This window comes from Thamnophis sirtalis, unplaced genomic scaffold (genome assembly GCF_051295495.1).
Source record: "Thamnophis sirtalis isolate CommonGarterSnake01/CBP01778 unplaced genomic scaffold, rThaSir2_p1.2 scaffold_3, whole genome shotgun sequence".
Classification (NCBI taxonomy): domain Eukaryota; kingdom Metazoa; phylum Chordata; class Lepidosauria; order Squamata; family Natricidae; genus Thamnophis; species Thamnophis sirtalis.
This window is the reverse complement of record NW_028261383.1, coordinates 136,721,924-136,794,012: the sequence shown is the minus strand read 5'-3', so window position 1 is coordinate 136,794,012 and position 72,089 is coordinate 136,721,924. Positions and strand designations below refer to the sequence as shown.

Here is a 72,089-nt window from a genome sequence, read left to right as displayed (position 1 = left end):
TTCCAATCTAGCTTCCCTTAATCAACATAGGGATTGAAGAAACATATAGCTTTTTTTCACTCATTTGCTGACTTGGAGCTGTCAGTTTCAAGATGTTCCACTGAGAGTGTGGCTTCTTGTCCTTCTAGTATAGGTCTACTTTCAAGTAGAATTTTTTTAAGTCTTTTGGGTGTTGATATGACAATAGAGAATTTCTATATACTCCTTCCATCTTTGATTTTCTTCAAATTGATTACTATCTGATCATTAGCAACCTTTAACCTACTAATTTGACTTTGGAGATATTTTGGAAAACTTCCTCAATATTTTTTTTTTTTTTTTGCATATTGTTTCCATCTTTAACGTCTTTACAGATGTCATTGCAATAATAGCTCTTCTTACACCTCTGATATTCCTTCCAGAGATTTTGTCTTTTTTGGCTTTGGCTTCTCCCCTTTTCTTGGCAGGTTTCACCATCTGTTCTGACATAGTTACTTATGTTCCTTTGTCTCCTTTCACATTTGTCCTTAACAACTTCTGTACTTGTAGTTCCTCTGGTTCCCCATCAATGAGATTCAGGGTTTTTAAATGATATCTGATGTTCTCCTTGAAAATGGTGGGTATATGCTCCAAATTATAGTTTAGAAACTACTTTATTTCAGGGACGTGCAGTCAGGGGAGGCAAGGAAGGCAGGGCCTCACCACTGTCATCATGAAAAAGAAAAACAAATGTAAAAGGAAAAAGGCTGACAGAGTCACAGTGGATGACTCTGCTTAATGCTTAACTGCAGGAGGAGGCGAGAGAACCACGTGCCTCCTTTACTCTATCTTTATGATCACTTGAGCAGAGTTAAGCAAGGGTTAAAAGGCGAAAAATTCCTTATGCAAAGGAGGCACGTCGTTCTCTCGCCTCCTGTAGAGGGCATTTTTAAAGGCTTTTTAGAGTTCTCTGGGAGCAACTAGCTCAGTCTGACCTCAGAGCTCTTGCCTTTCTCCTTTTACATTTTTTTTCTTTCATGATGGGAGGCAAGAGCAGAGTTGAAATCCTCTCTGAAACAGCTGGAAAAGGTGCATGGGTGGGGTGGGGGGGAGGAATTCAAAAAGTTTGATTGCATGCAGAGCCACGTTGCCTTTTCAAACACACACACACACACACACACACACACACACACACACACACAGCTAGATAAAAGTATATAAGCCCAGTTTCACTCATTACAAGTTTGAAAACGCAACGTGGCTCCACCTGCAATCAAAGGCTCGGATCGGAAGGCAGAAGGGGAAGGGGGGGTATGGCAGAGGAGCTGCTTTCAAGCCATTGGAAAATATATCCAATCCAACTTCTGTGTTTGTGTTTGTTTGAGAGTGAGTGAGTGAGAGAGGGATCCAACTTCTCTGTGTGCGTGTGTCTGTTTGAGAGAGGGGGGAGGGAGGGAGAGAGGGAAGAAGGAGGGGGAGGGAGAAGAAAAAGAATGAAGGAAAACTTATTTTGCAAGGGGGAAAATGCTGTCGCTTTAAATCGGAACTGAGCATGCCTGGCTATGGAATTCTGGGAGTTGAAGTCCACAAGTCTAAAAAAAAATTGAAACCCCTGTGTGACTGTGTCAGTGCCTCACCAGCTATAAACCGCACTGCACGTCACTGCTTTATTTGTTCTTCTTCTTTAGCTCGACCTGGAACGTGACCATGGTTCATGGTTTGTGCCCCAATTATCCCCTGGTCATGTTTGTATTGTTATAACAGAGGTCTTTACTCCCTTGTATTAATGATATAGTCAGTTTAATTTTTGTGTGCTCTGTCTGGTGATGTTGATCCACACAGGTGTCATTTTGATTGTCTGAAAAAAATATTAGTAATGAAGCAATTATTTGATTGGCAGCAACCTATATTGGCATTTTATTTTTCAACCATAATCAACACAACTTGCTTGTATGCTCGGTTAATTTAAAACTAAAATTGGTTCTAGAACTCAACAACATTCTCTTCTGCATCAGTGGTTGGATATAAATTTGAATTAGCTATCTTATTAAAGGCATGTCTGATTCACAAAATAAACATGCCTATTCCTGTAAGTTTCAGGTAATCTTGAATGGTCAAAACAGTCCACTGAAATTCTACTTAAGTGAAATTGGACAATTAGATAATGTGGTCATTGCCTTCAATTGCCCCAGTTATATGGAAAGCAGAGACTCATGGGGAAAAAAACAGGCTTGGCACTCTTTCCACTAAACCATGCTGACATTTCTTAGATGTTTAAAGACAAAGGTGATATCTTATTGCAACAAATTGATGCTTTTGTTCTGCCCAATTTAAACACTTTACATGTCTTTAAAATGTGCATTTTGAAATGTGATTAATAATCACTAGTTCAATATAAGTTTTAAATTGCTGACATAATGTTTTCGGTTTACAGAATTTGGTTTTAGTTAAATGAAGAATCTGCATTCATCTTTTGCAGAATTAACAGAACCTTATGCAATGATAACTGGAGTGGAAAATCAGGCCAGAACTATTTTCATGCTAGATTCATTGTGATGGTTTATGGCAAAAAGAATGAAATGAATAGAAGGTTATCCGGAACCATCAAATGTATGTTTAATTTAATACAGGTGTATTTCAAAGAGATTGTCTCTCATGTGCCAGATTTTCCCCCTTCAATTTACTTTTTTTGCTCAGCTGGCAAGTTAAGCCAAGCATAATTACTAAACAGAAGTACAGCCATCTTATCAAATCTTCCTCGTCTTAAATCATTCTCTCTCTTGCATATAAACACAACACTCGTTTATCATCTCTGTGAGGGCCCTGTGGAATGCCACTCATTCTTCACAAGGACTTTAACCACTCAGTGCAAACAACAAAGCAGCATTCCTTGGTGACCATGTGTAGGGGAGGTAGAGAGAGGAGGCCAGGCCTAATCAATCTGCCAGACTTTCCCACACTTTCCTGGATCGGTTTTTATCAGTGTTGTAACACTGCATGTCAAGGACTTTCTAATGGTGCCAGAGGTGATTTTTCTGGTCCAATATACTTCAGGGCTGACAATTTCACAAGGTTCCTCCTCCCATTTACCAGGCAACACATGGAGAGAATGGTGTTTCTATCTCATACAGATCTCTGTTCAAAGGACTAAAAAGCCAGTGAAAGCACCATTAGGGTTTTTTAGGCCAAGTCAATGAGAGGTATAGTTGCACCTGCTCATCCCTAGATGGCAAAGCCAAAGCTTTGGGAGTCAGTTTGATGGGAAGCTGAACTGAGTCTGGAAAGACAGCTTTTCAGTAAGGAGAAGGGATGAGGGATCTGTCATTAGAACGAAAATTCCTTATGTCTAAGGGAGCTTCCTGATGAAGAACTTTATAGGTAAAATGATGTATACAAGCCTTCCTGGGTAGGGCTGAGGTGCTAAGATTACTTCTGAATAGGCATCTACAAATTGTCTATATGAGGCAAAGCCAAAACTGCTAGTGCAGTTTGTTGTTGTTGTTATTATCCCTTTTATTCATTAAACCTGAAACTCAATCAACTGAACATTTAAAAATGGATCACAAATACCATGACTGGTACTGATGGCTGATACGGGTTGCTGCCAGCGTCCTAGGTATCAACCAAATATCTTCTTAAAATATATGATGTTCCGAGTAGAGCAGTTTTTTGCAGTTCCACTGGTGCTATTGCAGAAAGCTGAAATTTGTTGATGTATTATTATTATTGTTGCTGTTGTTGTTATTGTTTTTACAATCACAATCCCTTCACAATCCCTTCTACAGAATTTGAGATGACCACCCCCCAGAACGTTATTGAATAATTGATCTGCCCTGAACCTTCATGAAACAACCATTGTTACAACCTTATCCTATGCAAAAGGGAAATGCATTGTTTTCCCTCACAACCTACTAAATCATGTTCTTAACTCAAGTTATCTGGATTTGTCTACTCATATGCAATAAATGTGAAAAGGAGACCTTCAAAAACATCAAGACATCTTTCTCTATGGGCGACCTTGAACCTTGTTTGTATGTTTGCTTATTTGTTTAAGTATGACAGGTTCCTAAAAGGACAATCCGATATAATTTGAAGTAGGAAAGCAGCCAGTATTGAAAAGTTTTAAGCTTTGTAATTTGTTTCTATGGAATAATCTTCCAAGCTGCTTTATTTACTTATAATATTAATTGCTGTATGTACTTCTATTTTACTTATCTTCAATCAGACATGGTTTTTTAAAATTAAAGTCTTTGTCCTACCATGTCATCTAATTCAGCATTTCTACAATTTTGAATTTGGAGTAATTTTGATATTCATAAATTCAAAATGGCAGTGATTTTATATACCATAAAATATAGACAATCCCTAGATGGTAGCAAATTTGTTAACTTTATTGCCATCTAGTAGTCAACCAGTTTTTGCAACCCAGATATTGCATGCCTAACATAGCATGGAATGTGGAGAAAGCCTGTGAAATTTCAAAATTATCTTTATTCTTGTAAAAGGATTACAGAATTTCCCACAATAGTAAAGAAGCTATGTAATATGTGGCTAACATTTGTTATATTCTGCAATATGTAGTACTGATTATCTCTTGCAGTATGTTATACTAAGAAATTAAGTTGCAACTCAAGAAATCTTTAGAAATATTATCTTTCATAGCCAAAGAGGCCTTAGGCAAGTTTCTCTTTGCTTGTAATTGTACAGTATGTCATACTTACTCAGGATTAATTTAAATATGGATTAATGAATTAAACAAATGTTATAGATTCACCCGACACAGTCAGACACAAACTGACTACATGATCTGAGTTTGAGTTTAACTAGGCTGAAATGATTGTAAATAAAATTATTTTTAATAAACAATGATTTTTCAACAAGGAAAATAATAAAGATTACTTAATTTGGTTGTTGCATAGGATTGCAATACATGGAATGCTAGTCCTTGAGAGTTCACTGTAATTTTCATGTTTGTTACCTCAGTTCAATGAAAAGGTTGACCAAGGCTAAAAATGTTCTTTACTCAGAAAACATGCCCTTTGCCATATCAAGCCCAAATGTAGCAGCTCTGAAAAGCAAACAACAATCCCCAGGCTTGACACATCAGAGAGGAATCTGATCTTGATAGGAGAAAATAACCTATTACATCCTCTTTGCTTCAAATGAAAGTCATGTTTTTCTTTCTGGCCTGAAACTATGCTTTAAACTTTATTCCCTGAAACCCACTTCATACTAAACTACATGGAAACAGAGAATTGGAGAAAATAAGCTTTCGGCTTCCTAAAATGGATCATCTTCAAAAGGCAGGAGAGGCAAGCGGGTCACTTCATATGAAAACCAGCCCTCATATGGAGCATTTCTCCAAGGACTAGGTGGGCTTCAAATCTGACCTGGCCTGTGCTCATTCTGATTGTATGGATCTACATATCTTGATCAGTGCAAAATCTACACATGACCAACATTTCCAATGACAGAGGCATGTAAGGGTGGGGACAGTGTGACTGATTCAAGACACTCAATTGGACACTCAGGCAGGATTTAAATGAAGAGCAAACAGCAGAGAGAGGGGGGAGAGGGAGAGGGAGAGAGAGAATTTGCAAATATGAAAGACAAAATCTGAGATAATAAATTGAGTAAGTGACATTGTGAATCTATTCTTAGCCTGAGATAGAGGTCTTCATGAAAGCATCCCTAACTCATCTTTCTCCAATCTGGTGCTCTTTTAGAGATGCTGGATTTACAACTCTCACGGTCCCTGGCTAGCATAGCCACTACTTAGGCTAATGAAGGATACTGAGACCTCAACTCCTCTGAAAGTTGAGGTGAAATGGCACTTGAAGCCAAGAGATCCACAACCAACAAATTATCTACTACTCAGAATGCCTAGTAGCTTCATGACTTTTGAGATAGCATCCTACTTTTCCTATACAACATTTAGATGGGAATTGAAAACTCAATTTCCTGTTAAGGGATATAAGAAAACAAAGCTAATAGCAGTTTAGAAGAGGCAGTGAACCACATACAAGTATCAAGATGTAAAGCCCTTAATCAGGGAAGAAACAATACACAGAATGTTCTGTATTTTTTGGCAATTCTTCCTTTCTTTTTTAACTGGAACCTGAGAATACTTATCTTTCTTGATAACTATAATATGAAAGAAAATGCACACGTACTCGATAATTTAAGGAACTCCTCAAGCAAAACAGCAAACATGACTACATGTTTTTCTGTCAGCACCATAAGCCCTTTGTTTTCCCCAAAAGAATATCAAAGGCAGGCTCCTGTCAAAAAAAAATTGCCAAAAGCTCCTATAGACTACAGGTGGTCCACTTATAACCACAATTGACCCCAAAGTTCCCGTTGCTAAGCAAGACAGCTGTTGAGTTTTGCCCCATATAATGATCTTTCTTGTCAAAGTTGTTAAGTCAGGGGTATCAAATTCATGTCATCGCATAATCGTCAAGTGATGTATTGCCACTTTTTCCCCCTTTGCTAAACAGGGGTGGGCATGGCCAGCACATCACGTATCCGGCCACGGGTTTGACACTCTTGTGTTATGTGAATCACTACAGTTGTTACTTTGGAGACAGGTAGTCCTCGAGAAACGGCAAGCCATTTAATGACCGTTCAAAATTATGACTGACACCCCAAAACTACAAACAAACCTATTTCAAAGTTACGAAAGATTAATAGCCCCCAGTCATTTGTGCTAACAACAGACTACAAGGATGATGCAGTGACCCCCTGTCTGTCTATCCCTCCACCACCACCCCATCAGACTGGAAGCCATCTTTTCCATTGGGCCTTCAGGCCTGCCACAATTTCTACTGTAGGAAAATGAGAGGGGGAATTATATGGAGTATGGGTGATATATAGTCAAAATAACAGTCTTTTCTCAGGGAGTCAAGAACACCTTGCCCTGCAGCTGCGACAGTATGACTGGGAGGTACCTCCAGTTTTGGATGGTGCTTGACTGAGCCATATGATGGACATGTGGGTGCTGAGCAGGAGCTTGGACTTTCATTTGGGTGGGGAAAACCTGGAAGCTGTCAGATTCGGGTTTTCCCAGGTGTGCCAATATGACATCTCTAATAAAATGAAGCTTTGAGGAAATTCAAGCCTCAGTAATCTTCTTTCATTGGGGGTGTTACTTGGAACCCTGACACTCCCATTCTGCCCAGACTGAACCCTTACAGTACTGCTCCCCAAGTCTCCTGGCAACAAGTGCCATTTTAGAGTCCCTAAAATGCTATTGCTCTCCCAGCTTTCTGTGCCAATAATTCCCCCCCATCAGTTGGCAAGTGGGAGGCTTCAAAGCTCTCCTATGGCTCTAGGCTTTGGGAAGCTGACCCTTGCATAAAGGCAGCTTCAAGACCTCTTTCCAAACCTTTCTCTTGCTTAAAACACCCTCCCTCTCTCCCCCAGAAAGGTACATTTCTTCAATTAAAAAAAACTGGGAGGGACAGCATGTTTATCTTCCCACCCACCCTCCCCCAATTAGGTGCTAAAAATAAACTTCCCCTCTCCTCTCCAATCTCTACCCCTTAAAAAAACTTACTTTGACTACAGACTGAAGAGTAGAGGAACCAAGTAAACAAGAGGATAAAATCTACCTTTCTTCCCCCCTAGACCTGGAGGTTAAAAAAATTTCATCTCCAACTAGAAACTTGTGCTAGAAAATGGAGAATGCTGGGTCTTTGCAAACTTAGGCTGTATATCTGACTACCTGTAGGGGGCAGTCTACCATTTAGCTTTGAAGTCCTAACTGAGCTCCATAGGCAGTCCCACAGAGAAGCTAAAGCTTGCAAAAACCATGCCTATTTGCCTTATCCATATTTCCCTAGACGTTTGAGACTTCAGATGATGATGATGATGATGATGATGATGATGATGATGATGATGATGATGATGATGATGATGATGATGATGATGATATAAAATGGTCTGTTAAAAAGAGAATCCATTAGTAATCTCAAGCGAAGCAGATTTGGGAGCTCATGCAAAATCACCAACTCTCTTTTTGTGTGTGTGTGTGTTTAAATACTTTATTGAGAAGACCATGTCAGGGTAATTACAAACAAAGCAAAGCCAAAGAAAATCAATAGCAAATCTTAACATACTTAACAAGCTAATAACTATAACAATAATATTAATAATATTTACAGTAATTATAATAATACAAATGAAAGGAGAGAGAAAAGAAAATGAGCTTTAACTAAATTTCTACTTACATTAGCCTATTCATAATTTTTCCATATTACCCTGTTTCCCTGAAAATAAGACCTCCCTGGATAATAAGCCCTTCCCCTAAAATAACCCCTGTTCAAAACTATTGCAACACAACAGCAGCCATGAGGCGACCACACTCGCCGTCTCCTGCATCTCAAAAATAGTAGGACCTCTCCAAAAATAAGGCCAAATGTTTATTTCAGGGGTCAAAAGAAAATAAGACCCTTTCTTATTTTCAGGGAAACACAGTATATCCATAATTCTGTAACATCTTTATTTTCCATACTAACAGTTATTAACATTCGTCCACTTCCCTATCATTTCTACCTCTTGTCTCTATCCATTCATAAAATTTATTCCATGTTCTATAATATTTCTAGCCTTTTTTATCTTTATTTTTTAAGGTTAATCTATCCATTTCAGCACAATCACCAACTCCCTAAGATTGCTTAGACCAGATGATAACTTAAGATGCTTATGGCTTTTGATCTCTTTGGTTCTACTTTAGTTTAAAATCCTCCAAAAACTGTAACAACTGCAACAATGGTGGATATCTGTAGCTTGGGTATAAGGTGAGGTTGAAGATTCATTCTCCAAGCTTGTGGGTTGGTTTCCAAACATTTCATTACCAGGCTAAATAACATCTTCAGCTGATTTTAGGGATAAAATTTGGAAAACAATCCACAAGCTCGGAGAACCAACATTCACCCTCACTGTAGAATCTGTTAACTCCTGCATGGAGTTAACTGATTCTCCATCCATAAAACAAGGGATCTACAGGGTGTTTGATTTCTTGTACCCTTGATACATTTTTATATTTTATGTTTTTAATCTTATCTATAACAAGCACTCTGATCATCACTTTAGATTTTGTGGAGGTTTTAAGAAAAATTCTGGAATGAATAGACAGTATTATAAAAGGTTTCCTACTTCAGGAATCACCTGAGCAAATGTGATCATTGCTCTGAGATTTATTTCAGCATGTATTTTTATGATTTAATATCAGAATTGTTTAGGACGATTTGGCTGGAGAATGTGTCCTTTGTTCATAAAACTGAGATCAGTAGACTCTCAGTTTATTCAAGCTGAATTATTTTCAGCGTAGATCGAGCCATTTGTTTATTTCTCAATTAGAGCCCTTCAAATTTATTAGGGTGCTGTTTATAAAATGGAGAGACGTGAAGGAGGGAAGTGAAGGAAGCAGAATTGGGTCTTGTCCAATCCCAATAAACTCATTTCTCCCCTTATAGGAGAAAGGTTCCTATGCCAATACTAATTTCCATACTGGTCTCCATATTAACAGCAGCCTCCTCTCTTATATTGGTCAGTAACACTGAGATATGCAAAGATGAAATAGACTGAATTTCTTTGGCCCAGTCTTTAAATACCCATTTTAAGTCGCTGGGAAAGGAATCTCGGCTTCTCCCTAGTGTGGGGCATTAAAACACACAGTTTTGTCAGTTTACCTCCAATGTTTGTCTCAAATTTTTACAGCACAGTTAGAAGCCAAGCTGAGAAGTCTCCCATGCCCTTGTCTGAGATGAGAGTCCTGTGACACAAATGTCTACTTTGGTATCTTCCTCTTTTAATGAGGCAAAGAACTTCCCCAAGCTAAGGTTTTTTTTCCAGAACTCCCTTTTCCTGCCTTCCTATTTCTTCTGGTCAATGGCATGGAATGTAATTAACTCCAAGGGGTGCATGTCTATGTGTGTGTGTGTCTGTGTCTGTGTGTGTGTGTGTGTGTGTCTGTGAGCTTGTGCGTTCAAATGTCATATATATGAATGATAAAGCTTCCTTTAAGTCAAGCTTGACATCTTGGCAATAGAGCAGAACAGAAGCGATTTGCCCCTGCCTTTTTCCAGAATGGTTTTGATTTACCAGTCTAGCTAGACTCCACGTATTCCCTGGAAATCTTTTGTACAAGCTCTACAGTAATTACCGTATTTTTCGGAGTATAAGACACATCAGAGTATAAGACGCAGCAAGGTTTTGACGAGGACATTTTTTAAAAAAGTTTTTGCACTCTGCCAACCTCCCAAAAATGGTTTGTTTTTTTGTGAAAACGGGCCTTTTTTTTTAAGGGCATGAATAGCCTTAGGAGGCTTGTAGAGTGCTCGGGGGGGGGGGGGGGAATGAGCGAAAAAATGGCCCAATTTTCACAAAAATGGGCCCATTTTCTGTCAAACAAAGGGGCATGGATAGCCTTTAGGAAGCTTATAGAGTGCTTCTGGGGCTGGGAGGGCAAAAAACAGGCCATTTTTCGCTCATTTCTGCCTTCCCCAGCCCCCAGGAGCTCCCTGAAAGCCTCCATAAGAGTATGCACGGCCAGTTTGGTGAAGGGGGCAGAGTTTTGGGAGGCAAAAAATGCTGTATTCAGTGTATGAGACACACCCAGATTTTCACCCTCTTTTTTGAAGGAAAAAGGTACGCCTTATACTCCGAAAAATACAGTAATGCCAACCCTACTTAACTTTCAATCCAGGTTTAGCAGGGATGGGATCCTATCAGTTTAACAACTGGTATACTAAGCGCACCCTAAGCTTTCATGCACAGTTTACAGAGAAATCACTTTCCACATTACTGCTGAGGAGAAAAACAGCTGAGGCACGGCAATTCACTCTGCTTCGCCTATCAGCTGGGCTTCAGAAAAGGGAATATAGGTGAGTATAGCCCAGGAGTGGGCAGGTGGGCCCAGCTGAAAGCCAGAGTGAACCAGTTCACTCCCAGTTGATAGTCAGAACTGTTGAGGATTCACAAAATCCTCCACTTACGACCGGGAGGCCAGCAACAGTCTAGGCTGCGCCCTGATTGTCTGAGGTGCAGCATAGCCTGTTGCTAGCCAGCTGAGCCAACCTGATTGGCCAGGGTACTGCGTCAGCAGTTGCTAGACGCTACCCGGCCTCCCATTAGTTCCCCTGTTAAACTAAGCTAGTATAAATACCTTGGCGCGGAATTGTTACTTTTGAATCGCTGTCAGCTGCTGCTTCTTCAATAAATCTGTTCTTGTTGAGAAGTCCTGGCTCTTGCGTCATTCCTGCCTCGATCCTTTAAAAGAACTACTGGTTCGCCCGAACCAGTCTGAACCGGTAGAATTCCACCCCTGAGGTTTAGCCAATATTTGCAAATGCATATGTGTACATAAAAACATGTCTCACCACCATGATCACAAAAAAGATGCATTTGTTTTTGTGTTTGATAGAGGCATGTTTTTCATTTTCATATTCCTGATTTATCTATCTTCTACAACAGGGGTGTCAAACTCACAGTCCGCGGGTCGAATGCGTCATGCACTGGCCACGCCCACCCCCGGTTTAGCGAAGGGGGAAAAGTCATGATACATCACATTATGGCATGATGATAAAGAGCTGCAGTGGCTAGAGTGCAGTACTGCAGGCTACTTCTGCTGATCACCTGCTGCCTGCAGTTTGGCAGATCGAATCTCACCAGGCTCAAGGTTGACTCAGCCTTCCACCCTGCTGAGGTGGGTAAAACAAGGACTCAGATTGTTGGGGGCAATAAGTTGACTCTGTAAACCGTTTAGAGAGGGCTGTACAGCACTATGAAGCAGTATCTAAATCTAAGTGCTATTGCTATGACGTAAGTTTGGCACCTCTATTCTACAACAACACTGGGGTGTTTGGGGCTGAGGGAGACAGGGCCTGACCGAATGTCAGCCAATGATCCTCCATGTCTGTCAAGGGACTCAATCCTAGGTCTCCACAGTGCCACCTCTACACTACACCTTAACCACTACACTATCTTTTATTTTTATTTCAGATTATTTAAATGTCCATGTAGAACAGGGGTGTCCAACCTTGGCAACTTTAAGATGTGTAGACTTCAAGTCTTGTGGCTGGGGAATTCTGGGAGTTGCCAAGGTTGGACTCCCCTGATCTAAAATATAGCCTGTTTCTTGGGGAAGAAATACCATGCATGTCACAGCTATCATCATCAAACCTGAGATTAAATTCTCCAGAAAAAAAGATTAGTGTGAAATTAAAAATCAGGACATTTCTCAGGTAGGATCCTTAAATGGCAACACCTGAGTGCATCTTTTCTGTCAAGCTGTCTGAGCAATGAAGGCGTGGAACATACTATTACAATTTTCTACGTGCTTAGCCTGACTACATGTCCAACCTTACAAGAGCCTTTTATTAAAATAACCTGCTCCAACTTCCAGAAGAGCTGGACTTCAGAAACTAGGAACTATGGAAATCCAATACATCTCAAGACCAATAGGCTAAAGAAAATTTAGAGAATTAATAAATTACTTCAGGTTGCTCACTATCTTTCTAATGCACAAAATAAAGTGTTTAATTCAAAGTAATGTATTGTATTACTTCAAGTACAATAAGCAGCTAACACAAGAAATCCCCATTATGAAAGCATTTTAAACCATCAGCATTACAGTAAATGGATTATGCCATAGACAAATCTATGGCAATCACATGGGTTGCAGATGATTCCATTTGGCATATGGCAGAAATATTAATCATCATTTAAATAGGAGTGTACAGCTGAAATAATGAAAGTATTGCAATACAACATAACATAGAGTGACCATATTTCATGAAGCTGTACAGTATATTTTTATTGCAATGGGCTTCAATGCAATAGTGTAATAATAATAAAAATTGTTCTGGTCATAAATCTTGCATGATGACGGCTCAGACCACTTGCCATCTTACAGCCCAGCCTACCTAAACTGATGACATCAAGACCCCTTCCAACTCTGTTACTGTTACTGTAAGATGTTTTTAAATGCAACTTAAGAGCCGAGGTGGCGCAGTGGTTAAATGCAGCACTGCAGGCTACTTCAGCTGACTGCAGTTCTGCAGTTTGGCTGTTCAAATCTCACCGGCTCAGGGTTGACTCAGCCTTCCATCCTTCCGAGGTGGGTAAAATGAGGACCCGGATTGTTGTTGGGGGCAATATGCTGACTCTGTAAACCGCTTAGAGAGGGCTGAAAGCCCTATGAAGCGGTATATAAGTCTAACTGCTATTGCTATTGCTATTGCAACTCCCAGGTGTGGGCAGGCTATTTTTTTACTTACAGAGTTGCTAGGATGAAGGGAGGGAGGGAGGGACTTCCTGTGAATTAATCAATTTCTTTAAGCAAGCTTGATATTATAGAAAAGTGCTTCATGATAACCACTAGCATGATAGCATAGTAATATATCATGAATGGGCACACCACCTCACCCACATCTCTCTGTGTGTCTGTCTTTGTACACAATAAATTATTATACAGTTGAATATATTTTTATGTCGTTGTGTAATGTAAATGTTAAAAAGGTTCCCCCTACCCCTACTATTAGAGAAGAGCCTCATATTCGCCAAGAATGCACAGTGCTGAAGACTCCAGTTAGACTTTGGCCAACAAATTAGCAGTCTGACAACCTAATTCACCTGGCAGAGAAATCCACCAGGCTACAAAAGAAACTTAATCATCTGTCCTCCACTCGGCTGATATGCTTAACACTAAAAAGTCCTTTAATCTTACCATTGTCAAAGGCGGGATGCATAAATGCATACTTTCTTTCAGTATGTGGGCAATTATCTCCCCAAGGGAGGAATGGTTCTGTTTGAAATTGTCCTTTCTTTGCCTGTAATGTTGATCCATCTAATAATAAATGTTATATTGCTGAATTATGTATCTGCAGTCTTTACTTTTTGTGTTATTGGACTGGTCAACCACAGGCTGTATGCACTGAAGATTCTGATTGGGTTCAGTCCAATCACATTCCAAATGCGCTCTCATTTCCTGCTCCCCAGGTCATTTTGTCCCTTTGAATCATTGTTGTAGACTGATGATGCAAAACACTGAGCAGAGCTTGCCGCCAATGCTCAGGGCCATCAGACTCAAGGAGTGGATAATTAATATTGAAAGGTGTGATTGCAGTCAAGTGGGATGGCTAATCAGCTACTGATTTCTCTCTAATGTCTTAGATTATTTAGAAATCTAATCTCTATGGGGAGGCAGGGAAGGGGTCTGGGATGGTGGAATTGTAGTAGAAACATGCTATCTCATTTCAAATATAAACATGGAGCAATTATGCCAGCAAGCTGGCCTCATTATTCATTAGGCTGTGTCCTCGAGCAAGGACAAACTTTTCCTTGGCTGTTTCTTTGCCATTGCCAAAAACAGAGACAAAAATCACATTTTGTGACATGCACCACAAGACAAACTATAAAAGAACTAGACATTTAGGCATATATTCTTCCTATACCTTTGTGGCCTGTTCTTCAGATAGACAGATGGGTTTTATTTTGAAATGGGGAAGAATCCACGTTATTGTTTTAACCACAGATGGGAGGGGAATGTTAATAAAGATTTGTAGCAATGGGAATTGATGTATGAACATGTAAAATGTATCAAAATAGTAGGAAGTGTTGTCAAACGCCTTTTCTTCAATATGCAGGAGCATGTACCAAACTGCAGGACAGATGTTCCTGTACACCTATATTTGAACTATTACACTACAACATTGTTGACTCACTGATATTAGAGGAAGTACCAGAGGTTTCAAGAAAATGAGGGCATTCACTTTAATAATCTTTGTTTTAAAACAGTTAAGATTCCACCAAAAATTGAAGTACCGTCTAAGGACTTGGTATGAAGAAGGCTCACTGGTCCTTTGTAGAAGATACGTTCTTAAATTGCAGCCTCCACCTCATTGCCAGCCCAATACTAAGGCAGTACAAAGGTCAGCTTTAGGTATTCAGATGGATTGCCCAGCAATCACATAAGAAGGTTTCCTATGCAGACTTTTTGAGTGCATGGAGGAAGAAGCTTCAGAAATTGTGAAGAGCAGGCTTGCTTTGTCCAAGCAGATCACCAATCTCTTCATTTGGGAGCGAGTTCAGTCTAGTGGTTATGGCATCAGGCTAGAAATCTATGAGTGAGACAGTAAGATCTAATCCCATTTTAGGCATGAAAGCCAGTTGGGTTAGTCCCTTTCTCTCTCTCTCAGACCAATTCCACCTCACAGGGTTATGGTTGTGGGGTGGAGGAATAAGAGGAGGGAGGAGCATTAGACATGTTTGCTAAAGGGGGATAAATAATTTTCCAGATTTTTTGACTACAATTCCCATCATCTCAACCATTGTGATAAATAGCAAGGGTTCTGGGAGTTGCAGTTCAGACAGACATCCCAACTCTACCCTAAATGGGATTACAAATTCATAAAAAGGGAGAATTTTTTTTGTATTTATCCCCCTAAAGTCATTCGAACTGCTACTCCAGGGTAGTATGCTTTAAGGCAGGGTTGTCAAACTCGCAGTCCATGGGCCAGATGTGTCATGCGCTGGCCATGCCCACCCCAGGTTTAGCAAAGGGGGGAAAGTCACGATATGTCACATGACGACAACGTGATACCGCAAGTTTGACACTCCTGCTATAAGGATATTACTGTGTCTGCAGATTCTAATGCTTAAGATGGAAAGTGTAGTCTGATGTTCTTAGCCTACATTCATCTAAACCAGTGGTAAAATTCAATTTTTTTTACTACGGGTTCTGTGGGCGTGGCTTGGTGGGCATGGCAGGGGAAGGATACTGCAAAATCTCCATTCCCTCCCCACTCTGGGGCCAGCCAGAGGTGGTATTTGCGGGTTCTCCGAACTACTCAAAATTTCTGCTACCGGTTTTCCAAAACCTGTCAGAACCTGCTGAATTTCACCCCTGATCTAAACCCCATAACTGTCTCTGATGTCTTCAAGAATATGAGTGGAAATCAGTGGCTCAAACTTCAGTTCAGTTGTGAACTCTCTGGCCATGCTATTTCAGCCAGCCTTCCTTTTTTTAAATGGAATAGGCTGTCACATGAAAAGGCTACCTTGGTCAATGTCAGTCATTATCCAATGCTCAAAAATGATTTACAGTCGTGAGCCAGGAAAGTATAACTCACAGGTTCAGATATATCAACTGTATCTGATCTACACACATCCTTTCTCTCCACAAAGTGGATCGTGACTCTTTTTTTCTTTTACTTAAGCAAACACCTGCATCCTTTTTGTCTGCACCACACTGAACTGACAGTCATTCTGTAAAAGCCCTGGGAATTTCTCCCTTCTGTTGATCCGTCTGGGCTGCCTCCCACCTGCTCTTTTGGGAAGGCCAACATTCCTTCAGAAACTCAGGAGGAGGGTGTTGGTGCTTGTTGCTCAACGAGGATTAAAACCAACGTCTTTTTCCCCCAAATAAAATGTTTTATTTGTCTCGGATCTCTGGAGGATTACCGTGTTACTCGCTTAATTAAGAAAAACGGTCCTTTGCCTCGTTCTTTTATTTTTCCATTTAGCCTTGTCTTCTGCTTTGCCCTTTGATCTTCTCTTCTCGTCTGCTCTCAATCATTACCTGCTTCCTAGAAAAATCAGCTAATACAGATCACTTCATGATAGCACCGTGCTTGGGAATTCACATATTCCCCCCTCCCAGCCCTGTACTTTTTTGCATGTGTATGTTTGCACACTTTCTTTGTGTGTGTGTGTGTCTTTAATTCAGTCTCTTGCAACATAGGGAGGGTGCATCCTCTGCAATGTCTGTTTGTTTTGGCTGTGAAGCCTAATGCCTCTGGGCTGGATGTTAGTCAAACTGACCTTTCCTGTTTTCCAAGTCAATGATCTTAGATCCCCAAGTCAGGCACAAGATATTGGGAATTAACCAGCATCTACGGATTGACAGGAAAGAATTTGGGCAGGGGCTAGGTAAGATCAGTTCTTAACTGAAAGAAGGTTCTGCGGTACTAAAACTTAAACATGGGACTTTTGATGACATCTGCATTCAATGGGCTCATCTAACCTACTGCAAAACTGGCGTCCTGGCCACAGTCATGGGCAACATAAAACATGCTTAAGCCAGTTAAATCAAAGCACTCACACAATACTGTGTCCTACCAAAATATGATGCAATATGCATACCAAAACATCTTTGCATGTTAGGCCTATTTCCTTTTTCTCTCGGGGATTAGCTGTATGATATAAACGGATCAGGCCCCACCATCAGCCAAAGTGAGCTACTTGCCTGGTGGTAGATAGTAAGTGTTGGGAAACAGCTGCAAGGTAAGGGAACCAGAGCTGGTATTCAGCCAGTTCGGACCAACCAGTTCAGGTGAACCAGTAGCTCCAATGATCAGTTGGCCCCGTCCACCCACACCTGCCCTATTCTGCCCTTTATGTCCTGCTTTCTACCTCATCTCAGTCATGCGGCACAGCTGATTCTCTGCCCCCCCCTCCCGCTGTTCTACTTACCGTTGCTGACTTGGAAGGTAAGCAGCTGAACTTATAAATGCTCCATTTTCAGCACTGCATGCAAAGCATGGGCTCACCAAACTAGTTTTTAAACCGGCAGCATTCCACCGTTGAAGGGGACAGTATATCATATAGTCTGAATTGTATACCCTTAGCAAGCCTGCTGTCCACCATGCATTGCTACCCTGCTGTCATTGTACATGCCATTCCCCCACATCTTCTGTCCAGTGGGGTGGAGACAATGGCCTTTCACTTTATGAAGAAGAAGATAATCAGCCATCCTGCTTTCCATAACTGCTCTGCTTTTTCTTTCCTTAATACCAGGTCCCTAATGATGGCAGATAAGTTCAGATAGAATTGCTTCTATTAGCCTTTGTTTAAGGGATACAGTCTGTAACCTAATATTTTGATCCCAATTGCAGGTTCATTCCTAACTCCTTTCTCCTTGGAGGAGTCATTTTGCACAGATGAGCTGCAGTGATTCTGGGTGTGTGTATATACACACAGAGAAAGTAGATAAGGAAACACACAAAACTACAATCTTGGACAATTATTTATTAAAAGCCTTGCTACAGACTTCCTTTTATCCAGATGTTTTTGGGAGATCTGAGGAGCCAACGGAAATGTAAAATCACCCTTCTATTTTATTTTATTTTATTAATGCCAATGGAGATTTCTTGGAGATTTCTTTGGAGGATTACAGGCCTCCTTGCCTAATAATCTTTGATGCAGGTGTGGGACCTAATAGAATCACAGAACCCAGTATAACTGGGGTACAATATAAGGAAACATCATATTGAATCTTTTGGGTTCCTCTGCTCCTGAAACAGCGGTTGAGAAAGTCAAAGGGTAAGACATATTTCACGCATTAAGGATAGGATGACATGGGACTTAGCAGCCCTGCAAATAAATATTACAAATAGTACAGATGCATTTGATTCCTTGTAACCCTCCTGTCCCAAACACCTCTACAAATTTGCTTTGGAACTACCTTTTGTACATATTCCTCTAGAGAACCAAATGCCAAAATGTCACAGCAGGTGGCAGCCTCTGGTTGACTGTGGCTAAACTTAAAAAAAACACCTAATCAAGGTCATAGCAAATCTGTCCCTGAATGGGATACCATCAGGAGATCCTAGTTTTTATTCTGTTGCCTTGAAAACTATGTGGACATGCCCACCTCCACTGTAAAATAAATTTCCATAATGAGGACCATCAATCGCACATGAAGGGAGAGATACTTAGCTGCTGTCACTGATCTTAAGTTGTTCTGACACTGGACTTACAGAACTCTGTTGCACTGATGCTTAGCCTTGAACTCCACCTCTAACATCAGCCCTGCTAAAGGTCATTCAATCTGCTTCCTGCCATTTTACATCCCACCCACTTCCAAACCACTCCACCCTTTGCTCCTGCCAACCCCCATTTTGTAATTATGGGCCACTTGCTCCTCAAAGCCACCAGTCACCGAAGGCAGCATCAAAGACCCTGTTTTCCTTCTGATCCAGCCAAAGCAAGTTTGACACTGCCAGGCAGTTTCTGAGGGCAAAATAATAAGCTGTTTCTCAAGGAATGTCATCATGAACCTGTCATAGCAAGAAAAGAGCCAAATTCTTCCTTTGTTTCCAATCTGTACTCGTTCAGCCCCCCCCCCTGTCCTTCTCTTCCCCCCCTCCCGCCTTTCTCTTCTAAAAAATAAAGGCAATACAATAGATCCTTTCAGGCTCTGCCAAACTGCTTCTCAACTCGTCTCAGATAAGCACTGGCAGGAAAGGTGACTGTCATCAATATTTTGGTGAATGTTAACTACCTGGGGACAGCTTTGTGAGGGAATAATCCCAAGTAGTTTCGAAGCATGTTTTAAAACACAGCATGCAGGAACTCCTCCTTCAGACCCTTCTTGTCAAACAAGCATTTAGGCAGCCCAGCTTCCTAATTACAAGACCAAAGTCCTCCTTATCAAGGTATGTTCCCCCATCCCGGGTGCTCTTTCTATCCCTTTTTCGTTCCTTCATTCAGAGAGATCTTTCATCTATAAAAGTCTTGAGGGTAGTAGGACATTTTCCCCCTTTAATATGTTCCTCTGAGACAGTACGTTAAAAATCTTGTTGGAAAAAATTGTGTAGATCTAGAACTGTTATGTGTTGGAGATCAATATGAAAGCTGCAATCCTTGATAATCCCAGTTCAGATCTCCGATCTACAAATTATTATATGGACAATTTTGGTCAATCGCCACTCTTCTGCAGGACAGAAATAACGATCTGTTGGTCCCTGTACCATTTTGGTATTCAGCTTGCTGAAATAATGTATATTTGAATTGTTTTTAATCCTTGATAAGGCTTTATGTTTTTTTTCTTTCTGAATCTATGCTCCCTCTTTAAAAAATTTATATTCTCTGGTGTTATGTAGCATCATATGCCACATTTTCATTTATAATTATCATATTTTAAGGGACTTGCAATTTTCATAACAGATATTTCTGATATAAGGTTATTCCACTTCAGAGGAATGTCTAGGAAAGGTATCTATGACACCTGACACAATAAAACCAGGCAGGAGCCATGATTGTGCCAAAGTATTATTTATCTGAACTTGACTGTGCAAACTTCTTAGGTAAACCCATGTTTGATTATCCTAGGGCTTGGGATAGCTCCCAAGCCGTAGGAATAAATGTGCATGTTTTTTGCAAAAGTTGGGTAGCAACGAGTCCTCCTTTGATCGAAGCTGCAATGATATATTTGCTGTTTTTGTTCCCTGTCATTATTTGGAGATACGGTATTTGCTCCTTTTGTTTGAATAATATTCTCCACCTATTAAAACATCAGATGGCATGAAGGACACAGCCGAACAAATATATGTTGGTGAATGTGTATGTGTGTGCGAGCTCATGTATATCAGAGGCATCTGCAGCTACAGCTCTAAATGCTATGAAATTGGGAGAAAACAGAAATTGTAGCTCAGATTTAGAGTATGATAAATTGTGAATTAGAAGACCATTATTAGATTCAGATCATTACTGTCTCAACAAATTTTTCTAAAATAGTGAGAGAGAGTGTGTGTCTTCAGATCAGAGAAGGAAAACTAGGGTGCTCCAGATGTTTTGAGCTTTCCAACCGTAGCACTCCAAGGGTAAGGGGCTGCTCAAACCCAAAATTTTAGACTACACTAGGCTATCTGTCCACAGCACTGCCAGGACCTACCTTCCTCTACTATACAATCATATTTTTATTTCCCACTTATGGGCATAGGTATGCCTGCAAGCCCAAGGGTATTGGGTTTATCGCATACGCTCACAAACATTTACTGCTCTCAGGCACATGATCTACCCCTGGAGAGGCAGAATTAGAACCCTTGTCATCTTACCACACTGGTGTGCAGTGCACAACTGAGATTCGGTCTTTCACAAAATGAGTTCCTATATTCTCTAACACAAATCATTCCAATCTGATTCTATATTCTGTGACAGAGAGATAAACTCAAGTCGGTATTAAAACTAGTCTCTCTTTTTTTTTGTGCCTACCCTACCTTACCATTTTGTTCCAACAATAAAATTGGGATGAGGGCAAATATCCCATATGCCATTTGCAGCTTTTAAAAGGAAGGTCCTAGATGAACTAATCTGTAAATCAAAAGGCTCAATTCCAGGCAGTTTATCAAGCTACAGGCTGGTTTATTAGTTTACTATGCTGAATACAATAGTAGCCTCTATTAGTATCTTCAGATATTTCTTTTAATCAGTGTTTTTGATTAGGCATGTCCTAATTTCATTATGCTACTACTTGTTATAGACTTTCCCTGGAGATTTTGATTAATTTCATCAATCATCCAGGGAAAGGCAAGGATTTTTATCATGGACTATATGGGTGTTATCATCTAGAATTAATGAATAACTAAGAAAAAAATGTTATTGCATACAAACCAGTGGTATCTAAATAGCAGTAGCGTATAAATTTGTGTCTCTCCTTACACTCATACATAGCCATATACTTGACAATCTGTACATATTATGGAGTAAAGAAATCTGAGTTTTTAAAACAAATTCTCCATGTGTAAACAAACTCCCCACCTTGAGCAAACCTCAAGCAATCTCTGAACAGATTTTTCTATTTCTAAAATAAATCATTATTCCAAATGAGTGTGGACCTGGCAGTTAGATTATCCAAAGGATTCGATATTTGGGGCATATTTTGAAGCAACTCAAATGAACTATTTTATAAGTTTGAGTAATGAATACTTTTTCTTTCTTTTTCTTTCTTTTTCTTTCTTTTTCTTTCTTTTTCTTTCTTTTTCTTTCTTTTTCTTTCTTTTTCTTTCTTTTTCTTTCTTTTTCTTTCTTTTTCTTTCTTTCTTTTTTCTTTTTTCTCTTTCTCTTTCTTTTTCTTTCTCTCTCTTTTCTTTCTTTCTTTCTAATTTGAAGGACTAGAAGGGGAGGGAAGGGGGGTGCTCTTTGGCCCATAGGAAATCAATGACCCAGAGACATCTGCAAACGATTAGGACACAGACTTCAGGTAGCTCATAGGAACACGTGCTATCCATATTACACTCTGCAAGTATATTTCCACAACTTTACTTCTGCAAATAAACAGTCTGGCTTGTCCTGCATTAGCAAGAAACTACACAAACAGGTAGAGAGAATGGCTGTTCTATTCTCTCTTCCAGTTCTGATGGATTTCTCGCAAGCCATCGCTTGGGCATGTAATTTGAACGATTCCCTGGCAGTAATTTAACACGAGCCTGGTTTCTAAACAGAATATGGCTAGCCTTAACTTACTGTCATTTATTTATCTCTGCTATGAAACATCATATATAATTTTCACAGGATGTTAGCTTTGACGTACATGTCATAATTTAACAGCTGCTTGCAAAATATAAGAAAAATCAACACTTGGAGCAATAATAATAATAGTATAATGTAAAATAGACTGGTTTACAACATTGCTAACATAATTTAATTTTGGAACCACTGGTAATTGCTTGAGATGAGAGATTGTAATAATTTCTTGAACAGAGAAGAATCCGTGTACTTAAGACTTAAATCACTTATCTGCAATTTAAGTACTCTGAACCAGTAGAGATATATAAAAGTTCTCCTTACGTATTCATGCATGAATATTGAAAATATTGCAGTCAAATGATAGACTACCATAGAATCCTGAAAATAAACACAGTAATGCTAAATAAAAATTATACCATGACTGAACTAGTAAAAAAAAAGGAGGAAATCGGGAAAAATAAATTATAGCTTCAGCTTTTCTAATATGCCCTTATTAGGTCAGACTGTTAATAGTTTATGTTATAATCAGCCATACGGAGAAAGTGATTAAATACTGGGAAAGTCAGGGATCTCCCCCTTCAAACCAATAAAACTTTTATGAACATCATGTTGAAATCAACAAAGTTGTTGTAACCTCCCCCAGCAAGATTTAAACCTGATAAAGGTCTTTGGGATGGAAAGGGACCAATGAGATTTAAACAGTCAAACTGAGTACCCTTCAACTCAGCAACTGCAATGAAATTATCCATTCATAAACCTGCAGAGGTATTCTTATTGATTGCTTATAAATTAATTCTCCCTTTTGAGTCAAACACACAAAACTCCTTAGAATTTTTTCTTATTGTGAAAACTAAGGGGGGGAGGGAAATGCACTGGAATCAATAGGACTTTGGAAAAAGGAAGTTCTCCTTTTGTGTTTGCTCTAAAGCTCAATGCTGATGACTCCCCCAGAACAAGCTATTCAGATAATTTTATGTCTAAAGGTCCTTGCTGGCTAAGGAAGTTTCTGCCCAGGTAGACGCTATGTGCACATGTGAACACACTCACTGAACTTGCAATAAGCAGAGCTTTATCATATCGTTCTCAACACACATGGCAATAGGGAATATAATCCAGTTTCAGATGAATGCTTTGATAATCCATTGATTTTATCTAAGTGAAAGGAAAATAAAAGTGTTCAATGTGAGCTTGATTATCCTCCCTAAATGTTACACAATCATCTTTGTTTTATAAAGGGAATCTGCTGTCTTCATTGCCAGGCCGTTTTGAATGTGATGAATTCACACATTCTTATCAGAATAATTTTAATATGCCTGAATGGAAGGTAAACTGAATTAGAAAAGCTAATATTTTCCAGATGCTTTGGTGTTCAGATAACGAAGGCTGTAGTTCAGAGCACCTGCCTGCTTCTGCTCACAAACCTATCTTTTACATTTTGTTTCCAAAAAGTCCATAGTGAAGGGAGGGAGGGAGGAAAGAAAGAAAGAAAGAAAGAAGAAAGGAAGGTTTATTTAGGCAAGTGATTCTATGCATGTATTTCTTAAGTTTAAAAAAAGTTCCAATGTGATGAATATTAAGAAAAAATATTGTATTTCCCCTTTCCCATAAAGTGCTTAGGATTCGCTGCTTATTCAGGCAGGAAGCATGGTCAAGAGTTTGCTTGGCATCATTGTTTACATCTTAGGACACTGCCCAAAATGTTCTGAATGGGAATTGTGGAAAGTAATGAGATCAACAAAGATGAGGAAATATTTAAGCAAACACTTTAATTTTTTCCCTCTTCAAAGCTTGCTTTAAGTGCATGTGTAGAGTGGGGGGATTGTCAGAATTTTGCACACCTATATATTCAAGTTTTTTTTTTTAATTCATTGAGGCACTACTGTTTGGCACTCTAAAGTTTCATTGAGGAATTTTAACTGCATCCTTATGTCAGCTTGAAGACAACTTTCTATTCTAAGGAAAATAATTTGCAGCAAAGTGGGTTAGAATGAATTATGGAATTTATTAGTTGGAAGGAGTACTTAAAGTAGAATCCAGTACTCTTGTTCAGCACAGAAATCCATTAAACTGTCTCTGAGAAGTAGCCACCCAGTCCCCATTAGAAAACCTTCAGCAGTGGGAAGTCAACAATTATTCCAGGAAGACGGCTTCACTATCTAAAAGCTTAGAAAAATCCTTTAGCCTTAAGCTCCTTTCTTTTAATTTGGCCGCTGGTCCATACCCTGCTTTCACTTTCAATAGAGAATACCCCTTCACAGTGTTTCACATGGACCTCTACAGGGGGAAATAATCAAATGTGCATCCTATCATAATGCAAAATCCTTTTATATATAAGCCATTATGATTCACACGGGCATGTAAGATGCAAAACTTACATGCCACACGACACACATTTCATTATGTTGACAGAATCTCAGTTTACTGGGACTGTTATATAGTTGTACATCACTATCACCCCATCCCACTCGGTCTTTATTTTTGTAAAAAGCCAAACTCCATTCACAATTCTTCATAGGTAATAAGTTCCAGAACTTCTATCATCCTTGTAACTCTCCTTTGAATTCACTCCAGCTTCTCCATATCCATTGACATAGCCTTGCAAATACGATCTAGCCAGTAGCAAGTATAATGGAATGATTGCCACTGGTGAACCAAATGCAATGATTTGGTTAATGCAGGCCAGGAGTGTTGTTGCATCAGAGGAATTGCTCATGTTCTGCTGGCAGGACACTGGTACTCATAGATTGTCATTTGCATTGCCAAAAATCAAACCTTCCCACTCCCTAATTATGCTTTTTATGTTTCCTACCAAAAGGCTTGTCACAAGTGAAAACCATCCTGTTGGACACTGGTTTGAGCCTGTTAAGATTACCATAAGACTGCCAATGTCATTTTTAATTATGATGTTGTTCTTTAAATCATTACTAATCCTAGATTAATGGCTTAAACAGATTTGATAAACATCCCTTCCATTTCATCCTCCAATCCATTTATAAAGAAGTTGAATAGCAGTGAGTCAAGGATGAAGATTTTGGAGATTTCACCAAATATTTCATTCCAAAATGATGCAGAACTATTAAAAGAAACATTTGGATCTGACCTAGTAATATTTACCTACATTTCTCCTCCTTGTCCCACACGGATTTCATGAGAGTGATACATTACAGTTGTCCTTGACTTACAACCATTCATTTAATGACTGTTTGAAATTACAACGGCGCTGAAAAAAAATGATTGATGACATGTTTTTTCAGACTTACAACCATCAGAGTATCCCCATGATCAAATTTCAAAAATTGGCAACTGGCATGTATTTATGTTGGCTGCACTGTCCCCAGGCCATGTGATCATCATTTGCAACTATCCCAAGCCAGCTTACAACAAGCAGAGTCAATGAGGGAAACCAGGTTTGCTTAACAATCACGTGATTCTCTTAACAGCTACAGTGATTCGCTTAACAGCCATGGCAAAACAGGTTTTAAAATGGAGCACCTCTCACTTAGCAACTGACTTGCTTAGCAAGAGAAATTGTGGGATCAATTGTGGTTGTAAATCGAGGACTAGCTGTACATCTAGATCAGTATCTTGGTTGACCACATTACTTACCTTGTCATTTAATTTTTAAAAAGGGGGGGGGAGGAAAGATTCATCTGTTATTACCATATTTGTTCTTCAGAAATTACATGTTAGGTCCTGGGAATTGTAGTTTCCCCCCCTCCCCACATATTGAGGGTTCCTTAGTGCTCTCTGAGCTTGCTTGTTTTCTTGCAGATGTTTCATTACCCAAACTAGGCAACATCATCAGCACTGATGATGTTACTTAGTTAAGGTAGTAAAATGTCTGCAAGGAGACAAACAAGCTCAGAGAGCACCATGGACTCCTCATTTCAACCCTGAGCTACAAATAAGTAAAGGTAAAGGTTCCCCTCGCACATATGTGCTAGTCATTCCCGACTCTAGGGGGCGGTGGTCATCTCCATTTCAAAGCCGAAGAGCCAGCACTGTCCGAAGACATCTGTGGGGTAATGTGGCTGGCATGACTAAACTCCGAAGGCACATGGAATGCTGTTACCTTCCCACCAAAGGTGGTTCCTATTTTTCTACTTGCATTTTTTTTATGTGCTTTCAAACTCCCAGGTTGGCAGAAGGTGGGACAAGTAACGGGAGCTCACTCCGTTACGCAGCACTAGGAATTCGAACCACTGAACTGCCGACCTTTCTGATCAACAAGCTTAACAACTTAGCCACTGAGCTACAAATACTCTCCCTTTATTTTCTCATACTGCTTGATTATCTATTCTTGACCAGGACAGGCACCAGATTAATTTCTTTGAGCTCTTCCAGAGCCCCACCACCACTAGAAGCCTTTTTTCTTTTTTGAATATTAAAAGTGTACATGCTCTTCCCCAATTTCTGCAGCTCACAAGTTTTCCACGGGTTTTCAGTGATTACAGGCATCAATTCTATGATCACTTTTACCAGATCTTTCATAAACCTGGAATATAATTCATATGTTCCTCGATACACAAATTTATATAAGATTGCAATGTGGATTCTTTGCATATTTTAACAATTCTGAACTGTTTTTTTTATCTTTTCCTTTCCTGGAACATGTGAGGAAGAGCTTTACTTTATTTGTTCATTTAAAATGTATATATAGCCGCCCATCTTTCAGCCATCCCTGGGTAGCTACCAATCAAGGAATAAAAACTGCAGCTAAAAACCATTAACCATAATGTTAAAAACTAAAAAACAAAATCAGTTAAAACATAAAACATTGAAAATCTGTAGGACTCTGAGAGAAGACAGATGCAAAGAATATGTTAAGTAGCTTTACATTTTCCATATGACCTGATACTACTTATTTAACTTTTATATGCAACAGATTAATAGCTTGCTTGGCACCATTTATTTTGCCATTGTATAATTTTATTTTATTCTTAAATAGACTGAAAATCAGGCAGACATAGAGAAATAACAGGGACTTGCCCAGGTGGTCTCCAGGGGTCAAAAGGTGACTCAAAAGTACAGCTATATAGTATATTTCATTTTCTAATGGATCATTAGAATCTTATTTTATTGTAAGAGATTTATTGAGACATTGAGTTTACAGCTAAAATATTTGTTTGACACAGCTGATTTCATTATATAAGACCATTAAAATATTAAATCAAGCATTAAATTAATGTTATGAATTTTATAGCAAATTAAGACATGCACTTTAAAATCTAGATTTTGGACAGGGTGCAATTCCATGTATAAAATTGCAGCCCAAGAATGGCTTCCAATTAAAATCAAACTCTATATTGCATTTATTTTTCAAATGCAAAGTTTTTCTAGACATCAAATCATATTCCCAAAATTTAATTAAACATTCTTCCAAAGAGAGAATAAAAGGATTTTTATTGGAAAAGTGTATATAATTCTTGTAGCTGCTGCAATGCCAATTCAGTATATTTTGAAAAGATATATGTCTTAGTGAAATTTAGTAAGAAAATCTGAGGTTGCAATGGTATTGCAACTTTCAGAATTTGTTCCCTTCTTTAATAAATCATTTTCCAATATTATTATGCTTTATAACTATATGAAGAAAAGGATTCAAATTCCTTACATTTCCAAAGTTTTTTTTTAAAAAATTCATTTTAACAATCCAATCTAGAGTAATAAACCAATTGTAAAATCTAATAATTTAAGAAAAAATGTTCCTTCAGGCTTATTTTATTAATACACTCTACCCAAACGTTTCTTCTTAAATTGCTTTCCTCTCCATATTAACCTCATTTAAAATTTTAGCCTTCCTAATTTCCATTTGTGTTCATCTGGTTTGTAAGCTCTTTATTCATCCACATAGGCATCTTGAAGCTTTTCTCATTTTTTTTCAGGATCCCCTCTCCTTTTAACATGTTTTAAGAAATTGTAACAATAGCATACCTACATTGCACCTGAAGTCAATAAATTTGGTCTCTCTGAAGGCTGAGATACTTGACTAACTAATCTCAGTTTGTGGCATTTTTGGCCTTCTGATTTTAGCAGTTTGTTTGCAGATGTTTTATTACCCAACTAGATAACCTCATCAGTTTCTTCCGACTGTTGTCTTGAAGTCCTCAATGAAGTTGTTGCTTTTCTCCCCAAGATGTCTAATACCTTTTGTCTATCGACCAGTACTTTTCTGTCAGTATTAAATCCAGAATTACTGACTTTTAATTTCTTCTTCCACTTCTGCAAAATGAAGTGGTTAGCAAGAGAGATCAGAAATTTTTTTAGCCTTCCATGCTTGGCTGAGTTAGTTTTCCCTCAGATTTTGATTTTATTTTATTAAGTTTGTATGTCGCCCTATTCCCGAGAGACTCAGGGCGGCTAACAATAAAAAGGGAGGGGATACAAAAAATAAAATAAAGAACAGCAATTTTAAATTCTACAACAGCCGTAACCTCGAATGGGGCTGGATAGTTCAACAGCCCCAGGCCTGCCGGAACAGCCAGGTCTTAACTGCTTTGCGGAAGGCCGGAAGGGTAGTAAGGGTCCGGATCTCCACAGGGAGATCGTTCCAGAGGGCCGGAGCAGCCACAGAGAAGGCCCTCCCCCGAGGAGTCGCCAGCCGACATTGGCCACCAGATGGAATTCGGAGGAGGCCTAGTCTGTGGGATTTCAAGTTGGTTGAAAACTCCCATTATTGCTATAGCCTGCCCTTTAAAACAGTTGGTTTTAAAAAACATTTATTGTCCTCATGTTCTGTCTGGATAAGTATCTATAGTAAGTTCTCACATTAATATCCTTTTTTTTTTCCTACTTATTTCAATCTTACCTAAATACATGCGTGCGTACACACACATACACAGAGGTTTCTCACCTCCTCCCTTTTTGCTGGATCTATTTCTTTTGAGTAGGTTGTATCCTTTAAGTTCTACTTTCTAATTGTGACTCTCATCCCATCATCTTATGTGATAATTATCACTTTTGTATGACGATAAATATCACATTTGTTTTTCCATATTAGGACTTTCAGTACCTCAGTCCCACCCCATTTGTTTTCTGGCCCTTTGTTTACAAGCACTGGAAACTATCAATGTTATTATGTTCACTATCATGTTTTGAAGATTTCTGATACCATTTCCTGTTTCATACCTCCTTATCACATGCCACCATATTCCTAAGGCCCAGCACTTCCCGCCCCCCTCAGTTTTAGTTTAAATCCCTCCAAGTCAGGTTTGCACGTCTCTTGCCAAAATATATTTTCCCCTCTCCTTATGAGCCTCCCAAGAATCCATTCTATTACTCTTTCAGGCTTCTTCCAAGTACCCTATTATTCTTGCTGACATCTTTTTAACCAGTTGATACCCGTCTCCTATTTTCTCGGTTTCTAGATAACTTTATGTGCCCTGTTCTTCTCAGAAGGCTCTTTTTTTTCTGGGCTTCTGTGGAATCTCTCTGTGCAATAACTGTGGTCTCTTCCATCTTTCTAAATGAGACCTGAAGAAGAAGGTCTCCGATCATTTCATCTTCTCCTCCAGTAAGGAATCAAGCCTGTGTTGCAACAGGTACATTTGGTTTAGCATATTCTTCTGGGAAGAAAGCAATCCTACCTAGCAACTAGCAAGTTCCTGCTGGTTTTGCCTTAATATCCACCCTTTTGATTTGTTCTTTTCTTCATTAAATTACATCACCATATTCACAGTTTGCTTTGCTGGTCAAGAGGTTCTCCAAGCCATTGGCTGAGACTACTGTAGCTAAAAACAATCCAGAGTAAACTCACATTTACTATGGTAAGTACAACACAAGCCTTTGATTCAAGAAACATAGTCCCAAATCCAGCAAAGGTGCTCATTAAAAAAAATAGATACTATATATATTGTACTAAAACTGAACTAAAAGGAAATCACTTTTAGTTCAGTTTTACTACAATATATATAGCATCTAGGGACGTGGTGTCTCAGTGGCCAAAGTGCTGAGCTTGTCAATCAGAAAGGTCGGAGTGAGTCCCTGTTACTTGTCCCAGCTTCTGTCAACCTAGGAGTTCAAAAGCATGTAAAAATGCAAATAGAAAAATAGGGACCACCTTTGGTGGGAAGGTAACAGCATTCTATGCACCTTCGGCATTTAGACATGCGGCCACATGACCACAGAGATGTCTTTGGACAGTGCTGGCTCTTCGGCTTTGAAATGGAGAGGAGCATTGTCCCCTAGAGTCAGGAAGACTAGCACTTATGTGCAAAAGGAACCTTTACTTTTACCTTTTACTATATAGCGTCTATTAAAGAAGCAATGTTGCCTATTTGTTTTAGTCAATTCATTGTTTTATGGTACAAATTCAGTTAGGTCATCATGTGGAATAAATTATCTGTATTAAACATATTTGCAAATTTCAAATATCTGACAAATGGTTAATTTATAAGCAGGAAAGAAGCAGAAAATAGAATAAACCTATAGACAAAGTTTACTAAACCTCCATAAATTAGTTATTCAGTTTCACAGTGTATATTGCCACCACATGTAAAAACAAGAAATCCTGGAGAAAGCACATTGGTTTATCTCAATGTCTGATAATTTTGCTGTACTAGATATCCTTTAAACCATTCAGATAATCTACAGCTCCTACAAACTCTGACAAAAAGGCACTAGAACTGTTCAAAAATCCTCAATAAGAAAGTTTTCTGATAGAATCAGTGTGATGTTATAACTCTTAAGTTTACACATCAGTCTTACTGGAGTTCTGATTTGCTTACAAGAAGTAGATGAAAAATCCCTCACTAGCTCTTCATTTACCATTCTACTGACTCTGTCTGTTTCATGCTGAGATCCCTACTCACAGAAAAAAACTTACCGGTAAGTGTAACTACTCACAAGTAAATTCCTACAGAGTTAAAGGGAGATTTCCAGGTAAGCGAGTGTAGGATTATTTCATAATTTTTTTCAAGAGAAACCATTTACATAGAATGCATTAGTCTTCTTGCTACTAAATGGTGAAGTTGTTTCTTTTGAATAATAACTATGTTGTTGTTTTTTCAATATTTGAAAATCATATTTTTGCAAAAGTGCAAATCAAATTGGTAGCCATACAGTGGCATTGTGAAATCAATATAATAAATATGTAACTATATCCTGTTATTAAATTTGATCCTTAATTTTAAAAGAGACGTTTTTTTTTAAAAAAAATGTTTATTTAACATAATGCAGAAAACATTGAATATAACAAAACAAGAAATAAAATAACTTGGGGGATTGATATTATGCATAGAAAGCAAACTTCCCAACATGGCTGGGAATTTTGGAGGTTAGCAAATTGGCAGATGGAAATACAAAGTAGTGTTTTTAATGAATGAAACAAGGATTGTGACTCTTTTCTCTAAATCTATAAAATCAAGACATAAAACTTATTGTTTTATTTGTATATCATTTTACGTCCACAGAAGTGCAACTGCAACCTTTTATATCTCTTAAAAATAAATACAGAAAAAGGTAATGAGAAGATCAGGCTTTTGAAAGCACAATTTTAATGGGCTTAGTAATTGTTGGAAATTGTAATTATACTCCAATGCAAATTAAGTATCTTTCAGTGCAGCAAAATGTTGCAGTGTAGTAAAATGTTTAGCATGTGATTCATCATCCTAGTGAAATTATTGTAATGCAAAAGTCTTTCTTAATCTTTTTTTTTTAACTAAGTGGCCAAAACGGCTAAGAAAATATATCAAAGAAATAATTTCCAGAAGTGGGTTTTTATAGATGTTAATTGGTGCATACTAGAATTCATTGTAGAATAATTTACTTCTATAAAACTTTTCTCTCCAGATTCCTAAATTACTCCACTTCACTAATTTTCTTACATTCAGAATCTGCCTCCTTGAGCAGCTTTTGAGTATACCTAAGCATAATATTTATTGCATAGGCAGGCACACATGCATATATGTATATGTATATGTATTACTTATAGGTATGTACATGTATATGCACATCAGTGGTGGGTTCTGACTCCCATTGCAACTAATATGCTGCAACGGGGCTGGGCATCCACCAAGTGCACATGCGCAGCGCACGCATGCATACCCACCACCCATGACACTCCAGCTGCTCGGTGGAGCGTTGTACAGGCGCCGTATGCCCCTTGTGCATGCGCAAATGCCCCGGTCAGCTCAAATAGAGGTAAGGAGAGCGGGCGGGTGATCAGGTGGGCCCTCCAGAACACCGTACCGGAACGGTACCTGGTGCTCCCAACAGGCACCGGTACACCCGTTGTATCCCACCACTGATGCACATGCACATGTATGAATCAGGTAACTATAAATCTCTATTTCTTTCTGCACCAAAATGCAAAATAAGCAAAAGAAAAATCTCTTTTGCTATATTGGCAAACTTGTGGTAATGGATATTGTGACTGAGCTAGACTTTCAGCGCCTTGCAGAACAAGCAGCCACAATGGATGACTTAGACTTAGACTACCTTTATTGTCACTTTGAATGTACACTAATCGGTGTACATCAAAATGAAATTTCATTGCATATAACTCTCAAAGGGTCACCACCTCTAATATACCTTACATAAACATGACAAAATAAATACATACAAAATTATGCATATACCTACATATATTATATGACACAGAGAAACAGTTTGGATGTTCAGATGTGGAGCAAACACACTGCATAGTGGAACTTGAAAGTTTAAATCAGAAGTGGACGACATTGCAGATTTGGGGATCTGTAGCATTTCTTATTAGCACCTCATCACTAACCCATTAATCAAAACCAGTTAGAAACTCCAAGTTAAGCCCCAAGTAAAATTAAATGGAACAACAACAGAGGGAAGATGAGTCAATGGCTCACCCTACACCATCAATAGGCTTATTAAACAGACAGTGGTCAAAGAAATTATTGCCCTTGATTCAGGATTTGAATACTAAACTCTCAAAATGGCTATTAAAACCAGGCCTGGTCAAAGACAACCATTTAAAAAAGAAACGGAAATAGCAGGAGTAGGAGATGACAGTATAAGGCATTGCAATGTTTTGTTTTAAATATCAATTTTAAAATAATTCCTACAATTAAATGACTTCCTATTAACTATTAAATGTGAAACTGTGGGTAGTCAAAAACTCTTGGCAGCAGCTTACTGCCCATCATCCAGAGATCAGCATTCGATTACAGATGTCTCTTTGATCACCCTTTGATTTCTCCCACAGTTAACCAATAACTTTGTGCAGCAAGTCACCAGAGGTAAAGCTTGACTTATCGGGTGTCTTTACCTTTTTGATTAGCTAGAGCTGAGCCTAAGGAAGGAACTTTACCTGAAGCTCAGCCAAACAAAGGATGAGCAGGATCTTATAAAAAGAAATTGTTCTATGATAGGCAATTTCTACACAAGTCTAACAACGCCAGTCAGCCAAATTTTCTTCACTATAGTAAAGCACAAAGAGCACTTGCTCATTCACTCGCTGTCTCTCGATTGGCTGGCAAGATGTAAGACTGAGTTGCTCTTCACTGCTTACTAAAACTGGAGTCAATTCTGTTTATAGTGGTGTCAACTGTGAAAGGCATAAAAGCTCAGTTTTAAGATATTAGCTCTTGTCCCTTTTTCAGAGTACTTGGAACAAATATCTGTCCTTCTTTTTATTAAGAAACAGGGGAATGAGGGATATCAGGATGTACAATATATTCCTCCCTCTAGCCTTCTGAAATTAGAACAATTTAAAGTATCTAATGGAAATACTATCCCCTTCTTGGATACATTTAAAAACTTTTCTCTGCGCACAAGAAAATCACAGCCTTTGGATTTCCATCCAGCCTCCAGTATTTCCGTGGATCTTCCCTGGAGTAGGTGGGTGGAATAAATAAAACATTATGAAAGGAACTGACATGGGTAAAATGCCTTTGATAAAAGCAATTTAACGGATTAAAGGTGAGCTTTTCCAATAACAAACAAAAAAAAATGATCCCTATCACACTTTATTTAAAAGTGGATTTGCATGGTTTGGAAACAAACGGAATTATTTTATCCCGATGTGAGGTGTTTTGGGATGGTGGGGTTGGCGGTGCTGAAATGCATTAGTTAGGCGAGATTTGCATAAAGCAAAATCCAGGATCCTCTCTTCCCTATTGTGTGCCTGCGTGTCTTTAGAAAGGGTTTCCAGTGCGTCTCTAACATAGATGCCTTTGATGTTTCGAGAGTAGTGGCCGTTACAGTCGTTAGAAAAATCGGAGTTTCCTTCCGCGGCGGCTCAGAGCTCCCAGCTCCCCACCGGCATCGCCCAACCAAAAACTTTCCTCGCGCCTCTCTCCACGGCTGTGTTCCCCCCACCCCTCACCCCAGCGCCGGCCGGCTGTCTGGCTCTTTTTTGCTTTAAACCTTCTCGCCGCTTCGTCACCGCAGGTTTGCGGGTGACATCATGCTTTGCAAACAAGAGCTCGGGGGCCCGAGGGCTCAGCGCGCCCAAGGGAACGAACGAGACGCATTACAAAAAAAGTTTTTGGGAAGCGCGGGGGAGGGAAGGAGGCGGCGGGGTGGTGGTGGAGGATGCTGGGTTTGCAAATCCTGCAAGTAACTCCAGAAACTCGTAATCTAGCCCGGGATGCCAATTTATAGCACTTCACAAGGACCCCCAAGAGGTGTCGGGTTTTTTCTAGCAACAGCGAACCCGCTTGGACCTATATTCGCCTGATCTGCACCCATAGAGGTCCTAACCATCCCTCCTGACCCCCCTCCTCCGGTAGCGCGGCAAAGAAGCGCTCCGAAAACTTTAGGGCAGCAATGCGGTCGTGGGTAAAGCCGCCGGCCCCCTCCTTCCCCCGCGCCGCTTTTTTGAAAATGCAACTTCTCAGAAAACTCGATACTTTTCCCCTTATTTCCAAATTGGCTGTAAAAACACAGGAATAAAAGGGGAGATAATAGCCGTTGCGATCCATCTCCGCAGCCATCGGGAAGTCCAAATATAAAGCATTGATAATGGCACGGTCTACATGACCTCTCTCTATTGGTATAGGGTATGATTCCAACACCCATTTTATTTTTATTTTTATTGTTGTTGTTATTATTATTATTGCTCAATCAGATTAAAATGAAGTTTATGGATGAGTAGAAAGATAGATCCATAGACAGGGATGGAGATGTGATCACGATAATATTGCTTCTGCTTTGGGGCAACTGGTATTTTAGAACGAAGACAGTTAGCCTTCGTTGCTTGCTTCTCATAACGTTATTCAACGAAACAATTTGTTTTTGTTTATTCCTGCCTATTCAGTATAAACCCGCAAAACTACCTAGTTTTCCCGATCTCTTAATTTTCGATAAAATCTGATATTTCCCCCTTTTCTTTTCCGGGAGATGGGGGGGGGGGATTTTTAGTTTGACAGAAGTGAATCTTTTTGCTCCGCCGAAGAAGCCCTGAACAATAATTCTTGCTTCCAGTCTCACAACCACCTTCTCCGTTAAAGGAAAGTGTTCGTGCCCTAAAGTCATAACGAAAGAAGAGAATTAGCCTTCCTGATGGCATTTAGGACTAAGATTTAAACGGAATGCAATAATTAACTGCTGGCAAATATGGTGCCAAACTAATCGTTTGTTTCCCTCTGAACTAGGGAGTGAAAAGTACTGTTAAATGTTGCAAAAAATATACAAAGCGATTGATTCACTTCATGGGCGTTTTTTTCCCCCTTGTGAAAGCTTCTCCCTTTCCTATTCCCTCATAGATCGGTTAACTCTCCTCCCCCACCCGTTAATTGTTAAATATATTGGGGCAGGGAGACGCTACTATATTGTCGTGATGATTAAATAAACAGATCTCATCATTTATATTCTGTACCTCACTCAAACCTTTTAAAACAATTTCCCCCCATCTAAATAGAATATTCAATCGGATATTAGAGCCATTCAGTCCGTTGGGATTTTTTTTTAAACCCGCGGAATCTCCTAAATACAAGTGGCCTTTGAGAATGGTCTAGCAGCGCAAAAGCTATAAGGGTAGAAGAGAGGGAAGAGGAGAAGCCGAGTTTCGATGCAGACAACTGGGAATTGGAGCTGCGCGCGGATTCATCAGAGAGGCCGCGGAGTCAATGCAGATCGCCTTTGCAAGGGAGCAGCTCCGTTCTACGGGGATTTTAAAAAAAACCTCAGAGCTTGTGTAAACTCTCGCCCCAGTATGGACGTTGAGCGAAGAGCAGAGAGCAGGTCAAAAAAAAAGCGGACAGGACGAAAACAAACCTCAAACAGGGGACTCTTTCATGTTTCCCTGTATTGATGTAAATGGCGATCATATTACAATGGGAATTGTGATACTTTAATCATAGGGTCGTGTGAAACGATTTTTTTTTAAATGCACCTAAGAAACCAACCTCTGCAGTCTGCGAAACGAATTAGCCAAACTAGAGCAATCTCAATTTAAGACTGTAGTGTCTCGAAACCGAACATCTCTCTTAAGAAATGTCCGGCTGAAACGTCCGTGAGTTGGTTCAGGCTCGGAGGAGCTAAGAGGTGCAGGCAAATTGCGGCAGGCAGTTGCTTCACCCGTTCTCACTCGGGACGGCAAGGCAGCTGCCTTCCTTCGCTCTCTTCTCTCGGGATTGCGGGAAACGGCTGCGCGTATCCCTTTCAACCTCGACCTCACTTGGCGCACTGGGATGGGGGGAATGAATAAGCATCTTTTGGCAACTGGGAGGGATTGGGTTTCAAAAATGGCTTTCCTTTAAATAATTCGGAGGGGAGAAACACATGTCTATGTGCTACTTCGTCATGTAATCTGGCAAATGAGATCCACTGAGGTCAACCAAACGTTTTCCACCTTAGTATTGCCCAAGTTGTTTTTCCACGAGATTTATTCCGAGATAAATAATTATGGCCGTCTTCATCGGGCACCCCGCGTGTCTATATTTCCTACTGATACGCAATTGTGTGTCAATGTTGCGCATATCTATGCAGCCTTAAATACAAGGCGGGAGCGTGGTAAATGGATGATAATGTAAAGAAGCCACTGTTGCACCCCTAAGAAAATACTGGGAGGTGGTCGCGAAGAGGTGATTTGAAGTAGCCAGAGCCAGGGGGAAGTTCCGTTCTCCGCATCAGCGCCACCGCCACCTTTATAAACATCTTTGAAAGCAAGAACTGCCCCATTATTCTAAAGGCTTTGATAAGTTTATCACTTGCATTGACTTTAATGCGATTTCATCAGCAGATTTCATTCATTTCATCCTTGAATCGCAAACGGGGCAAAAGAAAATATATGACATTGGAGGCTGACTGATGAAATCGCCCGAGACTTAATCCGTGTTTTAGTGTGCGCGGTGGAGAGGGGGAGTGTTCTGCCTGTATAGGAGTGTGCGTGTGCGCGCGTTTTAACAACCTTCAAGAAACATCTCTAACATAAGCACCAAGGCGGTTAGTTTCTGAGCCTATGGCGCCCCCTCTGGATAGAACTGGGAATTACACTTTATCTGCCGCAAAGGTGATTTGTTTATAGAGAAATAACTGTTAAATTCCAAGTTTAAAAAAAAAACGACACTGAAAGGAGAGTGGAAAAAGCGCAAGCCAAACCAAGCCAAGGGAAGGCGCCTGTCCTCCCAGGCAAGACAACACGACAGCTAATGATTTAAAGAATCGACAATGCGGGAAGCAATGCCATCGCCGACGGGGTCCCTAAGAGACCTTGCGTTTGCAGAAGATGCCCGCGTTGTCATTCCAGCCTCGGTGAAAGGGCGATTATATCAAGAGGCCAATCCATCACCAAGTGCGCCCGGTTTCTTTTTGGGCCACCTTGACTTTTCAGATTGCTTGGTTTTACTGTTCCGCCTCACTTGCCCTGGGATTTTGCACTGACAACTTAATCGTCTGGTCAGTGGCCTACTTTTCCTCCTCTACCTCAATTAATTTTAGAATAAGAAAAAATATTCCGGGGATCAGCCCTTAATTTTAAAAACTCAGTCTCGCACTCTGAAATCAGCGACGACTTTCGTGGCCCTTACAACTAATTTAGTAAAATTGTTCGCCTGTCTGAGGGAAGGAGGTCAGTGGAAGATATACACTCTGATCTGAAGTTTGTCAATACGTTCAATAAGCAAACTCAGATCTTTAATAGAAAGGACTTGGCTTAAAAGAAAAAAACCCTGCACCTCTGATTATGATATACGTATATTCCCTTTTGCAAGCGTAGTCTGTTCCCATTTCCTAAAAGTAGGCAGTCCGCGTTCTGTGCGGTTTAACTCAGTCCTACTGGATGCAAAGGAAGGTTAATTCCCAAGTTAAATCGGAAGTCTAACCTAGGTATATACCTGCTATATTTTTTACTTTACAAATGCTTAGTCAACACAATCTGAAAGGGAAGTCTGGTCATATATGCTTCTATAAAAGGAAGCATTTTGATAACTTCGTTTAGAGAAGGTTGAGCTGTCATTTAAACACACTTTTTTTTAAACAAAAAGACAAACAGGCCTCTAGCCTTACTTGCACAAAGCGTGATAGGAGGTTACTAACCGCTTGTTTAGGAAGATTATTCTAAATGACTAAAAAAAAAAGTCGCCTTATACAAGTATCTAGTTTTTTCTTCCTCTCCCTCTCACTATACCGCCACCCGTCCCGCGAACGGCAGCTTAGCGCGTTGTCTCCTTCTTCGTCTTGAAACTTTTCAGCACGAGCGAAGCATTAAGATGAGCAAAAACAAAACAAAACCCTCCCCCAGGAGAATGAGTCACAAAACACTGACTGGGGGGGGGGGGAGGAAGAGGAAGAGGAGGAGGAGGAGGGTGAGAGACAGAAAGAACCAAGTTCTTTCTCCGAAAAAAACGGGACCTCGGAGAAAGAAGATACTTCTGCTAGCGAGGCGTCAAGCCCTTCCTTCCCCTCTGCAAACAACCCCCAAAGATCTGCTTCGATCGATGGGGGGGAGGGTTGAAAAAAAAAGCAAGGAGAAATTTACTCGGAGGTATCACAATTCCCGCAACAGTTGGGAAACTACAAAGAGCCAACTGCAGCGTGCGACCAACTTTCTCTCTCTTACACACACACACACACACACACACACACACAGACACACAGACACACAAATACAGAGACCTCCCTTCGCCTCGGCGCCCCCTCCCTCTTCAGAGGGAGGAAAAAAACTTTTCCAGCCAATCAACGCCGTGCCAGCCCTTCCCAGCCAGGGCTGCCATTGGCGTTTCTACGGCGAAATGGGAGCAGAGGCGAGGTATTTATTAAAGAGAGCCGCAAGTGAGCGTTAGGAGAGCCGAGGTTGAGCCTCGCAACAGGCGATTCGGGGGGAGCTTTTCCGACTTTTCGCGTGCCCCACCTCTCTCCACACACACACACGCACCCTCAAACCGAGGAATTCGCCTCCCTTCTTTCAATAGGGAAATATTTTTTCTCTCTCTCCACCTCGTTCAACTTTCGCCTCTCACCGACTCCGCTTCGGACGGAGCGGGAAAAGCCAGTCCACATGCGCGTTTCTTGAGAGCGGGGTTTTCCTCCAGCGGCGACTTCGCCAAGCGCGCCTGCCGGCCGAGTTTTCTGCAAACACCGCGGCTTTTTTTCTTTTTCTTTTGGCGCTAGGAGCGCGAGACGCTTTAGCCTGTGGGGCGCGCGCGCGGGGGCTTTTTCCTCTCCACTCCTGTCTTAAAAGAGACGTCTCTCTTGCCCCCCCTCCCTTCCCCGTTCTCCTCCCCCGCCCCCTTTCTCCCCTCCGCCTCCATTTTTTCTTGTTTTATTCCCCCCCGCGCCCGCCCGCTTATATTTTTTGCCTTCGCCCTTTTTCTCGCATGAATCTCCTCGACCCCTTCGCGAAGATGACCGAAGAGCAGGAGAAGTGTCTGTCCGGCGCTCCCAGCCCGACCATGTCGGAGGATTCCGCGGGGTCCCCCTGCCCTTCGGGCTCCGGCTCGGACGCCGAGAACACCAGGCCCCAGGAGAACACCTACCCCAAGAGCGACCAGGACCTGAAGAAGGAGAGCGAGGAGGACAAGTTCCCGGTGTGCATCCGGGAAGCCGTCAGCCAGGTCCTCAAGGGCTACGACTGGACCCTGGTGCCCATGCCCGTCCGGGTGAACGGATCCAGTAAGAACAAGCCCCACGTGAAGCGCCCCATGAACGCCTTCATGGTGTGGGCTCAAGCGGCGCGGAGGAAGCTGGCCGACCAGTACCCGCACCTGCACAACGCCGAGCTGAGCAAGACGCTGGGGAAGCTCTGGAGGTAAAGTTGGGGCGAGGGCAGCCGGCTCGGAAGCGGCTCGGGGCTGCTCCCGGGAAAGGGCGCGAAGGCTCGCACGGCAGAGGTCTTTCAAACTTGGCAACTTTAAGCCTTGTGGACTTGTGGATTCTGGGAGTTGAAGTCCATAGGGCTTAAAGTTGCCAAGTTTGGGGACCTTGCAATATCGGCCAGAGGGACCTGGACAGCCCTAGGGTGGCTCCCTTGGGTGGTTGGATGGCTCGCTCGGCTCTCCTTTGGGGCCAGGTCTTGGGATTCCCGAGGGATGCCTCGCAGGAGCCTAAGCATCTCTAAAATCCTGATGCCCCCACCCCCTGTAAACATATAATTCTTACTTTACTCAAAAAGTGAACTCTACTCCCGTGGAGGAAGCCTAAAAGACCACTAACCTGGTTTTAAACAAGGTTTAAATTGCCCCCCTGTGGGGTGTGGGCTCCACATTGGGGACCACTGGTCTAGTCCGATGGCAGGAGGCTGGAACTGGGCAGGAAGGCAGGCGGGCGAGCCTGGGCGCACGGATGGGGAGGTCGCTGGGCTTTGCGCGGGACTCGCTTTCAAAAAGGGGATCTGGGGTCAAAACCTTGCCGCCCCCTTCTCTCTCCTCCAGTCTAATTTTGTTTTAGGAGCGGAGTGGAGAGACAAAGAGTAGAAATCACTGAGTTAGGGTTGAAAAAAAACCAGAAATGACAAAGTTAATAACTTGAGCCCCACTCTGGAGAAAAACAGCACATCTTGGGTGTAATGATGATTGGCACAAGTTAGCGAGCACTAACCAATAAGAAGTTGGCTTGGAAGGATGACTAGCAAGAGAAACGTGGGGTGGGGAGAAAAGAGAAAGTGAGTCACCTGGCTGAAGCATAAGCTAATGACTTGCAAAAAAAAAAAAAGGCTAAGGGAGCCACTTTTGTAGATGCAGAATATGCTTGGGGTGAGTTTAGATGTTAATCCCCCAAATCGAGAAATCCTGGTATCTGAGCTGTGGCTGAAGCTGCTTATGTGCAGGTGTCTATAGTGTTTGAGTAGGATGAGAAAAGAAGACCGGTTGCTATCTTCTGTCTTCTTTCTTGCAAGGAAGGGAATAAAGCCCCAGAGTGTTTGGAAGAATTGCTGAGAAAGGAGTGGTTTAAGTCTTTTTTTCTTTCTTTCTTGCAAGAGGCTCTGGGAAATTTTACAGTGTGTTTCTACCCAGAGGGAAATTCAGGAATAGCAGACTGCTAAAGGCTGCTTTTCCTGGTGCCTGTCATTTTATATTGGATTTTATACATCTTCTATTTTGTCCTTTGCATTATCAGAAGTTCATTCTACCCAAGTTTGGGTCTTCTGACAGCTGCCTGCAGCGATGCTGGCCTAGGTGCAGTGGCAGGAACGTAGGGTAAATTTCTAGCAAATCGAAGGTGCTCTATGTACTAAAATCAGGAAGCTTAAGCTTTGGGTAGAACTTAATCAACCAATGCATGCCTTTGTTTTAATTGCTCAGGTTATTGAATGAGAGCGAGAAACGCCCATTTGTGGAGGAGGCTGAACGCTTGAGAGTGCAACATAAAAAAGACCATCCAGACTACAAGTACCAGCCACGAAGGAGAAAGTCCGTGAAGAACGGACAGGCTGAGCAAGAGGAAGGATCGGAGCAGACCCACATCTCTCCGAATGCTATCTTCAAGGCCCTGCAGGCAGATTCGCCCCAGTCTTCATCCAGCATGAGTGAAGTACATTCACCTGGAGAGCATTCTGGTGAGTGTGCCAACTTCCCCTCCTTGGAGAAGAAGAGGAAGAACATCCGGTGTAGACAGGTCTCCTAAAGGCAGTCCAGTTAGCAGCCTGTTGCTTTTCTGGAGCAGTTTGCCAAGGAAACATAAAAGAGCTAGATAGCTATTGGTAAAAAGCAATAGCTTTCATGTACCTACAAGACAGGTCTTCAAATAGGTCATCCTTCAACAGTTCAACGTCAACTTAATTGCTTTGCTGAGCCATTCCACCAATAGTACTAATCTTAGTTTTCATCTCAATGTATTACCATAACTTATAAACTATAAACACCTGTTATTGTAGCCTTATAAAGCAGCCAGTTTTCAACTACATGCAACAATCTGCATTGGTATTTCATTCTTTTTGGCAGGCTCTCCATCGTCTCTTTTGCATCCATCCAGAGTTAATCTTTAGCTAAGTTATCACTGCCATGCAACACCTTCTGCTCATTAAAAGTGGCCGCTGGTGGGAGTTTTATGGCCCTCTGGCTGTGCCTGTTATCAGAAGGGAAAGAGACCCAGGTGTGGCTTGCTTGCCCTGTGACTTCAAAGGCATCAAAGAGAACCTGTCCCCTTTGTAACAACTACTATCTCCTTTATATTCCTTACAGGGCAATCTCAAGGGCCACCTACTCCTCCTACCACTCCCAAAACAGATGTCCAGCCTGGTAAGCAGGACCTGAAACGGGAAGGTCGCCCACTGCAGGAAGGAGGAAGACAGCCGCCCCATATTGACTTCCGAGACGTGGACATTGGGGAACTCAGCAGTGACGTCATCTCTAACATTGAGACTTTTGATGTTAATGAGTTTGACCAGTATCTTCCACCCAATGGCCACCCAGGAGTTCCAGTCACCCATGGTCAGCCTGGCCAAGTCACCTACACAGGCAGCTACGGGATCAGTAGCACCACAGCTACCCCAGCAGGCACTGGGCATGTCTGGATGTCCAAGCAGCAGCAGCCGCCACCTTCTCAGCAGCCACCCTCCCAAGCTCAGCCACAACCACCGCCCCCACCGCCGCCGCAGCACACACTCACCACCCTGAGTAGTGAACCAGGCCAGCCTCAGCAGAGGACACATATTAAGACCGAGCAGCTCAGTCCCAGCCATTACACTGACCAACAGCAGCATTCACCTCAGCAGATCAGCTACAGTTCCTTCAATCTCCAGCACTATGGCTCTTCCTACCCGACCATCACTCGCTCCCAGTATGACTACACAGACCATCAGAGCTCCAATACCTATTACAGCCATGCTGCCAGCCAGAGTTCCAGCCTTTATTCTACATTCACTTACATGAACCCCACCCAGAGGCCCATGTACACCCCAATTGCAGACACTACGGGGGTACCTTCCATTCCTCAAACCCATAGCCCACAACACTGGGAACAGCCAGTCTACACGCAGCTCACCAGACCATAAAGTTCTGAAGGATGGTGTCAATTCCCCAGACTTACAAAAATATTTTTAAGCTAAAAGTGAATGGAAGAGAGGAAAAAATATCCCAGAATGCATTGTGCACTACAGCATCCCTTCAAAACTGACCAGATTATTCTCAATCAAGAAACATTCCATGATGGACTAAATACTTTGATTTGAAGGCAGGTTTTTTTTTATTTTCTTCAAACAGCCAGCTTAGCTTGCATAGGTATGAACTTGTTAATTATTTTTAACAATAACTAAAAACAAAAAAAATGAAAAAAATATAAACTCAAAAGTATTCCTCTGTGAGGAATATTCTCTATTTTAAATATTTTTAGTATGTATTGTGTATGATTTGTTACCAATATGATGGAATTTATACGTACTTGTTTTTAGAGAAACTTTTAAAAACTGCTTTTTCCTTTTTGGGGTGGGTGGGTGGGTGGGTGGGATGGGGACAGTTGAACCACACTTAGCAAAAGAATATGCCTTAGCTTTTTTCCCTGCTGTCAGAGATATTTTTCTATAGTTAACAGTCATTTTTAGAGACTAAAATGTGTGCATTAAAAATCAAGGAAAAGAAAATTTTGAGGAAAGGAAAGAAGTGCTCATTAACATGATTGTGGGAATTTGGAAAGAGACTTCTATTTTTCTAGCATGGAAATAAAATACGGGGAGAAAAAAAGATGAAAGAAAAAGCAAGGAAACCTTGAGCCTTAAAGTAACACTATCAGACGCCTTAAAGAAAAAATCCTGTGAAATCTTCCAAAAGACTTGCACAATTATCTTCCAACCTGCCAAGGGAAAATATGGAACTCCCAAGAAGAGAGCTCAGTTTTACAGGTCTGAAGCTTTTTAATTATTATTATTATTATTTTATTTGCAACTACAAGCACCAAGTTATGAAGCCAGAATCAGCATTCTCTACCTTGATCCCTTCAGTTTCCAACACCAGGCCAATATTTGTGAGACAAATGCAGTCAGTCAAAAAATCAAGAGTCTTCCCTGTAAATTGCATGAAAAACTAGAATACTTTATTCCATGAAGACAGCTTACAAAAGGAGGAGATGGGAATGACACAGGAACACCAGCTTTAGCAAGGTTCATGGATGACAGTAGTAGGTGGTTTTTCTTCTTTTAAAATTATATATATTTATTTTGTGAAAAAGATGTTTTTAATCAAGAGGTTTGTTTTTCAATTTCCCCCTTCCACGTTAGAAATCTTAGTAATGTAAACAGAAATACCAGCATTTTACTCAGAGGGTATATGGTACCTAATTGTTAAATTATGGTCTAAATCAATAACCCTTTATTTTATTTATCTCTCAGTCTTTGTTTTTGTATTTTATTATTCCTTCGGAATGTGTCTTAGGTTTGTACAAATACCTGGCTCCCGTTTGTCTTTCTATCTTTTCTATTTCTTTGGTCAGAATAAACTGGAAAGCTTTTGTGTTGTTTTCCTCATTGTACAAACAAAGCATGGCTAATTAGTGTATCACTGAGTTATTTCTGCCTGAATACTTTTAGACTCATGATTTGGACTGGGCTAAATTAATAGAACAGCATGCAGAGCACAGAAAGTAAGAGTGGACTTGAACCACTCTTTCGTTTGTGAAAAATTCCCCAGGTTTTAAAGCCAATCAGCAAACCTTCCTTTACATGCTGATGACTGACTTGCAGGGATTTCATTTTGCATGAAGGAACATTTAACAAATTCCCTAAATTGCTATCCAAAGTGGTTCAATCCACTGTATCGCCTTAAGGTTCCACCTCTTTATCCTTTCCTCTGGGTAGGCCTAGGCTTATTCTGCCCAAGTGAAGCAAAGCAACAGTGAATGTAAACCAACAAAGCAGGGAGTGGCACATTTCCATTAAGATTTTATCTGTCCCTTGAAGGTGCCGTAGAAATGAATGGATGTTGTTGGAACCACCAGACAATGGATGCTTCTCAATTTGCCTAACCAGCCTTTCATTTCATTTGGGAGGAAAATTAGAGAAAGCGACACTGGTGAACTTATGGCCAAACAGTTAAAATATTGCTTTTGGAAAAAGTTACCCAACTTTTTTTATTTTAAAATGTTATATTTGTTAATTATTTTATAGGGAATTCAGTAGAAGAAAAACTTAAAGCACTCTTATCATATGGTATCTTTTCTACTTCTATATTAAAAAAAGCAGATCTCTTGAAATTATTTCTGTAACTTAAATAATGTCCTTTCAAAAAGATTAGTTTTAGATAAAAGAACACTTTTTCAGTCATTTTGTTTGCAAACCCTTTGTGTCTCTGTAAAACTTATCTTTTTGTATATTATTGTTTGCAATAAATATACATTGTATTAAACTTGGAATGAAAGAGCTATTTTAGCTGCAATTCTGGAAGTGATCCTAACTACCTTAGTGAAGATGCATAGTTTATATTTGATGCAATTATATCTACTGGTGACATAACCTATATACAGTATATTGGAAAATGTGTACACTGTTCTGACCAAAGTCGAATTTGGAGTGTACAACATCACCCATCTACAACTCTTTAAAGCAACTGCATCTTTTCCTAGGAACACATAATTTGGAAAAATCACAACTGGTTTAAATAGTAGAAACAGGTGTTACATTCTTCATAGTAGTTTTGGAATTAGGTCTACAGACTTGTACAACCCTATTCTATAATAACAGCTATCAGACTCAAATCAGTTTACAAATTATCACAAAATTAGCTAACCACCTTTTGGACTTGAGAGTCTGTTTAGATATGTTGCTTGCTAATTCATGGATGTCCCAGCATTTAAAACTACCGGAGGTTTTATTTTTCTGTTTAACATTCCAACATATTATTTCTTACAAAATCTGAAAATACCATTTTCTTTTCAGTACACGATTACATATCCTGGGCAATGTTACATAGATTATGGTAACTTAGTTTCGTTGTCTTCAGAATGCATAAAAATACCTGACCAGTTCCAACATCTTTGACCAAACAGCATTTTTCTAAAGGAATTACAAAAACAAGCCTGAATGATTCAAGACCATGTAATACAAAATTTGGAACATTTGCTGGGCCTTATTTAAAATGGCTAAGGAAATATGATTCAGAAACTTCAATTAAAAATTGTATAATTAAATGGATGTAAATTGAAAACAATATGAACAACAGTGGGAATTACAGTGGAATAAAAAAAAATAGTAGTAAATATCATACTTAGAGAAAACTGGTATAAAATGTATTGCAAATAATATACCACTCCAGTATGGATTGTTAAAGATAGTAATACATTTTCTTTAAAAAAAGGTATATGAAGTGTAACTTTCAAGTTAGATCTTGCCCTCATGTTAATGGTAATGTACTATAAAGCCCAGAAATTTGGAAGAAAATCTTTAAAAGAAAAACTGATTCTAAAAGCTGAATTTCCTTTCCAACTTGCAATCCTTCTATCAAATATTACTAAAACTTATTTCTACAGAGCATACCAAATTACCTTTCTACCTGCCAAAAGCATCTAGGGTACCTTACACTTCTCGTTAGAAAATACATACAATTTCTATAGCAGATAAAGAGCAAACACAGTATGCTTCATTGTCTAAGATGATTTCACATTTTAAAAATAAATCTGACCCAGAATTCAATTTAATGTGAAAACTAGGTTTGGACTGTAATTCTACCCATGGACTTGTACCATATCTGTACCAAGTCTAGGCTCGTCTTATTTAAGGCATAGGTGATTTAGTAAATCAAACTAGATTTTTTATAAGATAAAGACTATTTTTTTCACTTTATAATAATGATATTTTCAAAATGACATAGGATACTTTAATCTCTGAGGCAGAGGGGCAATTTAGAATAGGAAATATAAATATTTAGAACTAAACTTTATCCTCAGGATGTGTACTTAATTTACTTACTCATGTGATGCTTGTAAACCTCTTGTTTATTCACTTTGTGTTTTTATTCTTTTCTCCTTGCTTCTCTTTCTTCCTGCCTTTCTTTTTTCCTTTATCTGCTATAGGAATTGCATGTATTTTCTAATGAGAAGTGTAAGGTTAAATTAAAATGTTCAATTAAAAATATTTTAAAATGAGTAAAGGCAACCAATTTATGAGCAAAGGATGCTAAACTGCATGCACTCACTGGCTCCTGCTTCCACTTGTAATTCATAGGGACCACTGGCCACACCCATTGGTTAAGACCCCTTCTACCAGCCTTCATTCAAAAAAAAAATGATCAGATATGGATGGTGCTGATGGCTGAGGCAGCCAATCAGAAGAGAAGAGCAGGGTGCCTTTCAGATGCTTTTGGAGTTCATCCTCCATAAGATCTGTCTTTGGCTATTCTGCCTGGTTAATGCAATAGGAGCCCATATTTGGCCTCACAAATCTCAAAAAGACTTGTACTTGCCAGCTTTAGGCTGGGTGGCTACCTGGAACAGAACCCCAGCTAAGTGACACATTGCCTTGCTGAAGGTAATAACGATGGAAGGATACAAGGTAGACTGCTTGCTTTGGCATGAATCACCTAGGGAGTTCACAGGATCATACAGGCTTGCAAATCCTCTCCAGCCAAACAAACATATGAGGTCATTCCGTGAACTTCTGGGTTTTAATCTAAACTGCTGCTGCTTAGTGATTTTCTTGCTCTCAAAGCATTGGTGGAATTTCTCCCCACACAGATGTTACTCGTGACATGAACGACAGAGAGAAAGTTAGCTGCCCATGAAAAGCAAGATACGATTCCATCCAAGAGCTGCAGTAAAGCCACCACATTGGTGGTCTTTTCCAGCCAGAAATGTCGGTAAACAGTTTTAAGGAGAAAACAACATAATCTATTTTATCAAGTCAACTAATCACTGACCTAGATTTGGTGCCAATTTTTGTGGACTGTTAACCACACTGCTTAGTTTTGCTTCTGTTGTTAAGAGAGAAAAAATATTTTGTGTGCGTTTTTTTTGGGGGGGGGGTGACAGACAGCTGCCTTGATTTCATTTAAAAATGAGGACAGATGAGTTTCAACAAGCAAACATTGAGGGAAGCAATATGTTTTGGAGAAGTTACCAGTCTTGATAAGAAAGGATGCAAAAATAATCCTTAGCAGCAGCAGCATCTGTAGCAAATCATGGTTAAGCCACAATGACAGCATGCTCATGATACCATCAGACAAATGCCATCATTATGTATTTGTATCCTTTCTTTTGTCACAGGTAAGTTGCACCAGTAGCATGATGATGACGTGCATCTATTGTTATTTTCCCCTCTTCCGAACCTCTTCTATAAAATGCCCAGGAACTATTCCGACATATGCTGTTATTCCATTATTTTACTTTCTTTTGCTAGAAAACATTGGAAAGAAATCCTAGCTCCCTTTAATTTGGCCAATGTATCTGGAAAGAAAGAAATCAGATTTTATTATTTAAATTCTTAAGCCCAGAGAGAGAGGGAGACAAACATATCCTAGTTGGAGAAACAGACCATCTAACAGACCATCTAAGTAAAATCTTTGACAAAAACTGTGATTTCAAACCAAAAGATAATAATCCAAGAACTTGATGAAATCCTCCACCTTTCTGTGGTAGTCCTTTAACTTTGTACCATCTATGACTCCAATTTAAGAACAGAGAACTTCTGACACCTTTTCATTTATCACATGACATTTTGCTTCCAACTCTACCTTCTCTTTTGTATCTCCTTGTTTTTGATTCCCTATCCAAGACTCCAAAAGTTTATTCTAAGTTCCAACTCAGCCAGAAAAAAGATAGAAAAGATGCTGTATTTTACAAGCCTGGCTGCACTGAACAGTGCAAAGAAATAAGTAAGAATTGTTAATTGCCATGAAGGAAGTGGTCCCATAAATCAGATGACTGGTCCATTCTTGGTCCCACTAAGTAAGAAGCGTTCTCCAAAGTTTCATAAGCAATATTTTTCTTCTTTTTCCCTTTTGCAGAATTGAATGATTATTATTACCTGGTTACTTACAGCTAGATAAGCAGCTATATTATTATTAATTAAACTTGTACATTGTGCATGCAAATACACATTGTTATTAAATACATTTAAATATTTTTAAATGACTTTCATTCCACATAGTAAAATACATATTCTTTGGTATTCTGATTGAAAAGAAAACAACACTCGCTGTTATTAGAAAACCAATTTAGTGGTCTGAAATTTAACAGGATCTATTCGGGGATCAGTTTGCATCCAGATTACACCTTGAATGTTCCCATGCACACAAAAATGGAGAGTGACAGACATAGAGGAATAATTCTGGTCTCTCCCAACAAAATTAGGATGTCTGGCTGTCCATATTTGTCTCTTTTCTTCACTACCAACTCATTACTGTACTCTGAAAGGGCCAGGCTTCAGGGAATTGGGGGGGGGGTGTTAACTGAGATCTTAATAGGGATGCCTAATCAGCCAAATTCGGTTAATTGGGCAAGTCCAGCCCTTTCCTGCTTAAAATAAAATCCTTATATTCTTACAATCAGACTTTCAACTAAACCAACCACCAGGAATTTGATTTGGTGTGTTCAGAATGAGTTTTGAAACCCTCTGATCAAAATAATATGCCAGATATTCAAACTGGAATCAGTGATCTTCATGCTGCTTGTTGTGTCAAATCCCATTTTGCAAATAACATTTAAGGGCCAAGCCAGAAAAACAAATTGTTCTTTTTGTCCTAGATCTGTTCTAAAGACTGTCTATTTCAGGAGTTTAAATGATGTTACCCTGACATGTGTTCTCTTGAGAAATGTATATTCTGGCTTATAGAAATAGAGTGCTTTTACAGCAACGTCTCTTTCAAAATGATGTTTTGGATTCATATTTGTTTGTTAGCTAATATCCTTATCAATTTTTAGGGTAGTTTGGGAAACCTAAATAAATTCAAAGGTGTGAACCAAGACAGTTTTCAACTCTCATAAATTCCGAAACAAACATCTGTCCCATAATATCTCTCACTATAAAGATTTCCCTGCTGGTGCAGTAACCTCTATGTCGCTCCTTGGTTTTAAAGGCTAATAATTCCACTGCAGATATTCCATTAAAGAAAAATAGCTTGTACATTTATAATCAGCCAAAGTCTAAGTAAAGGATCAACCATATGAATGCACAAAATGAAAATGAAGTTTAAAAGGCAGAACTGACTCAACTACCATAAATCTTCAACAACATCTGCTTTATGATGACTCTTAAATATTTCCAAATCCAAATCACCTGTGCAAAATGTAGCAGCCTTCTGATTATGTGAACCAGTGATGCTGCTACATTTCTTGAGGGAATCAGCTTCTAAATATCACCAATAGCAAACATCATAATTTTCTGACTATTTTCATATCCTGATTTCTTTTCGTGAAAGAAAACAATCTTCAAAGCAAAACAAACAAAAATGATCACAGGCTTAATAGAGATGTAGATGTAGATAGAGATAAATTAATCTCCCATGGAATCAGACAAGGATTTGCAAATTATTTTAAATGAAGAATCAAGGGCACCACACTGGAATTCACATGCTCCCTATGTACTTATTCATAACTTTAAATGATTCTCAGAGAACCTGTTCTCTGCCCTGCCCTTAAGTCAATCTTAAGATACTATGGTACAGATCTCTCATGTAATGGCCTCAATCTGTGACAGTGAAAACTTCATGAAACTCCTTTCTTACAGCTAGGAGCCCAGGTGGCGCAGTGGTTAGGGTGCAGTACTGCAGGCCACTTAGCTGACTTATCTGCAGTTCAGCGGTTCTAATCTCACCGGCTCAAGGTTGACTCAGCCTTCCATCCTTCCAAGGTGGGTGAAATGAGGACCCAGACTGTGGGGGCAATATGCTGACTCTGTAAACCGCTTAGAGAGGGCTGAAAGCCCTATGAAGCGGTATATAAGTCTAACTGCTAACTGCTTTTGAGTACATCCTTCAGAGGGAATGGGACAACGTGCCACAGCCAACTCATTGTGGCCAATTTGCTACAGCCAACTCACCATGGCTAATTCACTAGCAGAACAACTTTCCATGGCCAACTCGACATGGGACAACTCAGTGCAGGGCAATTTAACAATTCTATTTAATTTTGGCCATTCATATATCATTCTGTCCCTCCTTTTGCATCCTTTCTTTAATAATTGTATTCCATTATTTCTTTTCTATTATTGTAACTCTTGTCCTGCAGCAAGTTGGCCATGGCAAATTGTCACAAACCTTCCACAGAACCTGTTTGACCAAAATGTTTACTGCTTTGATAGCTTATGAGCTTATTGCATTTTAATTTGCAACTCGTACAAAGATTTTGTTTTTAAGAAAAATCATTTTGGGAAGCTTGTTCTAAAAGAGGGGATATATTGAAAAAAATGGGATAGGAGACGGGGTGGGGAGTATATAACACCAAGGTTTGCCCAATAGTATGACAGAATGCTAGAGTGTGATGGGGAAATTTGGGCTAACAATTTCAACTGCTTGCTCAGTGCAGGAACCAACTTAAAATATCCCAAACAGATGGCTGTCTGCTTTCGTTGCAACTTATGTAAGGAAGGAAGCTCACCACCTGTCTGGACAATTGGTTCCACTGCTGATCTGCTCTTAGTGTTAGGAAGTTTCTATTAACATTCAGTCAGAACCTGCCATCCTGAAATTTAAATCCATTATTCCATAACTTTAGTTTAGTTTAGTTTTCCCTTTATTTGTATGCCGCCCTTTTCCCTGGGGGGACTCAGGGCGGCTCACAGTTCAAAAAGGGGAGGGGGGAAGGACAAACAATTTTCCAAACATGAAGACAATACAACATATTAAAAGAAGCACAACAGTCACACAATTCGGGTGGGGTTAGAGTCTTAACCCCAGGCCAGCCGGGACAGTGAGATCTTTAAAGCGGCGCGGAAGGACTGGAGGGTGGTGAGGGTCCGAATCTCCACGGGGAGTTCGTTCCAGAGGGTCGGAGCAGCCACCGAGAAGGCTCTCCTCCGGGTAGTTGCCAGTCTGCACTGGCTGGAAGATGGAATTCGGAGGAGGCCTAATCGATGCGATCGTATCGGTCTAGTGGAGGTAATTGGCAGTAGGCGGTCTCTCAAGTACCCAGGCCCACTACCATGAAGGGCTTTGTAGGTGATAAGTAGCACCTTGAAGCGCACCCGGAGATCAACAGGCAGCCAGTGCAGCTCGCGGAGGATAGGTGTTACGTGGGTGAAGCGAGGTGCACCCATAATCGCTCGCGCAGCCGCATTCTGAACTAGCTGAAGTCGCCGAATGCTCTTCAAGGGCAGCCCCATGTAGAGCACATTGCAGTATTCCAGCCTAGAGGTCACAAGGGCACGAGTGACTGTTGTGAGGGCCTCCCGGTTCAGGTAGGGACGCAACTGGTGTACCAGGCGAACCTGGACAAATGCCCCCCTGGTCACAGCTGACAAATGATGTTCAAAGGTCAGCTGTGGGTCCAGGAGGACTCCCAAGTTGCGAACCCTGTCTGAGGGGCGTACAGTTTGACCCCCCAGCCTGAGAGATGGAACACTTGGCCAATTAGTGGGAGGGAAACACAGCAGCCACTCGGTCTTTTCCGGATTGAGCACAAGCTTGTTGACCCCCATCCAGTCTTTAACAGCCTCAAGACCCTGGCTCATCACATCCATCGCTTCGTTGAGTTGGCACGGGGCGGACAGATACAACTGAGTATCGTCCGCATACTGGTGGTATTTTATCCCGTGCCGTCGAATGATCTCACCCAGCGGTTTCATGTAGATGTTGAAAAGAAGGGGGGACAGGACCGAACCCTGTGGCACCCCATACGTTAGGGGCCTAGGGGTCGATCTCTGCTCCCCAACTAACACCGACTGCGACCTGTCCGAGAGGTAAGAGGAGAACCACTGTAAAACAGCGCCTCCCACCCCCACCTCCCGCAGTCATCGCAGAAGGATACCATGGTCGATGGTATCGAAAGCTGCTGAGAGGTCAAGGAGCACCAGGATGAGACATGGCCTCCATCCCTGGCTCTCCAGAGATCATCGGTCAACGCGACCAAAGCGGTTTCTGTGCTGCAGCCAGGTCTGAAGCCTGACTGGAAAGGATCGAGATAACTGGCTTCCTCCAAGGACCGCTGGAGCTGAAAGGCCACCACCTTCTCAACAACCTTCCCCACAAAGGGGAGGTTGGAGACCGGACGATAGTTATTTAAAACAGCTGGATCCAAGGATGGTTTCTTCGGGAGGGGTCTCACCACCGCCGCCTTTAAAGCGGGGGGAAAGACCCCCTCCCGTAGAGAGGCAGTAACAACCGCCTGGATCCAGCCTCGTGTCACCTCTCTGCTGTTTACAACCAGCCAGGAGGGGCACACATGTGGAGGCTCCTACAGCTCTCATCGCCTTGTCCACATCCTCAGGGGTAACAGCTTGAAACTCAACCCAGCGATGGCTTACCAGATCATCCCTTAGTGCCTCGGCTGGTTCTGAAGAATTGGAGTCCAGGTCCGCCCAGAACCGAGCAACCTTGTCTGCGAGGAATTGGACGTAATCCTCAGCCCTGCCCTGCAGCGGATCGCCCGTATCCCTCCTATTTAGGAGGGAACGGGTTATCCTAAACAGGGCGGCTGGGCGCGACTCAGCAGACGCAACCAGAGAGGCAATATATGTTCTCTTAGCCGTCCTAATTGCTCGAATGTACTCTCTGGTGCAGGTTGTTAAACATGCTCGGTTCGGTTCGGATTTACTGGACCTCCATAAGTGCTCTAGGCATCTCCTTTGGCGCTTCCTCTCCCGGAGTTCCTCAGTAAACCAAGGAGCCCTCCGGGATCCACTGCCTCGGAGCGGCCATAGTGGCGCAATCCGGTTAAGAGACTTCGTCGCTGCCAAGTTCCAGGCAGCAACCAGAGTCTCCGCCGGACTGCGGGCGAGAGTATCAGAGTAACCCCAAGTTCCATCTGGAACCCCAAAGGGTCCATAAGTCGCCTGAGGCGGAACTTGGAACTAGTGGGATCAGGTTTTATCTTCTTCTAACATTCTTTCAGGTACAGTAAACCAAAGAATGTAATGATGTACAGTATATTGCCACAATGTTGTACTATTATATTTAATGGATATTAATCAAAAACACCAAACACCAAATTAGTTTGCTAAAATGCGGTTTCACTGTATTTGAAGAATGCTACCCTATATGTCAGAGATGACATTCAGCAGGTTATGACCAGTTCTGGAGAACCAGTAACAAAAATTTTGAGTAGTTCAGAGAACTGGTAAATACCACCTCTGACTGGCCCTGCCCCATCTATTCTCTGCCTCCCAAGTCCCAGCTGATCAGGAGGAAATGGGGATTTTGCAGTAACCTTCCCATGGAGTGGGGAGGGAATGGGGATTTTACAGTATCCTGCCCCTGCCACGCCCACCAAGCCATGCCACGCCCACAGAACCTGTAGTAAAAAAATATTGAATCCCACCACTGCTATATGCCCTTTGTCTTCTTTTTTCAAGAGCAGAATTACTCAGATATTTCAATCAATATCAAATACAGTTTTCTAGTACCGTAATCATCCTGTTTCCTCTTCTCTGAACCTCTAGAGATAATTTGAGAAGCTTATAATAGGTATAGAACCACAATTTGTCCATCTATTCATTATTTTCTTGATCCTGTTTGCAGTTCTTTTCTGCATTTTCCAAGTCTCTTATTTATTTATTTTTGCTTATATATTTTAAATTTTTATTTATTTTTTCTAAAAAAATCTCAAAGTGGGATGCACTAGCAAGAATTAGGCACAACGATAAAATTACCTCAGTGATCTGTATGAAAGTGTTATGATATTGTCCTTTGTTGATTTCTTTCCCCAAAGATACCATCATAGAAATATCTTTTCTACAGCTGTTGCCCATAGCTGCCCACAATTTCTCCTTAATCCTTTTCTTAATGACTTACTACAATTTACAACAGAGGCTTTCTATCACAGAGGTCTTCAAACTTGGCAACTTTAAGACTTGTGGACTTCAAACTTGGCAACTTTGAAGACCTCTGCTCTATTGCAACCATATGCTTCAACTGCTCAAACAAAATTGCAATCTTCATCCTTCCATTGTAAAAACAATCCATTTAGTTAGGTATATTGAGTTGGACTAACAACTCTATGAACAAATATCAATTACTTCAAATTATCCCTGCAAATGTGCAATGATCTTGAGCTTCCAGTTTTCACAAGTGTGTATCACTACATTTGTTGTCATAGACTTATCATTGTTGTTCATGATCTTTTGTATATCTACTAATCCCTTCTTCGCTGGAACTGATCTCTTTATTCTCCAAGTATTCTCCAAATCTATTTTTAAGCTCCCAAAACAATGACATATAACTTTCATAACTTTGCTGTCAACTGTAAATTCACTAAGCAGGCTGATTGGAATTTCATATATATTTAACATTAAAATCAATTTACTTTCATGATTGCTTCTAGGACTTCTTTATTTTCCAGTAGCCAAGTCATATGTAGATGACACCACACACTCCTATTTTCATTTCAGCTGTCATTTCTTCCAATCCTGCTATTCTAATTACCTATTTGTTTAAGTTAAACATCTTGGGAATGGCCCTCCCAAGTTCCGTTTTCAGCTGCAACAGCCTCCTGCAACCCCCTGCGAGCGACCATGCTACAACCCTTTCTGAGAACTGGCAGCCCTCCTGAGCTCCATTTTTGCTGGCAGAGGCACCATGGACCATTTCCATGGCAGGGGCACCTCAGGCCATTACATTTCCAGGGGGGGGGGCACTGGCAAAAAGCAACACAGCCCATTTCCAGCGCAGGCCAGATCTAAGCACGCCGGGAGCTGGAGCTGGCCCCCGGGCCTTGAGTTTGACACCCCTTCTGTCGACTGATTCCATTTGAGATTACCTTCAGACCCAACTGGGAGGAGACTTTGATGAGATATTAAGAGTGCAATGGATTCAGAAGGACAACATCAGAGTGAAATGAGGCCTATGCTAATGCTTATGTTGTAAGCATGCATGTAAGCATGCACCAGAGACTGCTCTAGTACACATCTACATCTGAATGACACCAGAGTAGACCTGAGTACAAAGCTACCATTACCACTAAATAATACATACATTGCAGAGATAGCCTTTCTGTGACCTTCCTAGCTTTTGTATTCACTTTCTGATTTTCAGCAGTACTCCGAAACAACTTTGTGCCATTAGATTGCCTACCTAGTATCCTTGTTCCTGCTGAAGGAAACACTTTATACAAAGAATTTAGTTCCCCTCACTCCTTGATATTTTATAGTAATCCTAGGGCTGTGCTCATTCTGGAGAAAATGTTAAGAAACAGATGGTATAAGTGTGAAATTGGGCTTTCCCCCTAGATATGGGGACTAATTACATCAAGTTGCTTGACCATCAAACCGCTATCAACACACAGTCTCACTTCATAAATTTTAAGCTGCTAATAACAGGACTGGACAGAAGTTTTAAAGCTTCAGTAGGCAGTTTAAAATTAACTTACTCCCTTTTGGTGGAAAAAACAACCAATGTGATTCCAGCTCTGCTTCTTAAATCGCTTAGATTCCCATGGCACCCCTTGAAAAGGGCATGGCAGAATCTCCATGAAATGATCCATATTATGAGCTCAGCTCAGTGGCCAAAAGTCGCTAGGACATGGATCCAAAGTCCTTGTTATGCTGGGGGATCATGACAGATTTCTCAATCAATGCAATCGTGGGAAGTAAGGGATAGCTGATTTGATGAAGAAAACAGTAAGAGGGGTTTGCTGAATTTAAATTTTGCTTGGTGCTACTTTCCTGATCTCAATTGCTGTCCTCAATGTTCATGGCCTTATGTGCTAATGGGAGTGAAAAATATAGTTGATTGCATGATGCTTTTATTTTTCCCTGTATGGAGGAAATAACATTACCTTTCTGGGTGACAAGGTAATGTTGAAAGTTGACCACTCTCAGCTGCCATACTGCTTCTTAACTCAATCAACAGTACTCCAACATTCTTGGCTCATACTAGTTCATAATTGCACTGAACTATATCATCTGTTAAATGATGTATAATGACTTATTTCACATATAAGGCAAAGCTATAATCTTGATGCACAACTTTTATTAGGCTGGTTATCACGGTTAGCTTTTGAGTGGCAGCCAGGTGCCAAAATCCCAAAAGTAGGAGGAGATTTAAGAAAAAAACCTCACCATTTTTTTTACATAATGAAATTAAAATTACAGGTTATAGAAGGATGACTTTTACACTACATTTTGGAGATTTCTAAGACCATATGAAAAGATGTAGTGGCCTCTGGTAGTACTGCTCTTACAAACTATAGTTTAAACTATAATGCCCGAGGTTCAGACATCAAACTAAGCCCAAACCAAACAAATCGCATGATTGCCCATTGTTTAAACCCAGCAACTGTAGCTGCTACTGGAAAAATTGATTGCAGATGTCCCAGTGCATTGTGTAACCTGACCCAAATTCCTTGTCTCCTAATGTGATTGCTGCTATGGAAGTGTTTGAACTCTTACAGTTCTGTTCAGAACTATGGATTCCTTTGCTACTTGCCACTTACATTACTGGAAGAACAAGTTTTTAAAGGAAGGGGAAGTTACGTCCCTTCAGGTTTTAGGCATATGCTATTGAGCAGATTCCCCACTCACCAAAATATTATACCAAATGGGGGAATAAGAGGACAGAAATGGTTTCCCCTTTATTTTCAGAAATTCCACTTATGTGGATTCTGTAACACCAGCCCATTCCCTGATTTTTGGGGGGTAGTATTTGGTAAGATCTGAAGCCATCTGTTTCTTTAAATGCAGTTGCCATTTACTGAAGTCATATGCCAAGGCTAGGCGTGGGGCCTTTCTCCTATAACTTCCTGGAGGCATTATAGGATCAACTTGTTAGTTCCGTTTTCTGGGGAAAAACAATTTTACTATATGTGATTTGTCAAAATGGTTTTTAGATATTAAAAAATCAGAATGAATAAAAGTGTATCTTAAAATTACCGTGTGCAGTGGTTAAATGTAGCACTGCAGGCTACTTCAGCTGACTGCAGTTCGGCTGTTCAAATCTCACCGGCTCAGGGTTGACTCAGCCTTCCATCCTTCCGAGGTGGGCAAAATGAGGACCCGGATTGTTGGGGGCAATATGCTGACTCTGTAAACCGCTTAGAGAGGGCTGAAAGCCCTATGAAGCGGTATATAAGTCTAACTGCTATTGCTATTGCTATAAGTAATTTCAAAGGAAAATGCATACCCGTACGTATTTGGTATTAAGGGTTTTTCATATGCATATGCATATTAACATATGCAGAATTTCCAACTATTGAAGTTCTATTATAAATATCTGCTTCCTACACGTCGAAGAGTGGGCAAAGGATAGAATTTGTGTGCTTGTTCTATTTCTACTCGTTGTTTATGGGAGAAGTTTTCAACTTGTTTCATTTTTCTCTTTCTCTTTTTACTTTTCCTAATAAATAGAGAGATATCTGCCATGTCTGATGTAGAGGTTTAGGTGCTGGCCTAGTCCTGCCTGAGGTATGAATGACTTTGGGCCAATCACTGTCTCAGCCCAACCCACCTCACAGGGTTGTTGTAGTGAGAAAAGAGGAGGAAAAAGGAGTTATAGGTATGTTTGCCACTTTAAGTTGCTTATAAAAGTAAGAAATGATGAATTAAAAAAAAACCCTAATATATAATCTTATCAGACTCCCTGCTTTTCCATTTGAGTGACCATGTTTAATATCCACCCTAGGCAAAGATTTAGTAAAGGCTTCTGGTTTATGTTGTCACTTATAACAAAGTCCTTATCTTGACAAGTGTATGAAGCAATTATTACTGTTAGTGATATTTCGGCACAAATAGACCTCACTCATCCATTCCATTGGGGCACTTGGTGAATTGTAGAACTTAAATCTAATAATTTAACTACATTTGCCAAGGAGGGTTGTCTTTGGCAGGCCAGGGCAATTCATCATATTGTGCCCCTTTCCTGCAGAAAAGAGCCATCTATTTTTAACCTAAACTAGTATTTTGAAAATATTTTTAAAACTTTTTTTCTCTCTTGTATGAGAATATGCTACAGTTAGTGTCAATGGCCTTAGGGCTCCTTTCATTCCAACAACTGCCCTGGTCTTTTTTTTTTTTTTTTTGCTATCCACATGACCTGCCAATCTCCCGATAGTCATTTTAGACTCAATGGACACTAAAGAAGACCCTGAACTTTAGTCCCAGATCCAAGCTTAGAAATATGTGAAATATTCAGTGTGGGAGTTCTTCTCCAAGGTTGCAGATTTCCACCTCCCCAGACTGACCCATAGATGGTTCTGTAGGTCAGTATCAAATGACATGATAATGCAATCATGTTTTCTTTTCATTATTGTTTAAAAACTATCTAAAACGTATTGTGATGTTTCTTTTCTACAGGAAACTGCTATCGCTAGATCAAGCCCCATAATCATATCAGGGGGAGAAAATTACTTCTCTCAGAATTTCTTTAGCCTCTAAAGATGAAAATAATTAATCAGGGCAGATTTAATAAAAGGCAAAACTGAGATAGGCAGAATGGAAGATATGTTGAAAATAACCCTCAATCCCTCTAAAATTAATGCACATTAAAAAAACAACAACAATGCCCTGCTATTTTCTAAGATGAAGAGAGAAATTTCTTTCTTCAAAATACTTGGAACAAAATGTGGTGTTGCCATGGTTTCACCCACACTGGCTGGAAATGACAATATTAGCGGCAGTGACCTGGCAATTAGAAACTCTGTTCCCAGGTCAGACTACAGGGAAAATAAAGAGCGATTACTGAGCTTAGAGAAGGCAGAATAATGGTGTGGGCTCCTGGGCTCCCTACCTTTTATAACTGGCCCATTTAAATGCAGATTGTGATGACTTTCTACCTGGGGCCTCTAATCTGTCTCCCAGCCCAATCAAACAATAAGCATCTTTTGGCAGAGGAGGCAGGACGGGATACAGAGTCGGGCTGTTGTTTTTCCAGGAAGAAAAAAGTCAGCATCACCACATTCAACCGTTTCTCAAATCCTCACTGTTGGCTTTTCTCTCCCTCCTTCTTCCCATACCCAACTTCAAGTGCCACGGTTTCACCACAGCCTTTGTAATCCTTTGGAGGCTACCAAGCAGAGAGAGCCAATCGTATTATTAAGCAGTCAAAGATGATGAAATCTTTTCACCGGCCCAAAGAAATGGCCCATGTTGATAGCTGCCGAGCTGCCAAATTTTAATCACTAGATTAATCACAGGATGGCTTTGTGGAAAAATTGGCTTATCCTTAGGGCTCTGAGAGAAGAGAGGTTTCCAAGCACTCATGGGTTGAAGCACAACTGATTCTGTTGCATAACTGTAATGTGTGGGTGAGGAATGACACTTTAATGTCCATGGGTCTGCTTAGGATAGGAATATGACACAGAATTGCTTACATTGATCCCTTGTTACTCTAGATCACTTTTGACTTTGGACACTTTAGGCAGACTTCAATTCCCAGAATTCCTGGCTGGGGAATTTGGGGAGTTGAAGTCTACATCCTGTATCTTAAAGTTGCTAAGATTGGGAAATACTCCTCTAGATGAAATTCAGCATTTTGCACTATGTTTGGTTTCAGCCTCATGAAGAAGTAGCCTCGGTCACCTGGTCTGGGTTCAGGATCTGGATGAGGTTGGGTGTGATTAGTACCTAGCTGGGAGATCCAGGGAATCCCACAGCCATGGGCTAAAAATCTAAAGAACGTCATAGAAGAAGACCATGCCAAACCATTTCCAGATTGCTGCCAAGTGAATTACATGAAGTAACCAGGAACTGAGCTCAGTTTGAAGGATCCTGTGGTGGTTAATGCAATCTTACCACCAAAACCAGTTAGCTCCATAACTCCCTTACTGTCTGTCTTCCTGCTCATCTCTTACTAAAAATACCATTTCCTCAATCTTGTTCCATAATTGATTCTTATAGCAGCAATTCAGATGATACAGGTTGTAAAAGGAGGAATTTGAGGGGTCTGATGTTAAAGAAGCCATAGACTGTTATAATACCTTATCATACTGGCCATATAGTCTGTCATTAAATAATAATGATGTTTTGCTTTGTGCATTTATAGCATATAGCACTCTGTCTCAAGAGGTAGATTCCCTCCCTCCCTCTTTTTCCTGTGTCTTTCTTTTTCTCTTTCTTTTTCTTTCTTTTTTCCCTCTCTTTCTTTCTCTCCCTTCCTCCTTCCCCCTCCCTCCCTTGAGATACTTTTCCCAGGGTGCTCCAACATGCCTGGGGCCCATTAGCATCCTTTGTGCATAATTAGAGCTCGATGCACTGTTATGCAAAGCAGCCTCAGATGACAAAACTGCATCCTGGACAACTACAGAAATCTGGGAGACACTTTCTCACACAGTTTTAGCCAATGCAAACTGGCACTCTGCATAGTTTCAAAATTAATTAATTGGGGACAGTTGGATCCTCTTGCACCCACTCGTGGCACGCTTCCGATCCCAGCTGCTGAAAAGGACTCTCTTTACAGATCAGGGTGTATTTGTGTTACTGTGCATGTCTCTTTGCGTGTGAAGGAAAGGGAAGAGAATAAAAACTTTTTTTCAAGTCCTTATTTTTTTTAATCCTGTCTTCTGTCTCAAAGGAATAAAAGATCTTGCAAGAAAAAAAAGAATAGTTCTCTTTGCCCCTTAAAACAAAAATAATAACAAGCTGCCTTATGCAAATTAAGCTATTTGTCCATCAAGTCCAGGATAAAGGAACCACCCACTCCATGGGAGGAAAAGCAAAGCTTCTGAGGGTTTGAAGGCTTAGATAGCCAGATTCAAGTATTACGCATCAGCCCTTAAGCCAGCAGAAAACTTTGCTGGCAAAAACAGTGTTGCCCTAATGGCCAGGTCCCCCCACTCTGCCACAGAAAGGTAGCTGACAAAGCATTACTTGTCCTTACTGATTTGTAGTAGGCAAGGTTAAGGTAGTGATTGGACCATACCTTTAACTTTGTCTTCCCCAGGTGCATCTGTGGAAGGTGGGGGGAGTGACCAGAGCTGCAATTGAAGTTGCATGCATGCAGCATGCAACCATTGCATGGATATGGTTGACATCTTGAAAGGAAGAAATGAGAAAGACCTTCTATGAAGCACTCATAAAGCTGCAATCTTTCTTGGCCAAACTTTGAAAGGATCTGCCCACTTCTGCTTTCAATCTGATTGGCCCAATGTTAGCAGTGAGTTTCAGGAAGAATTTAAACATAGTTATCCCCAGTTCTAACTCTCAAAGTTCAATTTGACATTTGAGGAAGAGCGTGACTCGACAAATGTGCGCAGGACAAAAGTATGGTGATAAAACCGCAGTGAGAAAACCGCGATGTCATCAACGTGCCCGACAGAAGCGCGATTTAAGTTAAAGTAAGGGTTAGGTTCAGGGTTAGGTTCTGGGTTAGGTTTAGGGTTAGGTTCAGGGTTAGGTTTAGGGTTAGGTTTAGGGTTAGGTTTAGAACTCGCGGTTATTACTTGTTCATTGAAGGCACGCTTTTGTCGGCGCACTGTTGTCGGCGCGCTTCTGCGCTCATTCGTCGGCGCAATTTAGAACTCACGGTTTTCTCACCGCGGTTTCGGCGGTTGCACTTTTGTCGAGCGTGCATTTGTCGATGAACCGAGGAAGAAAAGTAAGAGAAGGATAATAATTTGAACTACCTAGATCCCTTTCTTCAGGTAAAAGGGTTTTTTTCTCCAATGGAAAGCACCTTCTCTCTGTGAATTCTCCCCTTGCAATTTGGGATCCTAGAAAATTATTATTGGAATTAGCATAAAAAGCTTTCAAGACAGACAGGTTTGCTTTCTTTTCATTAAACACTTCAACTCAGACTTTTTTTGCCTCTAGCAGAAAATGTCTGTCAGTCCTTTTTTTTCAGTCATTTACCAGCAAAACATTTAACTTGCTGACTATGAATACAGCCTATATCGCATACAAATCAACTAAGGTAAAACAACCTACAGAATTATATCATACAAAGTAAAATTGTAAATTTAAGTTTAAGAATTTTGGGCATGTAATTAGTATAGCTAAGATATTATACATTGTATATAAGGCAATTAAATGATTTTTAGAACAAAAGAGTAGTAAAGTTATGGATCTAATATTATAATACTCAGTTATGGTGAATAGCATGAGTTTTATTTCTATTCATACCATAAATCTTTTTTTTCTTATCCATTTATTGTAGAGGACACATTAATTCACAGCTGATCTTTACCAATATTGGCAGGATTCTAGAATCCACCAACAAATAATGTAGCCAACTGCAACCAACAGAAAATGACACCCCCAATCCAATCCATACTAGTCAGAAGGCAAGGTTATAACATCACAAATGAATAGGCACTTGTCCAAGTTAATGTTCTTTCCATCAATGTTACATCAAAATTTAGAATTCTTGGGAAGCTTCTTCCATGAGTGAAGCTTGACTCCTATTGACTTCCTGTTATTTTATGGGCAAAGTGGTTTCCCATTTATTTCTGTTGGGACTGGTTTTGGTTTCCCATCCAAGTATCAATGAGATTTAATCCTGCTTAGCTTTTTCAAAAACAGCCAAAGTCAACTACATGTTGCTGCTTAGCTGAGGTACAGTTCATAACTGCCCCTGAAATCCAGACACAGTGGAAATAGCAAATTTTCCCCTGCACTGATTAAGTTGTTCCTTCTTAGTGCCCTGTGTGATCTGTGTATTAAGCTGGCTTCCTTTCTTTCCAGTGTCACTCTCCATATTTTGGTAAAATGATAGGCTTAGTCCCTGTGCAGTTCAAACTTCTTGTTTCTGGATCCTAATTAGCGAGATCAGAGAAGAAAGCTTTATGGAGAAGGTAGCAGAGAGGAGAGAAAGTCATATAGGAGGAAGAGTGTGGAGAAGGAGAAAGCAGCAGAAATAGGGAGCAAAGAAAAGGCATTTTCTCAAACCTGATGGAAGACCAGAGCAACTCCAAATTGATTTGACCCAATTTTGTGGGAATGTGCATGCTTCTGAAGAGAATATTTTGGGGATTTGTGCTTAAATATTCACAATCATAGGGATGGAATTCTTCTAATTCATCTTCCACAGAGTGGTTAACAAAAGAGAGTTTCAGTTGAAAGATGGATAAATATGTTTTCGGCCAAACTTGCTCTGATGAAAACATGACATTGTTTCACTGCTGAATATCAAGAGCTCCATGTGCTGCCTCTGCTGCCAAAACCATAGGGGTGAGAGAGGTTTACCTCAAAAACCTCCTGGTAATTTCTGATGGCTGATGAATCACGAGATTTAGAGGAGTTCCCTCCAGGTCAGGACAATGCAAATAACTATGATTATAACATTGCGCTAAGCCCAGTTGAATGACATCTGATTGAAACTCTACTGGCATTTGTATCAGAGAGAACCTGGGGCAGGCAATATTGAATTTCAATGTTCTGCTTAGAGGAACGGCAAACACTTGAGAAGGGATACATTATGAGACAACAATTTCTTGGCTTCCATAATCCCTTTACTCTCCAAGGCACTCAAAACCATAATCAAACACAATATGCAAGCTAAGTAGAGCAAAGGCCTCTGAACTTTAGGAGAAAGAAATTTCTCATCCTTCCTCTGATTCTATTCAAATGCAATAAGAATGGATGGCCTTTAGGATGCTGTGGGACCAAGCTGGAGAAATTTTTATGGTCTACCCATCCATACATGCACACAAAGACATTTTATATACAAGTGCTCAAAATTTATCCTTACTAACCTCTCCCTGTCTCAGCTGCATGGTGATCAGAGCAGATGGGAAATTAAAGTACTCCATTCCATCCAACAACCTCAATGCCCAGGAACCTCAGCCTCCATCCAGAAGGTAATGAATAGAAGTTAAAGCTACCTTTGCTACCAACCACGGTTCACAAATGTGACACTGCCACTGCTTTTGGTACAAGCTCTTTCTCCAAATGTCTATTGCCATTTTTTTCATTCCTTCTGTTCAACATCCAGAACCACCACAAAGAGAAATAAAAGCATGAATGTCCAATAGAAACCATCGTGACAGCATCACACAAATGTCACAGGTGATGTAATCTACATCAGTCACATCATTCTTGATGCAAATAAAGTACAGGATATAATTCACATAATCTGTGTGATGAATTCATGGTGCACATGATATCTTTGCCCTTGGCTTTCCTCTGTAAAGCCTCATGAGTAGCTAGAAAGAATCAGTCTTAGCATGATTATACATAGTCTGCTCACATCCAGGCTGGATTAGTGGAATGGATCTACATGAGTTATTGCTCAACACGTTTTAAAATACAAAAAACAGAATAGTCAGTATGCTTTTGAAGGTCAAGCATTTAAACATCATTGTACTACTATATCAACTCCTAGTACTTTCTGGTCTTAATATCCAGTTCTGGTGGTTATTTTTAAAGGCCTAGCACTTTGGACGATTTGCACCCATCCAAGTGTACCACAAGTTCTGAAGTGGTCCTATCCTTAAAAAATATTAACTTAGTGATGTTCTAGACAAATCATTTTGTGTTGGCAGGCCATTCCAACAAATGTCATTTCCTCTAGGCTTCCCAACTAAGCATACCTTGAAAAATATTCTATTCCCAGATGGCATTAATGGATGTTCTATATATAGATCTATATTTAGCTATTACTTTCTGAACTCTTCATTTAACCACTCTGATTTCATATTTGTGTTTTATGTAGCTAATAGTGTTGTGCTGCTGCTGCTAGAACAATTGTTTGTTGCATTAAGGACATTATGGACTTAAAATTACAGACCCTATCTGTTTTAACACATTGTAAAGCTGTATAATGAAGGAATCGGTGGCTCAGTGGCTAAGATGCTGAGCTTGTCGATCAGAATGTCAGCAGTTCGGCAGTTCGAATCCCTAATGCCACATAACAGAGTGAGCTCCCATTACTTGTCCCAGCTTCTGCCAACCTAGCAGTTCGAAAGCATGTAAAAATGCTAGTAGAAAAAAGGAACCACCTTTGGTGGGAAGGTAACAGTGTTCCGTGCTCCTTCGGTGTTTAGTCATGCCGGCCACATGACCACGGACCTCAGACAGCGCTGGTTCTTTGCGTTTGAAACGGAGATGAACACTGCCTCCTAGAATCGGGAACGACTAGCACATATGTGTGATGGGAACCTTTACCTTTTACCTTTATAATATAGGAAGCAAGTAATGTCCTTAACTGATTGAGTGTTAGATGTGTAAAGACACTCATTTTTTAAGACAGGAGATAAAACTCCCATTAAGGGAGTGCAGAAATTGCTAGCTTTTCGCCCATTCATCGCTGGAGAATGGAAATGCAGATCTCTTAGACAGTACAGTCGATCGCCACTACATCCACAGAGATCTGCATTTCTATACGCAATATATAAAAGAATCCGAAGTAAGACATTTTTCTAAAAAGCTTGCACTTTCTTTGAAAAGGCTATCTGCATTAGAGATGTGAACTCTGAAGGTCCTTATCAGCATGAGAGTGGCAGGCCCGTTTCCTCCATCTGTCTATTAGTCAGTCAACTCCTAAAATAACGAGAAAAGCAAATTGGGAATAGAGCCCCTCCCCCTGCCATATTTCCATCCTACTGAAGAATACGGGCCACCAACTATGAAGACCGAGTTCAGAGGTAAACAGGTGCACTCAACTAAGGCTGCAAACCAGGAAGAAGGCACACCAGGAAGCCTGCTTTCTTCCTCTCTCCAGTCATCCATCCTGTGGAACAACAGAAAAGGGACATCAGGGGCTAGAGCAGAGAGGAAAGAAAACTTTGAAGGTGACCTTTAGGAGCATCCCTGCCTTTGATTCTTCCCCAGGGCAGACATTCTGTACTGCAACACTTGCCAATCAGCCCAGCATGAGGCTACATACTGTTTAAACCAATCACTTTTAGTACTCCCACTTAACTTGCTTGAGACTGCACGAAAGGCTGAGGGGTCCATAATCTAAGGTAGATGCAGATACCAGGGAACAAATCAGTCTGCTTCTCCTTATTCTCTTATCAGCTAGAGCTGTATCCAATTCTTTTTCCCTTTGGGTTATTTTACAATACAACACAATACAATACAATACAATACAATAGCAGAGTTGGAAGGGACCTTGGAGGTCTTCTAGTCCATCCCCCTGCCTAGGCAGGAAACCCTATACCGTTTCAGACAAATATGCACATATAAACCAAGGACCGCTGCTTGGGAACGTCCTATGTTGCCCACCTACAAAGAGGAAGAAAGTTTACCCATGGTACTATGGGAAGGCCATACAGAGGCCTATCTTTGACTGGAGTAGATTAGCACATTATTAGTGTCTGATTATGGAATAGAGTTGACTTCTATGCCTCAAGCTCATTTAATTCAATATTGACTACATTGCCTGTATGTAACTTTCAAAAGAATCTTTCAAGAAATTCCTTAAAGATGATGAAGATTAAATCTGGGACTTTCACCATGCAAACATGTTCTATATCAGCAGACTGTAGATATTGACATTACAGATTTCTTCAATGGTCACTAGGTGAGGAGGATAGGGCAAATACACAAACAAAGGATCGTTTCACTAATTATATTTTGCCTCCTCTACCCACTTAGCAAGGTTGGAAGCTTCCCAACAGCCAGTTGGTGTTATGCAGAGGTGGTATTATGCCAGTTCGCACCAGTTCAGGCGAACTGGTAGTGATGGCGGTGTGAGGATCTGCCACCCACCCAGATGTCATCATGAACCTTCTGCGCATGCCCAGATGCACATTCTCCCGCTACTTAACCGGTAGTGAAAAAAAGAGGGTATCATTACTGGTGTTATGGTGGTTGTTATTTGACATAGGCTGATACAGACAGGCAATGACCTTATTGGAAGGAAGGAATTGGAGTTTTCAACTTGTTTTTGGTACCTTGTGCTTCCCCATCCTCTCTCTTCCTTTATCCAGATACACTAAACTACAAGAAAACCCCCATCCATTGACTCTTGTTTTACCAAGATTGGACTGCCACTTTTTCAACCACTTATCATCAGATTATGTTGACCCAATGTTAGAGATTCTGTTTATATAAAGCACCACAGAGCACAGAGTACAGTCACCATGTGCTTTACTACTCAACTATATATCTGTAACAGGAAACAAGAAACTACTTACAGTAAAAGAGCATAGAGCATATACCAGTGATGGCGAACCTTTTTTGGCTCATGTGTCAAAATCAGGGAGAGTGCAGGGGGGGAGTGCAGGGGGGTCATGCGCAAGTGTGCCACACCCATAATGCAATGTGTGACCCCATTGCGCATGCACACATGACCAGCGCTCCCCCCCATTTTTGCATGCTTTTTTCGCCCTCCCCAAGCTCCAGAGGCTTTATAGGAGCCTAGAGAGGGCGAAAACAGCCTCCCCCCGGCCCGGAGGTCCTCCGGAGGCTTCAGGAGCTTCCCAGAAGCCTCCGGAAGGCAAAAAAATGACCCTATGGGCAAACTAGAAGTTCAGGAACAGACTTCTATTTTGCTCGAAGGGCCGTTTTTAGTCCTCCGGGGGCCTTCAGGGACCTTCAGGAGACTTCCCTGAAGGCTTCGGAAGACAAAAATCGACTCTACAAGCAAACCATAAGTCACTTCCGGTTTGTCCGTAGGGATGTTTTTTTAGTCCTCCAGAGCCTTCAGGGACCTTCAGGAGGCTTCAGGAGAGACAGTCCCCCAAATAACTTGGTCTCATGTTATATAGGTCATCACCAGCACCTTGAAATGGACCTGCAATCAATGGCAATTAGTGCTACTCATAGCCCAGAGGTTTAATATTTTATCTTTTAAAAGAGATGGGGTGGTTAAATCCAAAACAATTGTGAAAGGGCTAGCATTTCTGTTACATTCAGGTGATAAACAGAAAAATAAATGGAAACATGGTCAAGTATGATCTTTCTAGCTGCAAAGAAAAAAAAAAGGTACCAGAGCCAGTGAATAGGAAAAAAAACTTTAACCACAAGGGAAATAAAATATTGATGCGATTACTTGGTTGCGTCTGAATTTTCTACTCTCTGATTTAGCAGCATTTCCTAAATGAACCTCGGCATCCTCCAAATCATCATCAGCTTATATGATGTGGCAACATCTTTTATCAAAAATTAGCTGCAGAAAGTTTGAACCATAAGACCAGCAGCTTTTGACATCAATGATGTCAAAAGCTGCTGGTAAAAATGTGTCTCCAAACATGTATACATCCTGGCAAATGGGAGGTGTATGCAGTGCAATCAATTGTACAGAATTGCCCAACCTAGTTTAACTGGGCATCCTCCAGATGTATTGGACTTTAACCCCATAACCTCTCAGTCATTGTAGATCTAAGACTACCAACCAACCCTAGTGTATTATAGTCACATTCAAATTCAGTAGAAATAGAAAATACTGGATATGTAACAAGTTGGTAATATTCTGTGAATACAAGAATGTTATCTGTTGTAAAAATTGAAATATATACCTAAAAATTACTTGAATTTGCAACCTTCTCTGAACTGAAAAACGCAGAGTCAAAACTGAATAGCATTTGGATGGATTCTGCCCAGAAATAACACAGCTGTAATTTTAAAAAATGGAGGGAAATCCACAAAAACAATGGCAATCCACTTTCAAATTGTTGCCATGAAAACATGAGGAATCTACGAGGTCCCCAGGAGTCAAGCTCAAATCAAGGTGCCTTTTCCTTTAACTCTATAAATGACTGTGGCTTCAACTCCAGCTTAAAGAAGAATATGCTCCAGAAGAATTGCAACCAAAGTACTTCGCTTTTTAGAGCACCAATAGGTTTGAAACATTTAATTAAATGGACTGATTGATTGGTTCATGGAAGGAACAGAGTTCTTCTGGAGACTGAGGCATTCTGGACATGTCATATTAAGTGTCTGATCTCCACAGGATTTTATTAAAATTGCTTATGTCACCCAGAAGGTTGCAATCAGGAGCTTCGATGAGCTAGTTCTGGGTCAGTAGAAAGGTCAGTGCCTGACTTTCCTTCGGTCAGAAGGTCCATGGGGCAGGCAAAGCAAACACACTGGGGAACTCCAGCCAGAATTGGGTTTTGACCTTTTTCGGCCTTGGATGTCCATGGTGATCACAACTTCCTGTGTTTTGCCTAGGGATACAACTTCAGAAAGCTGGGAGGAGGGCAATAGGACATAGGAAGTGCTTGTTCTCTGTCTGAACAGGCTGGGAGAAGAAAACACTTGTGAATCAACAAGGGCTGGGCAGAAAGGCAGTTCACTTCAAAGCAGCCCCTCATTTTTCACCCTTGCATTTAACAGCTACTAGATGGATATTTTTAGTAGCCGTAACTAATACACAAACTGATGGATCTGTTTCCTCTGTCAGCTAATCAATTGACCAATCAATCAGCATTAGAGGACCAAGGAGTTTTTCACCATAATTCATTCAAATGACCGTCCTGCTCGGAAAGTACATCCCCACCGTCAGTTAAGCAACCAGAAGCCTCACTTTCAGCCAATGACTTTCCGAAGGGGAAAGGATCTTTGTCTAGACCACAATCTCATTCACTTTTCTTTCTCTATCTACTGTAGCTGGATGAGTCATTTAGGAAAACAGAGTAGGTTAACTTTTTAAATCTGCAGTCAGCTTGCGCGGAATTAGTAAGGTTGGGCAACTTTTTATCTCATTGTTCCATCGTTAATTTTATTATGGACAGGAAAAGCGTTGCTCAGTTTTTCTGAAGAACTCAATGAGGACTGTCTATAAAATAAGCAGTTCTTCATTATACAGAAGATGACCCTGGGTTAACCTCCCACCCTTTGGCTTTCTACTGCAAAGTGCAACTGACAATGTACTGTAAGTACAACAACTTGGCAAGTTGGACTACAGGAGTTTTGCATTCCACCAAAGTCAGCCAAGGCCTTCTGCATATCCTCTGAAATGAAAGGACCTTCTCTGCTACAATTATTTCTAACCCTAAGAGATCCATTCCTTTCCCTGATGATAACTCAGTGTCTTCTGTTGATGGTTTGGCTCCTAAGCTTTCTGATAGCCTGGAGTTTGATTGACTGATTGATTTGGTAGCTAGATTTTCTACCTGCTGCTGCTATTTATTTTCAACGTGTTTTTCTGTTTGTTTTTTTTAATGTGAGTGTTTCACCACTACTATGTTTGCTGATTCAGGCATTTTATTAAATTATAAGGGCAGAACAGGAATACTCAGATTAAATAAATATACTGCCATGGTTTACTAAATGGGAAAAGGTGTTAAGAGACTAGCCCCGGTGAGTGAAGAATTCTTGATCAAAGGCACTGTGGGACCATGTGACAGCAGCTGTGCACATTTTCATTTCAACAGGGCACAACCAGTTGCACGGCCAAATATCATGTGTTAACAGGATTGCCCAGGCTAAAGTCTACCCCAAATTTGGGGGGTCTGATCAATAACACATGTGTGATTGACAGTTGTGAATATGCCTAAAGTGATTCCTGACCACCCATGTGCAGCGAGTAACATGTCCTATCAGTGTTGTGTAATTGTACTCTGTCTGCTCTTCATCCACACTTGGCCCGTTATTATAAATGCGGCTACTTCAAAACATTCTTTAAGAAGACGATAAATCC

General features: G+C 40.6%; 1 protein-coding gene across 2 annotated transcripts; it reads left to right on the top strand.

The window, feature by feature from the left end:
• Positions 1-19,261: 19,261 nt before the first annotated feature.
• Positions 19,262-45,003, top strand: SOX9 (SRY-box transcription factor 9). Of its 2 annotated transcripts, XM_087710194.1 has the most exons (4): positions 19,262-19,400; positions 39,969-40,372; positions 41,865-42,118; positions 42,744-45,003. In XM_087710194.1, exons 2-4 carry the CDS (start codon positions 39,969-39,971, stop codon positions 43,553-43,555), a joined length of 1,470 nt encoding a protein of 489 aa, XP_087566320.1. In that variant the 5' UTR covers positions 19,262-19,400; the 3' UTR covers positions 43,556-45,003. The 2 variants fall into 2 exon arrangements, with proteins under 2 accessions (XP_087566320.1, XP_087566319.1); XM_087710193.1 differs by lacking the exon at positions 19,262-19,400 and having other exon boundaries at positions 39,235-40,372.
• Positions 45,004-72,089: the final 27,086 nt, after the last annotated feature.

Excerpts from the sequence above, each read along its gene's own strand:
- SOX9 (XM_087710193.1), top strand. The coding sequence starts at position 39,942 with ATGAATCTCCTCGACCCCTTCGCGAAGATGACCGAAGAGCAGGAGAAG. Across the intron at positions 40,373-41,864 it reads ACGCTGGGGAAGCTCTGGAG|GTTATTGAATGAGAGCGAGA; the intron begins GTAAAGTTGGGG and ends TTAATTGCTCAG. Across the intron at positions 42,119-42,743 it reads TTCACCTGGAGAGCATTCTG|GGCAATCTCAAGGGCCACCT; the intron begins GTGAGTGTGCCA and ends TATTCCTTACAG.